Source organism: Sus scrofa, unplaced genomic scaffold (genome assembly GCF_000003025.6).
Source record: "Sus scrofa isolate TJ Tabasco breed Duroc unplaced genomic scaffold, Sscrofa11.1 Contig127, whole genome shotgun sequence".
Lineage (NCBI taxonomy): Eukaryota > Metazoa > Chordata > Mammalia > Artiodactyla > Suidae > Sus > Sus scrofa.
The window spans coordinates 727-72815 of record NW_018084852.1 but is presented as its reverse complement, the minus strand read 5'-3'; the positions used below and the strand labels follow the sequence as shown (position 1 = coordinate 72815).

At 39.4% G+C, this 72089-nt stretch overlaps 5 protein-coding genes and 3 pseudogenes across 5 annotated transcripts; 4 read left to right on the top strand and 4 right to left on the bottom strand.

Annotated features, from left to right (window-relative positions):
* The first annotated feature begins 10578 nt into the window (after window positions 1–10578).
* Window positions 10579–11653, top strand: LOC100518077 (olfactory receptor 14J1-like). Its single transcript, XM_003128252.2, has one exon. The coding sequence runs from the start codon at window positions 10579–10581 to the stop codon at window positions 11515–11517; it is 939 nt and encodes a 312-aa protein (XP_003128300.1). The 3' UTR covers window positions 11518–11653.
* Window positions 11654–21420: 9767 nt separating this feature from the next.
* LOC110258122 lies at window positions 21421–22537 on the top strand (annotated as a pseudogene).
* A 6901-nt stretch (window positions 22538–29438) lies between these two features.
* Window positions 29439–31024, top strand: LOC100152893 (olfactory receptor 12D2). The gene has a single exon (XM_021081282.1). It carries the CDS (start codon window positions 29642–29644, stop codon window positions 30566–30568), a length of 927 nt encoding a protein of 308 aa, XP_020936941.1. The 5' UTR covers window positions 29439–29641; the 3' UTR covers window positions 30569–31024.
* A 4413-nt stretch (window positions 31025–35437) lies between these two features.
* LOC110258121 lies at window positions 35438–36257 on the bottom strand (annotated as a pseudogene).
* Window positions 36258–37187: 930 nt separating this feature from the next.
* On the bottom strand, window positions 37188–38687 carry LOC100517349 (olfactory receptor 11A1). The gene is given in 2 exon segments (XM_013977580.2): window positions 37188–37443; window positions 37445–38687. Coding segments are annotated over 2 exon segments (951 nt in total). The 5' UTR covers window positions 38140–38687.
* A 12934-nt stretch (window positions 38688–51621) lies between these two features.
* On the top strand, window positions 51622–52581 carry LOC100517168 (olfactory receptor 6N2-like). Its single transcript, XM_021081279.1, has one exon. It carries the CDS (start codon window positions 51622–51624, stop codon window positions 52579–52581), a length of 960 nt encoding a protein of 319 aa, XP_020936938.1.
* Window positions 52582–60859: 8278 nt separating this feature from the next.
* Window positions 60860–63281, bottom strand: LOC110258120 (olfactory receptor 2G3-like). Its single transcript, XM_021081277.1, has 3 exons — window positions 63250–63281; window positions 62203–62300; window positions 60860–61863 (listed from the first exon to the last, which is right to left on the bottom strand). The coding sequence occupies exons 1-3, from the start codon at window positions 63279–63281 to the stop codon at window positions 60860–60862; spliced, it is 1134 nt and encodes a 377-aa protein (XP_020936936.1).
* A 1125-nt stretch (window positions 63282–64406) lies between these two features.
* LOC102166096 lies at window positions 64407–65816 on the bottom strand (annotated as a pseudogene).
* Between the last annotated feature and the right edge of the window lie 6273 nt (window positions 65817–72089).

Genomic DNA, 72089 nt, shown 5'->3' with positions numbered 1-72089 from the left:
CCTGGCTATTGTGAATAGGGCTGCAATGAACATGCGGGTGCATGTGTCTCTTTTAGGTAGAGCTTTGTCCGGATAGATGCCCAAGAGTGGGATTGCGGGGTCATATGGAAGTTCTATGTATAGATTTCTAAGGTATCTCCAAACTGTTCTCCATAGTGGCTGTACCAGTTTACATTCCCACCAGCAGTGCAGGAGGGTTCCCTTTTCTCCACAGCCCCTCCAGCACTTGTTATCTGTGGATTTATTAATGATGGCCATTCTGACTGGTGTGAGGTGGTATCTCATGGTAGTTTTGATTTGCATTTCTCTTATAATCAGCGATGTGGAGCATTTTTTCATGTATTTGTTGGCCATCTGTATATCTTCCTTGGAGAAATGTCTATTCAGGTCTTTTGCCCATTTTTCCATTGATTGATTGGCTTTTTTGCTGTTGAGTTGTATAAGTTGCTTGTATATTCTAGAGATTAAGCCCTTGTCAGTTGCATCATTTGAAACTACTTTCTCCCATTCTGTAAGTTGTCTTTTTGTTTTCTTTTTGGTTTCCTTTGCTGTGCAAAAGCTTTTCAGTTTGATGAGGTCCCATGGGTTTATTTTTGCTCTAATTTCTATTGCTTTGGGAGACGGACCTGAGAAAATATTCATGATGTTGATGTCAGAGAGTGTTTTGCCTATGTTTTCTTCTAGGAGTTTGATGGTGTCCTGTCGTATATTTAAGTCTTTCAGCCATTTGGAGTTTATTTTTGTGCATGGTGTGAGGGTGTGTTCTAGTTTCATTGCTCTGCATGCAGCTGTCCAGGTTTCCCAGCAATGCTTGCTGAATAGACTTTCCTTTTCCCATTTGATATTCCTGCCTCCCTTGTCAAAGATTAATTGACCATAGGTGTCAGGGTTTATTTCCGGATCCTCTATCCTGTTCCATTGGTCTGTCTGTCTGTTTTGATACCAGTACCACACTGTTTTGATGACTGTGGCTTTGTAGTATTTCTTGAAGTCTGGGAGAGTTATGCCTCCTGCTTGGTTTTTGTTTCTCAGGATTGCTTTGGCGATTCTGGGTCTTTTGTGGTTCCATATAAATGTTTGGATTGTTTGTTCTAGTTCTGTGAAAAATGTCATGGGTAATTTGATAGGGATTGCATTGAATCTGTAGATTGCTTTGGGTAGGATGGCCATTTTCACAATATTGATTTTTCCAATCCAGGAACATGGAATATCTTTCCATTTCTTTACATCTTCTTTGATCTCTTTGATTAAGGTTTTATAGTTCTCGGCATATAGGTCCTATACCTCTTTGGTCAGGTGTATTCCGAGGTACTTGATTTTGTGAGGTACAATTTTAAAAGGTATCATTTTGTTGTATTCTTTTTCTAATGTTTCATTGCTGGTATACAGAAATGCAACTGACTTCTGAATGTTAATCTTATATCCTGCCACTTTGCTGAATTTATTAATCAGTTCAAGGAGTTTTGGGGTTGAGTCCTTTGGGTTTTCTAGGTATAGTATCATATCATCTGCATACAGTCACTCATATCAGACAAAATAGACTTTAAAACAAAAGGCATAAAGAAAGACAAAGAAGGACACTATTTAATGATTAAGGGATCCATCCAAGGAGAGGATGTTACTATTGTCAACATATATGCCCCAAATACAGGAGCACCCAGATACACACAACAAATATTAACAGACATAAAGGAAGATATTGATGAGAATACAATCATAGTAGGAGACCTAAATACCCCCCTCACATCAATGGACAGATCCTCTAGACAGAAAACCAATAAAGCAACAGAGATCCTAAAGGAAACAATAGGAAAGTTAGACTTCATTGATATCTTCAGGACACTACATCCAAAAAAAGCAGAATACACATTCTTCTCAAATGCTCATGGAACATTCTCAAGAATTGACCACATATTGGGACACAAAGCGAATCTCAATAAATTTAGGAGCGTAGAAATTATCTCAAGTATCTTCTCTGACCACAATGCCATGAAATTAGAAATCAACCATGGGAAAAGCAAAGAGAAAAAACCTACTCCATGGAGACTCAACAACATGCTACTCAAAAACCAATGGGTCAATGAGGAAATCAAGAAGGAAATTAAAAACTACCTTGAAACAAATGATAATGAAGACACAACCTCTCAAAATCTATGGGATGCTGCAAAAGCAGTGCTCAGAGGGAAATTTATAGCAATCCAGGCCTTTCTCAAAAAAGAAGAAAGATCCCAAATTGACAACTTAACCCTCCACCTAAACGAATTAGAAAAAGAAGAACAAAAAAGTCCTAAAGTCAGCAGAAGGAAGGAAATTATAAAGATCAAAGAAGAAATCAATAAAATAGAGACTCAAAAAACAATAGAGAAAATTAATAAAACCAAGAGCTGGTTCTTTGAAAAGGTGAACAAAATTGACAAACCCCTGGCCAGACTCACTAAAAAGAGGAGAGAAAGAACCCAAATAACCAAAATTATAAATGAAAAAGGAGAAATCACAACGGATACAGCAGAAATACAAAAAACCATAAGAGAATACTATGAACAACTGTATGGCAACAAGTTTGACAATCTGGAAGAAATGGACAATTTTCTAGAATCTTACAGCCTGCCAAAACTGAATCAAGCAGAAACAGACCAACTGAACAGACCGATCACTAGAAATGAAATTGAAGAGGTCATAAAATCACTCCCTACAAATAAAAGTCCAGGACCAGATGGCTTCACAGGTGAATTTTACCAAACATATAAAGAGGAATTGGTGCCCATCCTCCTTAAACTCTTTCAAAAGGTTGAAGAAGGAATACTCCAAAGACATTCTATGAGGCCACCATCACCCTCATTCCAAAACCAGACAGAGATACCACCAAAAAAGAAAACTATCGCCCAATATCATTGATGAATATAGATGCAAAAATTCTCAACAAAATCTTAGCCAACCGAATCCAACAACATATCAAAAAAATTATACACCATGACCAGGTTGGGTTCGTCCCAGGTTCACAAGGATGGTTCAACATACGCAAATCAATCAGCATCATACACCACATTAACAAAAAAAAGGTCAAAAATCATATGATCATCTCAATAGACGCAGAAAAAGCATTTGACAAAGTTCAACATCCATTCATGATCAAGACCCTCGCCAAAGTGGGTATAGAGGGAACATTCCTGAATATAATCAAAGCCATTTATGAGAAACCCACAGCAAATATAATCCTCAATGGGGAAAAACTGAAAGCCTTCTCACTCAAATCTGGAACAAGACAGGGATGCCCACTCTCACCACTGCTCTTCAACATCATTTTGGAAGTCTTAGCCACAGCAATTAGACAAACAAAAGAAATAAAAGGCATCCATATAGGAAGAGAAGAGATCAAACTGTCACTGTATGGTTTATTTTTATTTCTCAGCTAATAGTCATGGAAAGCTTCGACTTACAGAATTTTTTCTACTTTTCTGTTTGGTTTTCCTATTCTAAACTTATTTCACAAACTAAAGTATTAGTTTTATTTTTCATTTCTGTAGGGGGAAAAAAACTAGGTAGGTGACTTGCTAAGGTTATTGCTCATAGGGGAATAAAAAAGAACCAAGATGTTTGGACTCCTGCATCCTAACTTAGGTTTATTCCCATGTGATAGTAATTATATACAAAGAAGCTTGTAAAGCAGTTAAGAAAAATGGAATGAGACAAGAAAGCAAATAAAGAAAAAATCATGCAAGTAATGTCAAATAATATATCTCTACTTCTCTAAATAAAAGAATACTTTTAAAACTTCAAGAAAAAAAGGTATTTGGGGTACAACAGATACACTTTCTGTCTTCCATATTATAGTAGACCATCATGGATGCTGTCCCTGGATTCCAGGCTAATTCCCAGAGTCAAATTTCTACAGAGACTAACTTGTGATGTCCAGAGGGAAGAAACAGAATAAATGTAAAATTAAATGTATCAGCTAGCACATACTAGCAGTAGTAACCGTGGAACTTGATTCTGAGAGTGCTTAGGAGACTGAAGCATAAAGTTGGATTTTATGTTAGAATCCCTTACCTCAGGGACATTGGATTCTTAGGCAAGGACCCAAGGGATGTGGATCTTAAAAGCTTAGATAAGGCAGTGGTCGAGATGATGAGTGTGGAAATGACTGAGTTGCCCTGGCAGAAGGCAGGAGAAGGATAAAGACATTCAGGAAAGTGGAGTGGACATGCCATGTGAGGTAAGAAAACACACCAGAATCTTACATTCCATGCGAGAGCATAGAGGAGACATACCATTCCCCAAGATCATCAGGAATGTTCTGCTAGAGGAGTACCACAATCACCAAATCCAGTGGTGAGACTCTCCTCTGTAGACTGGGGATGACTGAAGAGATAATTACAGAGCTGGATCATTAATAGTGCAGGGAAAAAGGAGTTCTTAAACAATAGAGGACAGATGATAGAAGTGAACCACCAGAATCAAGACAGTTAAAATTTCCATAACGAACAGTGAGGTCAGAGGGGCAGCCAAGAAGCCTTTACCCACAGAGAGTTCTGGAGATGGTTAATATACTATGGTGTGTCTAGGGGCAAAATCAGGGATCAGTCAACAAGGATACTGCTTAAACTCTACAGTTAAAAGGCAAGAGTGGGAAGCAAGAAACTGTGATCTTCCCCAGTAAAATGTCACAGTTACTGTCACTGTTTCTTGACCTCATTGCCTCATCATGACCCACATGACAGAGAGGGCATGGGGAGATCAGGTAATAAGCGGAGTCACATTAAATCCTGACTTACAGTGTATCATTTGGTACTGCAGACACATCCAATAGTCATTCAGCAGCAATTAGGTATAAAATTGGGAATGAACTACCTAGAAGCTCCTTCATCATGTCCTTGGTCAGTAAGAAATGAGCTATCATACTAGAGAAGGCCAAGTGAAATACTTTTAATGTGCCCATCTGGCTGGGATATTAAACCAAAAACAATGTCATATTTTGAGAGGGATAGCCAAGATGAATATCCCCTTTAAATATCTAATGACAAGGATCATTTGAGGACATCAGATGGATCTTGGATAATGACAAATCTAACTTCTGATTTATCTCATAAGATTTATTCATTCTACATTTTTTTCTGATCTTTTCTAATATCTACTGTGCTTTCATCTTTCTGTGCAATTCTGTTGTAGCTTGAGTAATCAAAATATCCTATCAATGTTATTTATTTCTTGCTTGACTCTGCCACAGGTTTGTAGACAACAAAAATCTACATGAGTATAACAACAGATGCATGAAAAAGCTTGATAAATTTCAATTATTTCTATGATAAAAACACTCAGGACACTAGAAATGTAACGAACACAACTAAATTTAATAAATGATAGCTGCAAAACTTACTAAAATCCTGTCTATCAAAACTATAGCCAATGTCATGTGCTATGAAAAACTTTAGAAATACCCCTTCAAGATTTGAAAGAAAAATAAAGGTTTTCCACTATCACATCTCCGCTACCATAAGTGAAGGTCTCAACCAATGTAATTAAATAAGAAACTACATAGTAAATAAAAGAAGAGGAAAGGAAGAGGCAAAAAGACTATTCAATGAAGAGTACATTATTATGGATATTTTTAAAATCCTGTAGATTTACCCAAATGAGTTGAAAACTTCTGTTTATACAAAAACCTGCACATGGATGTTTATATTAGGTTTATTTATAACTGCCAAAACTTGTAGCAAACAAGTTATTCTTCAACAAGTAAATGGGTAAACTGGTACATCCATACAATGGACAATTATTAAGCAGTTTCAAAAAATATAGCTACCAAGCTACCAAAAAACCACAAAGCCATCTTAAAGTCATATTGTTAAGTGAAAGAAGCCCGTCTTGGAAAGGCTACATATTATATGACTCCAAGAATATAGCATTCTGGGAAAGGAAAAACTGAAGCCAGTAAAAAGATCAGCAGTTGCCAGACATTTGAGGAGAGAGAGAGATAAAGAGCTCATGCACAGGGAATGCTTAGGGCAGTAATTATATTCTGTATGATACAGTAATGGTGGATGCATGACATTATACATTTGTCAAAATGCATAAAATCCACAATACAAAGAATGAAACATAATTAGAATCTTAAGAAATGCTGCATGATACAAGATCAACATACACAAATTAAGATACAATGAAAATAGAAACAAATTCACTTTTAAAATGAATAAAATGTTCAAAGATTTTTATATGTTACCAAGGATTTAAATTAAAATTGAATAAAAATACCAATACATCCACATGTATAGACGAGATAATTAAACATTATAAACATGTAATCTGGGAGTTCCAGTCGTGGGACAGCAGAAACGAATCCGACTAGGATCCATGGACTTGTGGGTTCCATCCCTGGCCCTGCTCAAAGGGTTAAGGATCTGGCGTTGCTATGAGCTGTGGTGTAGGTGGCAGACACAGCTGGGATCTGGCATTGCTGTGGCTGTGGTGTAGGCTGGCAGCTGTAGCTCCGATTACACCCCTAGCCTTGGAACCTCCATATGCCGCAGGAGTGACCCTAAATTAAAAAAAAAAGACAAAAAAATAAACATGTATCTGCATACACACAAAAGTGAACTTAATATACTTTTAAGAAATTCCAGGGGAATTTTGTGAGGAATTCAACATACTGATTCTAAAATTTATTTATTTATTTATTTATTTTCCTCTTTTTTAGGTCTGTACCTGCTGCATATGAAGTTCCCAGGCTAGGGGTCAAATCAGAGCTGTAGCCTCCAGCCTATACCACAGCCACAGCAACGTGCTATCCCTGACCCACTGAGTGAGGCCAGGATCTGAACTCACATCCTCATAGATACTAGTAGGGTTCCTACCACTGAGCCACAATGGGAACTGCTGATTCTAAAATTTATATTAAAGACTAACTGTTCATAAATAGATGATTTTACAAAAGAATTTTAACAATTGGACTTGATCTACAAAATAGTACAACTGGAAGTTCCCATATGCTGTAGCCGGTTAAGGATCTGGTATTGTTGCAGCAGTGGAGCAGGTCACAACTACGGTACGGTAACTTCTACATGCAAAAAGTGCAGCCAAAAAATAAGTAAAAAAATGAAAAGCAGTACAACTACATGAAGCTACATTAACTAAAAGGCTCTTGGTTACTAGCATAAGAAGAGACAAATAAATCATGGAACCTAACTCTTGTGCTGTTAGAAGCCAACAAAGAAGGAGAGATGACAAGCAGATGCTGCAGGTGCCCTGTTGACTTTTCAGCCAAGAGCCAACATCAGTTGCCCATCATGTGAGTGAATCATTTTGAACTTTTATCTGAATTGAGTTTTCAGGTGACTATAATCACAGCTGAAATCTGCCTGTAACTGAATAAGAGATTCCAAGCAAAAACTGCTTATCCATACATACTAGAGAGAAAATAATAAACTGCTGTTTAAAGTCACTTAGTTTGTTATGTAGTGACAGACAACCAGAAGATGCCTACTAAGTGTTCCATCCTGGACGTACTGTTTTAAGAGTTCAAAATTCCTGCTTAGATTATTTGATCACTAAAGTTCTTATATTACTTAAATTCTTAGGAGAGAAAAAATTCCTGTATGTCTGTTATTAGAGCAAAAACATGTTAGAACTTAATTAAATTTGATTCCACAGATAATTAACAGGATCTGCTATGGATAAGGCACAGTGCCAGACAGCGTTTGTAACACAGAGATGAACTAGATTAAGACATTGTTTCCTGGAAATAATATTCTAATAAAAATTATTAAAACAGCTGAGAAAAGGATAACTATCAGTAGGTTATTACCAATTACTTCAACTTTGCATTGATACACAAAGCAAACATGATTCCCCTGAATAGGCATTTACTTTGCAATGAACAAACTGAAAAATAGATTTAACCATTAACGTTGGGTTTTCCAGAATATAAGTCACAAATTACTAAGCGTTTCAACAATTTCATCCAATGAATGCAAATAATCAGAATTTCCAGATAACTAGGTGTGATCATTAAATTAAATCAACAGAAAAATACTCCACGGGAAAGCTCTATATAATTGCATGTTTGAGTCCCAGGGTATTTTCAAGTAGCCCCAAATGACCAGAGCATTTGAGGATCTCTCCAGTCATGACACAGGAGCTATATAGAGGAGCATAAACTCCAATTATGAGAATGGAAATCCTTATTTTCCTCTCCACAGAAAATTTTTACTGAAAAGTATCTGAATTACCTTCTGCTAAGTAGTAACTGAGAAATTTTCCCCAAGTTTAGAAAGGAAGTTCCTGGATTTGCTCTGGTGAGTTTCCGTGGTGTCTAAAATGGATGATTATACTGAATAATAGAAAGTAAATGAATAACAGGATTTGAATGGTTGGGATATAACCAGTCATTGTCATTTATTTCTTTAAAGGTAAAATTAAAAATTTACCAACTATGCACTTTTTAATAAAAATTGGGAATCCGGGAGAGAGATTCAAATTCTTTGTTCCAGAAACATACTGCACTTTTCTCAGCAATTCCTTCCTTTTTGAAACCAGCAAATAAATTTGGGATAAATGAACCTCAGGATGACACCACTTGATATCTTTCTATTCTTGTTATTTACTGACCCCTACAGTGACTTAGAAGAAATGTGAGATCCCACCTATATCAGAGATTAAAATAGAGTGTTAAAACAGTAATGAAAAAAAAAAACAAGCATATAACGAAATATTGTAATGTGAGCAAAACAACCATATTTTCCATTTTCACAAAATAAAGACCAATAAAGATCCCAGAAAGAAAAAATGTTAAGGACACCAAGATTGTGAGAAGCATGTGAAAAAATGCTTACTGTCACAACTAGTCATCCAGGTTTCAAGCCTCTTTCATTTCTTAGGGAGAAATTCTGATGTCAATGAAATACTAGAAAATTCAGTAACAAGCCATGGTCCATATTTTGAAAGAAATACAGAAAATATTTCACAACCAGAAATAAATAATAATAAATTATTAAATTCTTCCTATAGACTTTTTGTTATGTTTTAAAAGCACTAAGGTCCACCTAAAAACAAGACAGAAGCATAAGAATTCCAATGCCTCATTTGTTAAAAGACAGAAAGTAGGGTACAGAGAAAACATACTCAGCGAGATCAAAGAAGCAAAAGTAATTAAGATTCTGGATCAACACTGAAAGTAGAAAGCTACAAGAGCTTTGCAATTTCACTAAAGAAAAGTGACTCTTTTCTATCACTAATAATTTCTGAATTACTGATAATTATATCTCATTCTTGCTTTAATTTGTATTTAATTAAGAGCAAAGGATTAGGAGTTCCTGTCGTGGCTCAGTGGTTAGCGAATCCGAGTAGGTTGCGGGTTTGGTCCCTGGTCTGGCTCAGTGGGTTGGGGATCCGGCGTTGCCATAAGCTGTGGTGTAGATCGCAGACACGGCTCGGATCCCGTGTTGCTGTGGCTCTGGTGTAGGCCAGCGGCTACAGCTCCGATTAGACCCCTAGCCTGGGAACCTCCCTATGCCGCAGGAGCAGCTCAAGAGGTGTCAAAAACACACACACACACACAAAAAAGCAAAGGATTAAATAATTTTTAGATGTTTATCAATCTTTTATTTCCTTTTAAACATTGTACCAGAAAGACTCTGGCCTTTTGCCATTTCCTAATAGGAAGTTCAAATTTTTTGGATCAATTTATGTGGTATTTTATGTTGAAGGTAACGATCATTTGTATATCATAATGCAAATAAGAAAATGTCAATAAAAACGTGCTTTTCATTTTTAGTATTACTTATTTTTTCAAGGAATTCTTTGGGTTTTTTTGTTTTGTTTTGTTTTGTTTTTTGTCTTTTTGCCATTTCTTGGGCTGCTCCCGAGGCATATGGAGGTTCCCAGGCTAGGGGTCGAATCAGAGCTGTAGCCGCTGGCCTACGCCAGAGCCACAGCAACGTGGGATCCGAGCCACATCTGCAACCTACACCACAGCTCACCGCAACGCCAGATCATTAACCCACTGAGGAAGGGCAGGGACTGAACCCACAACTACATGGTTCCTAGTCGGATTCGTTAACCACTGCACCACGACGGGAACTCCTCAAAGAATTCTTTAAAAAAGCATTGAGAATTTGTTCTCTCCTACATGAAATGAAACTAAAAAATTGCAATTTAATAATCAGTTGATGGTGGTACAAATAGATATAATAACTAATGAGAAAGAATAGTCACATCAAATACTTATTTATAAATATGAGTTTGTGTCTGAACTTGGTGAAAATTTTAGTGTACATAAAATTATGATGCACTATTATTTCCCAATAATAAAATATTTTCTTCCCTTTGCCTGAAATGGATGACATTAAAATTCATAATCTACTTCATTTAATTCTTATGCTTAAATCAGAGTACTTAAAATTGTTCAATATAATTATTAGTATACAAAGCTACATAGCATTTACAGTGATGTACTAGCGATCCTGCCTTCCTGCCTTAACATCCCTGAGTAAGTGGATTATATTGCTAAATAACAAAGCTTAATTTCTATAGGTTTCCACTTTCTCTTGCAGCCAGCAGCCTCCTTGGAAACTGAGAAGGAATATGGCCAATTTCACTGCAGTGAGTGGGTTTCTCCTCATGGGATTTTCTGCCAAGCCTGAGCTAGAAGCCTTATGGGCCTCTCTGTTCTTAGTCTTATACTTAGTGGCTTTAACTGGCAACACACTCATTATCGCTGCAACTTCCATGGATGACAGTCTCTACTCCCCTATGTATTTCTTCCTCAAACATCTTTCCTTCTTGGACATATGCTATATCTCTGTGACAGTACCAAGGTCCATTTGTAACTCTTTCAGGCATACTAGCAGTATTTCCCTCTGGGAATGCATACTGCAATGTCTAGCTTTCATTCTCTGTGGTTCTGCTGAGCTGGCCATGCTCACAGTGATGTCCTATGATCGCTACGTGGCCATCTGCCTTCCCCTGCGCTATGAAATCATCATGAATGTCAACACCTGTATTCACGGAATCCTAGCCGTCTGGATCAGTGGGGTCGTCTCTGGAGTTATGCACACATCTGCTACTTTCTCCATCCACTTCTGTGGTGCCAATGTCATCCACCAGTTCTTCTGTGAGGTTCCCCAGCTCCTAAAACTTGCCTGTTCTGATGAGTATGTCAGTGAGCTTGGGGTCACGGGCTTCGTGTCCTTGGTGGCATTTCTTTGCTTCCTCTCCATTGGATTCTCCTACACACGCATATTCTCTACTGTGCTGAGGATCCCATCTGCCGAGGGGAGAGCCAAGGCCTTTGCCACTTGCCTCCCCCATCTAGCTGTGGTCACACTGTTTCTCTCTACTGGTGCCTTTGAGTTTCTGAAGCCACATTCTGACTCTCCAACTGCATTAGACTTTTTGCTTACTCTTTTTTATACTGTTCTGCCTCCCACACTTAATCCGATGATCTACAGCCTGAGAAACAAAGCCATGAAGGCAGCTCTACAAAAGTTTGTTAAAAAAAGAAAAGCCTACCTCTTTTGCTGAGTCACGTCTATCCCTTCCTCATTAAGAGACAAATCACAATCTACTGGAAAAACATAACAGAGTCAATCAAGAAATTAAAGCTCAAACAGAACTCGTTATGAGGAAAATCACACGAATAGACTGTCTTTTAGTTAATGAAAACATTGACACAAAGTTATTACAAAAATTACTCTTTTAAAAGCAATAGATTTATATCTCACCCCACAACGCCAGGTATGGTAAAATGGTGAATTACTTTAATTCTAAAGACCCCAAATTAATTTTCCTTCCTGGCTCATTTCCTTTTTTTTTTTCTTTTCTTTTTTTTTTTCTTTTTTTTTTTTTTTTTGCCTTTTTGCCTTTTCTGAGGCGACTCCCACAGCATATGGAGGTTCCCAGGCTAGGGGTCAAAATGGAGCTGTAGCCGCCAGCCTACTCCACAGCCACAGCAACGCCGGATCCTTAACCCACTGAGCAAGGCCAGGGATCGGACCCTCAACCTCATGGCTCCTAGTCAGATTCGTTAACCACTGAACCACAATGGGAACCCCTTTCCTGGCTCATTTCTACCAAGGTATAGAAAATTCTTTTTTTTTTCCCTGAGTTACAATCAAGTTTGGAATATTACATAGCATTTAATCACACAGAAGAAGCACCTGGTTCAACAATCTCTGGCTGTTTAAGGATCCAGCTACTGTCCTATTCATCTGGCAGGGCTTTAATTAGTAATACACAATGGTCACCATGGGAAATCTCACTATGTCAATTGTATTATGTGAGTGAGAAGTTTAAATAGTACAACAATCAGTGACTCACAGAATGTATATAAGAAGAAATAAAAACATAACTAAAATAATATGTTTTAAAAAGGCATATATGAGGAGTTCCAATCATGGCACAGTGGTTAATGAATCCAACTAGTAACCATAAGGTTGCGGGTTTGATCCCTGGCCTTGCTCAGTGTGTTAAGGATCCAGCATTGCGGTGAGCTGTGCTGTAGGTCGCAGACGTGGCTCAGCAGCTACAGCTGGCAGCTACAGCTCCGATTAGACCCCTAGCCTGGGAACCTCCACATGCCACAGGTGCAGCCCTAGAAAAGGAAAAACGACAAAAAAAAAAAAAAAAAGAAAAAAAAAGGCACATACGAAAAATAACAAAAATTTGATATAAATACAATATATAGTGACCCAAAATTAAAACTTAATGGATAGTATAAGCAGAAGATAAGGAGTTCCCATTGTGGCGCAATGGTTAATGAATCCGACTAGGAACAATGCAGTTGTGGGTTCAGTCCCTGCCCTTGCTCAGTGGGTTAATGATCCGGCATTGCTGTGAGCTGTGGTATAGGTTGCAAACATGGCTCGGATCCCGCGTTACTGTGGCTCTGGTGTAGGCTGGTGGCTACGGCTCTGATTCGACCCCTAGCCTGGGAATCTCCATATGCCGTGGGAGCAGCCCAAGAAACAGCAAAAAAACAAAATAAATAAATAAATAAATAAATAAATAAATAAAATAAAAAGAAGATAAAATGCAGGAAAAGACAATTTGTTGACAGACTCAAGAACTTCCCAGAAAAATGGAGAAAAAAGGAAATTTTTTTTTTTTGTTAATGAAAAAGACTTAGGAGTCGTGAAGATGGGGGGGCAGAGTTTAATATTTGTCTAACAATAGTTCGAGAAAGATCCAGTGTCCATGTATTGAGAGACTCTACGAGAATAAATATCCAGAGAAATAACTTTTAAGACTTTTTCCCCAGAATTCTTAAAAACACAGATGTTCAGGTTTGGGGAGAACCACAAAAATTGGTCAGTATATGTAAAATGAACGCAACTTAGTTAAATCATCCTGAAACTAAAGAATAATAAAAACAGAAACTTTTAAACAGAAAAAGTGATTGTAAAATAATACCAATGCTACACCTCAGAAGCTTTATTGTTTTGCCTTTCATAGTTAGTTCTATAATCCATTGGAAAATAATCATTATGATGGAAATTAAAATTAGTGTCATTGGTCATTTCACTCATTGATATCCAATTAAATACAATAATTAATTGGAAACAAATTTCTACCCATAAAAAATTTCAGTTGGTGCCTTTGTAATAAACTAGGAATTGTATGTGTGTGAGGTTCTCTCAAGTGTTCAATTGATCTATGTTTTTATACTTATTCTATCAAGTTCTACTAATTACTGTAGCTACACAGTCACTTTTATATTGGATAGTGTGAGTTTTCTAATTCTACTCTTCAATATTTTATCTACTCCAGATCTTTTGCTTATCCATATGTTTTAGAATCAGGTTTTTGATTTTTAAAATATACCTATGAAGATTTTGACTGTAGTACATTGAATCCATAAATCAAACTGAACTGTCTTCTTATCCCCACTGGACTTACCAGAGGATTTCAAAACCTTTTCTTCTAAGTCTACTGGCTCAATGCTATTGCTCCTCTCAGTATGGTACATACATTCTTCTTTAATTACAAAATATACCATTAAAACATAAGAAAAAAAACTAAACTGTTTTCTTCAAAGAATGTATCTTCTAATTTATGAATAGAAAATTTTTGCTTTTATATGGGATCTTAAAAATTCTATCAGAAATGATACATAATTTTGGATATAGAGATTTATACAGCTTTGATTTGATTTATTTCTATGATTTTGATATTGTGTAAACAGTAATATTAAAATTTAATTGTCTAACTTTTGTGATCAGTATATAGAAATTCAATTTGGAGTTCCTTTGTGGCTCAGTGGTTAACGAATCCCACTAGGAACCATGAGGTTGCGGGTTCGATCCCTGGCCTTGCTCAGTAGGTTAAGGATCCGGCATTGCCATGAGCTGTGGTGCAGGTTGCAGACGCGGTTCGGATCCTGTGTTGCTGTGGCTCTGGCGTAGGCCTGTGGCTACAGCTCCGATTCAACCCCTAGCCTGGGAATCTTCATATGCTGCGGGAGCAGCCCAAGAAATGGCAAAAAGACAAAAAAAAAAAAAAAAAAGTTCAATTTATTTTTGTACATTAACTTTATATTCATTCATCTTCCATATTTACTTGTAACTTCTAAATGATCTTTACAGGGTCATTCAAATTTCTATTACACATTCTTCTCTGTAAATAAAGAGTTTTATCTCTTATTTTTTAAACTTAAAACTTTTATTTATTTTCCTTGCTTTTGAGCTGGTCAGGGACAGATTAGAATCAAATTATGGTTTACCTTCTCCCTATCAGTGTAATCAGGGGCAAGTGCTTATTTTTTCTGAAACTTGTATGTAAGACATGGATGCAACACTTACCTTGAAAAACAATTCAGATAATGTGTTTGATGTGTTGCACAGATCTTTGCAAGTTGTCCAATAAATAGTAGATAAATTTATAATAAAAAATAACCATCAAATTCAGGATAATACTGTAATGGTGGTGATTAAATCACCTTAAATATAACATAAAAGCTAAAAGATAAAATAATTCAAAATTATTCAAGAAGAAAACATAGATAATTCCCAGCTTCTATCCTCCTCACAAGGAGAACAACCAGCAACTATTCATAGATAAGGCATCACAGAAAAAAATGATAGAACACAGAGATGAGGCCAAAGCAGCCCCCTGCACCACAGAGACCAGGACAAATGGCATTAGAAGGGGAGGAGGAGGAGCTCCCTGCTGCCTGCACTGCCTTTCCTCCAGGTCAGTGTAGCACCACACTGAGAGGTCTCCCTCGAGTGCATGGTTTCTCCAGTGGGGAAAACAAAGACCAAGGTGGACATCCCACTCCCCCAGTATTGTGGATCACTGCATGGGGACCCCCACTTCAGGCTTACCCCATAGGGACGGCAAGAGGGCTCTACAGAGCTTGACTGCTGGGAATGGGAATGTGATGGAGCAGAGGAAGGGGCTTCCAACAACTAGCATGTGCATCTTGGAAGCAGAGTGCTGCCTGTACCACCCAAATCATAATTCCAGCTAGCAGTTTTGCTCATTTTCAGAGACAAAAAGGTGGCACAGTCTGTCCAAAAAAAAGTGGTGAGGGCACAGGTCTGCCTATTTGGGATCTTCGAGTGAAGAGCCTTTCCAGTCATGCACCCCGGGATGCTTGCCTCTGCCACCTAAGCACTGAGCCAAGTCATAGCCCAGCGCACAGCTGAATGGAGCTGCCAGCACCACATGACTGAAAGCCTATCCAGAACACCAACACAGCTGCATATCTCACTGATGCTCAAGTGGAAAGCCTGGAAGGCAGAGCTGAGTGTTTACAGAGTAAATCCAGTGACTCTGAAATCAGTAAGGGAACCTGGGATATGGGTCAGCTTGAGTCATGTCCATGAAGAGCCTTGCTAGCCTTGGAGCTGGTTCTCCCCCTCCATGTAGGCAGGGAGACAGATTGGTAGCCACATCCATTATCTAACAGACCCTTCAGCTCCCCGAACTAGGGAACCTAGCCACTATGGGGAAGTTGCGCAGCCCATATAACAGCCCTGCTTAGAGTGGATTTGAACGAAGAATACAACCCATGGCATTCCCCATCTACAGAGCAAGCCAATGGCACCCTTTGGTCAGGGAATTCAGTGCAGAGTATTGCCTCATTCAGGACACAAACAACAAAATGTGCAGACCCTAGGGCCAATTTGGCTGAACTGCCAGGGCAGAGAAGCTAATTCATACCCTCGCCTATGGATCAGTATAATACCCAGTTCCAAAAGTCTAGGAAGCCTGATCAGAGAACCCAGGCAACAGTAGAGACCTGGGTCTTACAGCATCACATGGGAAGAGAACCAAGCCAGCAGTCCTATCCTACTATTTCTCAGCCAGGGCAACACTCTCCCCACTCTGGTACCTCATAGCTCAGGAAGTGGCCTCTTGCAAAAAACTAGACCCTGACACCAAACCCAACTGCCCACAGAAATTACCAGCAATCTACAGATTCAATGTAATCTCTACCAAAATACCAATGGAATTTTTCACAGAACTACAACTAATAATCCTAAAATTTGTATAGAACCACAAAAGACCCCAAATAGCCAAAGCAATCTCAAGAAACAAGAACAAAGCTGGACATATTACTCTCCCTGATTTCAAACAATATTACAAAGCTACTGTAGTCAAAACAATGTGATAGTGGCATAAAAACAGATGTATAGATCAATGAAACAGAATAGAGAGCTGAGAAATAAACCCTCACTCATTTGGTCAATTAATCTATAACAAAGAAGACAAGAATATACAATTGGGAAAAGACAGCCTCTTCAAGAAACAGGGCTTGGAAAACTGGAGAGCTATGTGAAAAAGAATCAAAATGGACCATTTTTCTCATGCTATATATAAAAGTTAACTCAAAATGGATTAAACACGTAATGTAAGACCTGAAACCATAAAACTCTTAGAAGAAAACATAGGCAGTATTCTCTTTGAATTGGACTTAACAACATTTTTTGATGTCACCTCAGGCCAGGGCAACAAAGCAAAAATAATTAAGTGGGGCTACATGACACTGAAAAAAAACCTTCATATAGTGAAGGAAAATGAAAGACAACGTAGTGAATAGGAGAAGATATTTCATAAGGAGTTACTATCCAAAACAGAAAAAGAAGTCATATAACTCAACATCAAAAACAACCAAACTGATTAAAAAATGGGCAGAGGATCTGAATGGACATTCTTCCAAAAAAGACATACAGATAGCCAACGAACGCAGGAATATATCCAACATCACTAATCATCAGAGAAATGCATATTCAAACTACAATGAGACATCACTTCATCCCTGTCAGAATGAGCATTACCAAAAAGACAACAAATAAAACATGTTAGTGACAATGTGAAGAAAAGGGAACCCTCATATAGTGGGTACAACAAATATGGAAACAGTATAAAAGTCTGGCCCCAAATTAAAAATAAACCTACCATATAATCCAGCAATTCCACTATGGGTATCTATCCTAAGAAAACAAAAACACTAATACAGAAAGATATAAGCAGCCCTATGTTCTTTGAGGGTTAGGAAATGTTATGGCCACATGTGCACCTCTTCAAGATAAACTGACTTAAGGACAGAGCAGTAACCACAGAGCGAATGTGAATTTTTAACTATCTTTCTGATTTGACTTCCAAGTCCTTCTATTTTTTTAATGGCCACACCTTTGGCATGTGGAAGTCCCCAGGCCAGGGATCAAATCAGAACTGCAGCTGCCAGCCTACGCTACAGCCATAGCAACGCCAGATCTGAGCCGCATCTGTGACCTACGCTGTAGCTGGCAGCAGTGCTAAATCCTTAACACACTGAACAAGGCCAGGGATCAAACCCACATCCTCAGGGACACTATATGGGGTTCTTAACCCGCTGAGCCACAATGGAAACTCCCCAAGTCATTCTTAATAGCAGACTTCTGTTTAACCGTCGATTCTATTCCTCAACACCATGTATAGACAATTTTCTCAATGGAAAATTCCTCCGGATTTGCCACTAATGAGTAAATCTGGTGGCAGTCTCCAAGGACAAAAAAGATTCCTAATGCAAGCCAACCCCTTCCAATCCTAAGAGAGATGAAGACTGTTAATATTCAGATCTTCACTACCTGTGGACGTCATCTCACCAAATGTAGGCAAAGGATCCTGGGTTCTCTGGACTCTCCCACTTGCTTTATAAGAGCACTGGATAAAATACATATATCCAACACCATCACTCATGGAATGAAGATTAGGAAAGCTAGTAGGTAAGTGTGAAAGGTAGCACTTGACAAACAGTATAATAGGCCAGACTTCCGAGTGGAACATAGTGGATGGAAGTTCTGCACTCAGGGGCTAGATCTGTATCCATTTCCAAATCTGTATGTAAATCAGTCTAGCAGTAGGAAATATCTTAAGAGAAGTGGACGAGTCGCTGGAGAAGGCTGAGGCGGACACAGTAAAATATTAGGATATTGTCTGTTTGAGACTGAAATTTTACATTAGGACGTCACACTTTTACATAGGTAAGACCTCCTATATTTTCGATGCTGAAAATTCACAAAACCTCAGTTCTTAACCACATCTGATCTGAGACACAACATCAGTGATTATTTTTCAGGTGAATTACCTGGAGATGGATACAACAGCAGTAAGATAATTCAAGCAAAACCATCAAGAAGATCCAACTTGGGAAAAGATGAAAAAATGGGAGAGAAGCAGTTATGTCTGAGCTGAAGGAAGTATTGTTCTTAAGAGACAAAGAAGTAAGAGAAGCCTTAATCTTATAGGAAAAGGGAAACTCCCCCAGCTTCCAATTTTAAAAATCCTCCTAAAACCTATTTTATGGGGGAGAGAGCCCAGAAACCTGTAACTTCACTAGCTCTCCAGGTCAAAGTTAGAGAAGCTCTTTCCCAAGTATTAACAAATGCTCTGCATAAAGAGGGAAAAGATTATTTCCCTTTATCCTAAATCAATTATCCACTGGCACATTTAAAGAGTTACTAGATGTATGATGTAATGGAAAAATAAAAGGAAACTGTGCCATATAATTAGAGAGAAGCAATTGGACGGTAAGTTTTGGACAGACCTTACGCTCAAATTTTGACTGTTAGTTTAAAGGACTTTTAAAAGGAAAATGTGATTCCTACTCTGAAGGTATTTATACTATAATTAATAAGAGAAAACGTGTATGTCATAAAGATTAGAAACACCTTAATACAATATTCAATTAAGGGCTAGATTATCTTATCTACATAACAGTGTGTAAAAGCATAAATAATCATATACATGGGGCTATGAAGTGATTGCCCCAAGAAGAGAAGAGATTAAATAGTGATGAGTAGTAGAAAATCATGTTTATTGATAGGTGAATAAAAAAGTAGAAGTTCTTGATAACCAGGCACAGATAGGTATAAGTGCCACATTAGAAAATAAGACAATAGGAGTTGTCATCATGGCTCAGCAGAAACAGATCCCTCTAGCATCCATGAGGATGCACGTTCAATCCCTGGCCCTGCTCAGTGGGTTAAGGACCTGGCATTGCCGTGAGCTGTGGTGTAGGTCGCAGATGTAGCTCGGATCCTTCATTACTGTGGCTGTGGTGTAGGCCAGCAGCTACAGCTCCAATTCGACCCCTAGCCTGGGAACCTCCATATGTTGTGGGTGTGTCCCGAAAAGACAAAAAAAAAGCAAAACACAAAAAAAGAAAATAAGACATCAGAGATATTTGAGAAAGGAATAATCAGGCCAAAAGCAGAAAGTTGTACATTTTTTGGAAAATGCTTGTAGCACGGATGTTAATAGTTGAAAGAGAATCAATGAAGCCACTAAAACTGCTGACAAAATAAACCAGGAGTGAGTTGATGGGAAAAATTCCAAAGAAGGTAAATGTGAAAATGGTGAGAAAAAGACAAAATGAGGATCATTTGGTTGTTGGAAAAAAGCAATATATTAGTAGTCTGGATTTTAGGGGACAAAGTAAAAAGATGAAACAATGTTTCTGGCCCATATTATTAGAAGAGTATATGGAGGAAAAACTGTTATTCGTAAACTGTTGAAATGGAATGAAGGACACTTCAGCACAAGGGGAGGACAACATATTGCCCTCTCCTATCTTCAGTCTCAATTAATTAATTTGTTTAGTTATTTTGTGACAAACATTGTCTTATGGATGCCAAACACCAAGGATGCAAGGGAGAAGAAAACTATATGCAATATTTGTCATAATGCACTTCATAGCCTTGTCAGGAAGTCTAACGGTAACTAAATATCTTAAACAAGAGTTCCTGTTGTGGTGCAGCAGAAACAAATCTGACTAGGAACCATGAGGTTGAGGGTTCGATCCCTGGCCTCACTCAGTGGGTTAAGGATCCAGTGTTACAGTGAGCTGAGGTGTATGTAGGTCACAGATGTGGCTCAGATCTGGCGTTGCTGTGGCTCTGGTGTAGGCCAGCAGCAACAGCTCTGATTAGGCCCCTAGCCTGGGAAGCTCCATATGCCGTAGTGTGGCCCTAAAAGGAAAAAAAGACCAAAAAAAAATCTTAAATAAATATTTTAACAAAATAAATATGAATTACATGGTCCGCATTACAACTGCAGTGATTTTCCAAAAGTTATAAAGTTATATAAAAGGTAGGTTTGACTTGATCAAAAGGCAAGAGAAAACTTCCCTAAGAAAGCCACCAAATGACCTGAGACTGAAAGGGTTGGCAAGGAGTTGGCTCAGGATGAGGAAAAGGAATACAGCACCCAGGAGGGGGTCGAATGCAGCCAGAGGGGCTGAGGAGCAGAGCATGAGAGGACTATAGAGTAAGATGAGGCTGCTGAGATATCTCAAGGTCAAAACACACTGAGCTTTGTTAGACATGGCGGGGATTTTTTAATAAGACCAATGGTGCTCCAGACACCTGTTTTGAAACAAGTAAGAGACATGACCAGATTTTCTTCTTTGAAAAGATTTTTCTGGTGGCAGTGTGGAGAACACATTAAATGAGGCAAGAGTGGACATATTAAACCACTTAGGAAGCTAGCAATACTCTAGTCATTAACAACAGCTTAAACTAGACTCAAGACTGTGTAGATGGGTAGGAGCATCTACTGAGTTCCTACTATGTTCCAAGCATTATGCCAAATTCTGAGATGCAGTCTGTGCCTTGAAAGACTCATGTCTGGTAATGAAAACTGATTCACAAACAAGTAATGACAGCATCCAATAATTAAAAGTTGAAGAAACCTCTTTTACACATAAAGAACTCCAGGAAGCTTCTGTTGTTCCACTCATTCCCTCATCTTTGTGCCTCCTTCAACAAATCCAAATATCGTCCCTCTTACTGCTATTTTAATTTCTTTTCTTCACTCTTCACATTAGTTGTATAAAGGAACCCACTAGCACAGACAAGATCCAAGTGCTGTCCATCTCAGGAGTTCAGAGTAATGAATACTATTCATGCGGATTCCTTTCTTCTAGACATCAGGACCAGAATGAACTGCAGCAAGAACCCTGACTTTGTCCTGTAAGGGCTGCTGAGTGACCCAGACAAACAACAGTTCCTCTTTGGTCTCTTCATGGCCCTCTACTTGTTGGGTCTCTTGGGAAACTTGCTACTTCTGCTGGCTATTGGTGCTGACATCCGCCTCCACACCCCCACGTACTTCTTCCTCAGTCAGCTCTCTCTGGTCGATCTCTGCTTCACTACCACCACAGCCCCCAAAATGCTGGAAGCTTTATGGACCAACAATGGATCAATCACATTCTCTGAATGTCTGGCACAACTATATTTCTTTGCTGTTTTTGCTGATATGGACAACCTGCTTTTGACTGCCATGGCTATCGACCACTATGCTGCCGTCTGCCATCCTCTGCACTATCCACTCATAATGACTCTTGGCAGATGTGGACTGCTGGTGGGTGGGTCATGGGGGGTGGCCCTCTCTGTCTCTCTTGTCCATGCCCTCTTGCTATCCCAACTAGCATTCTATACTCATCAAGAGATTCCCCACTTTTTCTGTGATTTTGGCCCACTCTTTCAACTTTCTTGTTCTGATGCCCACCTCAATGAGAACCTGATGATGGTTCTGGCAGGACTTTTAGGAATCAGCCCTCCTTCTGCACCATAAGTTCTTATGTTCATATTTTACATGCTGTAGCTAAGGCTCCATCAGCACAGGGGGAAAAAGAAAGCCTTGGCCACAAGCAGCTCCCACCTCTTCGTGGTCATCCTCTTCTACAGCACGGTCTTTGCCACCTACCTGAAGCCCCCATCCACCTCTCACTCCTCTGGGGAGCTGGTTGCTGCTGTCATGTATACCCTGGTAACTCCCACTCTCAATCCTTTTATTTACAGTCTGAGAAATAAGGATGTGAAGAGTTCACTAAAAAGGGTTTGGGGCATAGAGAGCTCTTGGGATTAGGAACAATAAACGAAATGACCATAAACAAACATCTGGGGGAAAATCCCCACTCTTCACCACCACATTTACAGAGTCAGTTAATAGCAAGGCTGTCACAGAGCAAATATGGTATATTGGAAAGAATACTAACTAGAAATTAGGAAAACTAGGTTCTAAGTCCCACACAAGCTACAGGCTTATTTATACATTCCAGAGTTTGGTGTATGTATTATACATTATATTATTATTATTTCAAAAGATTATGTCAGTAATATGTCAAAGGAAATATATTTTGCATGATAATATAGAAAAAGATATATTATAAAAATATAACATCCTGAAGGGTGGATTGGATGAGTGTTCTTTCGGTTGCCTTGGAACACTGATACTATTGAAACTTGGTCATCTAGTGCCCTCATTAGCACCATTCTGACCATCACTACCATTTGCGTCACCAGTTTAACAATGAAGAGTCTCACCATCAGCTTTACTACAGTCAATATCATCTTTGTTGTCATTAGAATCACCATACTAATTACCAACTTTTGTTCGATTCCCAACAATATTATGTTGTCATCATGAATAAGAGAGTGTCCTAAAGAGTCTTCCCCTTTTAAGGCCTCATTTTTTTCAGGAAGTTTTGTTTAATTGTGTGTTTGCATTATTTTTGAAGATATCTATAGAGATTTTATTCATCACTGATGAGATGAAGGACTGCCAACAATTGGAAGATTTTAAATTATAGTCCTTGGTTTTTAATAGTATTAAAAATGATTCCCATGTAGGTTTGATTGATTGATTGACAGATTTCAATTCAGAGCCGCAACTGCAGCATATAGAAGTTCCTAGGCTAGGGTCAAATCAGAGTTGCAGCTGCCGGCCAATACCACAGCCACAGCAACAACATGGACCCGACCCTCATCTGTGACCAATACCACAGCTCACAGCAATGCCAGATCCTTAACCACTGAGCAAGGCCAGGGATTGAACCTGTGCCCTCATGGATGCTAATCAGGTTCTTTACTGCTAAGCAACCACAGGAAGTCCAAGATTAACTTTTTAAAAATAAGATGCATGAATTTTATATGAAAGGAAAACACTGAAGGGGTAGGGGGAATCATGTAGGGAATATTTCCTGTCATATCCCAGGGCCCATAGCAGAACAGAACACTAGAAAGTGAAGGACTACAAGTATCTGTGAACATCAGTCCTATTGCTGAGCCCTTTGGCTCTTGCCAGCTACTTGGTTGGGCAGGAAGGGTTAACAGGGCACTCCATCTTTAGCTCTCAAAGGCTCCCCTGCTGTGCCCGTGTCCTCTTTTTCCCACTTTAATAGAAAGGAGCCAGTTGAAATGACTCCCTCCCTTCTCCCCATCAGGACCCCTCTAATACCTCTACTAAGGTGAGTAAGGTTTGCTGGAGCCAAGAAGAGGGCAGAGGTAAGAGAAGGCCTGGGGTCTGCAGATCTTTCTAGAGGTATGTGACCTGGGCATCTGAGACTTCCCCTCTCCCCTAATCCTGTTGAACGTGGAGATGAGGGTGGGCTCTGGATGGAATGCAGGGACTTGAAAGATTCTCAGGGTGGGAGGATTTAGCTGCTGAGCCCCCAGAACTTGGGTGACAAGCCCAAGCAGTTCCTCCTTGGCCCACAGGAACCCCCACCAGCCATAGCCTCCCTTGTGAGCCCCAATGTAATATCTCCAAATGTCTGCTAAACATGTTCCAGCATCAGCTCAAAACCAGCATGTTCAACCACAAACTATTTTATCTCCTCCCAACCACACTGTAAACCACTAGAATTATTTAAAAATATGCCTAATATGCCAGCTTATGATATCATAGTCATCTTTATTTTGACAACCTCTTTCTCTCCTCATCCCCCAATCAGTAAAATTTTATCAACAATTCCTTGGAAAATGTTTATATATTTCTTCCTCGCTAGCCCATGCCTATCTTAGCACAATGTCCCTCTATGTAGACTCCTAGTTTCTAGTTTTACTTCACCCTTATCAAATACTGTCTTAACGAGATCATTCAAGTGTTTATGATAGAAATATGATAAATGATAATGTCAAAGGAACTGTAGGTGCTGTGAGACCAGTGAGAGTCATAGCCCGAACTGGGCTTGTGATGGAATGGGGGGAAGGTTGGGAGGGCAAGGTCATAGAAGGCCTCCTAAGAAGGTAGCAGGTAGGCTAGGTTTTAAAGGAGAGGAAACAGGAGTTCCCGGCGTGGCGCAGTGGTTAACGAATCCGACTAAGAACCATGAGGTTGCGGGTTCGGTCCCTGCCCTTGCTCAGTGGGTTAACGATCCGGCGTTGCCGTTAGCTGTGGTGTAGGTTGCAGACGTGGCTCGGATCCCGCGTTGCTGTGGCTCTGGTGTAGGCTGGTGGCTACAGCTCCGATTCGACCCCTAGCCTGGGAACCTCCATATGCGGCGGGAGCAGCCCAAGAAATAGCAAAAAAAAAAAAAAATCCAAAATCACTGGCTGAACATACGCCAGAGAAGGTGTCTGGGTCAAGACTCCTGCCTATCAAGAAAAAAAAAACAAAAACAAAAACAAAAACACTTATAAATGGAATCTAATATCCAGCACAAATGAACATCTCCTCAGAAAAGAAAATCATGGACTTGGAGAAGAGACTTGTGGCTGCCTGATGGGAGGGGGAGGGAGGGGGAGGGATCGGGAGCTTGGGCTTATCAGACACAACTTAGAATAGATATACAAGGAGATCCTGCTGAATAGCATTGAGAACTATGTCTAGATACTCATGTTGCAACAGAAGAAAGGGTGGGGAGAAAAATGTAATTGTAATGTATACATGTAAGGATAACCTGACCCCCTGGCTGTATAGTGGGAAAATAAAAAAAATAAAAAATAAAAAAATAAAAAAAAATTAAAAAAAGGAGAGGAAACAATTGGTCAGGCAAAGATAGGGGACGAAGGAGGCCACTCCAGGCAGGAAAGGCATATTTGAAAGCAAAGATGTGCAATTCAGCACAGCACTTCTGAAGATCTAAAAGTAAGTCTGTGTACCTGTGGAGAGGATACTCTCTAGAGAGACGTAGGTTTTATATTGAAGACGATGAGAAGACATCAATGTTTGGAAGTAGAGAGGAATGCCATGGGAAAAATATATGTAGATGTAGATTTAGGTATGTAGATACAGATATACTTCAACTCTTAACAGTGTTATTTCTAGTTGTTCAATGAATAAAAGAACTTCAAAACAGTCAGAAAATAATTAACGAAATAGCAAGAGTAAGTCTTTACCTATTCATAAATCCTATAAATATAAATGGATTAAATTATTATAGAACATCTTAATGGATTTTAAAAACCAAGATCCAACTATAAGGTCCATACGAGAGACTCATTTTAGGAAACACATAGACTAAAGTCAAGGGATGGAGTAGGTATTCTATGCAAAACTCCGTGAAGACAAAATTGCTAGTTTGTCTTTCTACACAAAGACCAGTAGAGCCAATCTGGTCATTTAAATATGAAATCTATATAAAACTCTAGTTCTAAATAGCAAGTATAAAATTTAACTCCAATAAACAAGAAGAGTTACATAATTTGTTGGGCTCAGCCAAAAATAAAAATGCAGTATCTTCACTCAAAAATTATTAAAAATTTCAAGATGTTGGAGTTCCCGTCGTGGCGCAGTGGTTAACGAATCTGACCAGGAACCATGAGGTTGCGGGTTTGGTCCCTGCCCTTGCTCAGTGGGTTAATGATCCGGCGTTGCCGTGAGCTGTGGTGTAGGTTGCAGACGCGGCTTGGATCCCGCGTTGCTGTGGCTCTAGCGTAGGCCAGTGGCTACAGCTCTGATTAGACCCCTAGCCTGGGAACCTCCATATGCTGCGGGAGCGGCCCAAAGAAATAGCAAAAAGACAAAAAAAAAAAAAAATTTCAAGATGTTGAAAACAAAACATTAAATCAAGCTAGGGGCCCTGTTAACAAAGGGTCTTGTGCCACCGCACAGGTGACATGCCCATGAAGCATGCCTTGTAATAAAAGAACATTTTTAAGACAACGTCATTTTGAATTAAGGAACAAAATAATTTGAAAGTAAGACTTCAAAGATATAAAACATGAAATAGGAAAATCTTTGATCCTGACATCATCAAAATAATAGATCTCTAGACAACTGAGGAATCTGTAGATGAGATAAGTGGGTTTTGGAAGAATACTGCTGTAATATCTAGAACTAGAAAGGCTCAATTTGAATCCTATTTTCACAATTTTTTGAAAGATAAGGTAATTTAATCATGACGATAATTGATAATATGTGGCTATACACCCAATTTAGTGTATTGTACATGTTGAATATATACAACTATTTTCTTCAATGGTTCCTCAATAGAGTTAGGAGGGAGGAGCAAAATTTACTTAAATTCTCTGAGCCTCATTTTTCTTGAGGTAAAGTAGGAATGATTTTAATAATTCATTCACTGGGTGCTTGAAAGAAGTAATAAACTAATAAATCTAAAGAACCCAGAACAATAATTTACAAAATCAGCATCGAATAATTGTTATTTGTATTATATTCATAGCATATTCCGTAACAAGAAATTATTCATGGGATGGATATATAATGAACTTTTGCAAAGCCAAAGGAATGAACCTCAATAGAAAGATGGACAAAGTACATGGCATTTATAACTAATTAGAAAGCTTAGACGCAAACTATTGCCTTTGGAATGGATAAACAATGAAATCCTGCTGTATGGCACTGGGAATGATGTCTAATCACTTACGATGGAGCATGATAATGTGAGAAAAAACAATGTATACATGTACGTGTAACTGGGTCACCTTGCTATATAGCAGAAAATTGACAGAACACTGTAAACCAGCTGTAATGGAAAAAATAAAAATCAATGTAAATGAAAAAAAAAAGAAAGCTTAGATAGATATCAGATAGCATATATATATTCCTTGGATGGAGCAGATAAAATAATTTGCCTCAAGGATATGGCAAGAACTGAAGATACACATTGGAGAGACCAGCCTCATACTCATGGAGAGAAATGTGAGCTTTAGGATCCCAAACTTAGAAAACAATTTAGTGTTATCACCAGCAGTGAAGAATCAGATTTGGAAAGAACAAAAGCAATACAACTTCTCCCTATCCCTCTTCTTTGTTTTCCATAGAACCACATTAATAAATGAGTGGAAGAGTAAACATCTTTTTGTATGGATCAATGGTATGTGATTGGCCCTCATTCCTTAACTGTCTTTGCCCAATTTCTTTCCCTTTTACAAAAAAAAAGAGTTTTTCTGGGGACATTCCCAAGATGAGAAAGTGTAACCTTTCAATCCTGTCACAGGAAATGAAAGGTAATTTTTTCATCATTTATTTATATACGTATTTATTCTACTGTACAGCATGGTGACACAGTTACATGTATACATTCTTTTTTCTCATATTACATGTTCCATCGTAAGTGACTAGACAAGAGTTCCCAGTGCTAAACAGCAGGATCCCATTGTTCATCCAACCTGAAGGCAACATTCTGTAACTATTTCCCCAAGCTCCCAGTCCCTCCAACTCCATCCCTTTCCCGCGTGGCAACCACAAGTCTCTTCTCCAAGTCCACATTTTCTTTCCTGTGGAAAGGTTCCTTTGTGCCATATATTATTTTCCAGATATAGTAAGTCATAAAAAGTAGGTAAGTAAGTCATAAAAAGAAAGCCAAATACAATATAATACCATATGAAAGGTAATTACACTAAGAAAACATAAGGTTAATGACAACTGTACTGCCCATGGTACTGAAACTAAGAAAGAAACATATTAGGGGGGAAAAAAACATAAGAAAAATGGAAGGAAAAAAAAAAGGAACTCAAGATAGGAGTTCCCCATGGAACATTCTCTTATACTGCAGATATAGGAAGGGATCTTGTTTATTCTTACAATAATCTTCTCAAACCCAGGGGACATGCTCTCTCAAGATTTGCACGTCGAGAGATCTGTGGCTCATAAAAGACAGGCAGAATTTCAGAAAGAATTGGCTGGGGAAGATGAAGAGCTTATGCTGCAACCCCAATACAAGCTATCACTTCAAAGAGTTTTCTACTATCTACTTTTCAAATAGTTTTCTACTATTTAATTTTCATGAGTATAAACCTGAAAACATTCCTTAGCTGTGACGTTGACCACTCAATCAGGTATGAGGATGAAACGGGAGACAAGCTGGGAAGTTACTCATATTCTCCGTCATCTTGCTAGCATTAAAGTTAAATGCCCAGGACTTAGCGCTGGTTCTCTATTTTACGATGAACTCCTCATTGTGCTTCTACATTATGAAATCTCTTTCCTGCCTACATTTTTATTGCCATTCCTCTAGATAATCTCCAAAGTAAATACGTAATCTCTAAATATTCACATTGCAGTGAAATAAATCATTTAGTACAGGAAATCTGATTGCTAGTTGCTTTCAATGTTAGGAAAAGGTTTTTCCCCCAAGTGAATTTTTGATACACTTTTGTGCTGTGGGACAGTGAACAAAAAAAAGTATCTCAAACATTTATGTCTTAAACAGGAGTAATAAATTTTAACACTATACAAAATATACACTGCTATCCAAGAAAGATTCTCTGAATTCCTTGAAGCCAGCCTTTTACACAGGTGGAAAAGAATCTAAATAGTTTCTCAAATTTTTCTCTAGCGATACAGCCTAGAATCCCCTGGGATCCACAGGTATGTTCCCTAGTTCACATCTTTTGCTCTCGTCACATCAAATCTTTTTCTTCTCCTTTCACGGATTTCCCAAATTTTGAATGATTCCCTCTTATTAGGAAGCACACCAATGTCTGCATATCGATTCAGATTTCTTTACAGCCCTTATTTTCCTCCAATTGTCTCTTCTTAAGTAAAAACCCTTCAGATGGTTTCGTACTAGGTCAAGAGACAGTGGTGAAGTGAAGTGGGTTAAAATTTACCCTCTGTTAGTGCTGACTTAGGACAAGAACAGGCAACTTGTATCAGAAAGTACAGGTTCGCAGTCACATCAGATGGTAGGATGGCAACAGGCTCTGAATCCCTGGGAGAAACAAAAATACTATGATAAATCTAATAAAAAAGAAAAGGTAGGTGAGTAACAGCTCATAACCAACACATAACCTTTGCATTTTATAAGCTAACGGTCCACATCCTGTAAAACCTTTGTGCTGGGACTATTTATAACCAGAATTCTCTCCCTCAAAATATTGTCGTCCAGGAGGGAAGATCCTCAGCCAGAGGACTCTAATTTCCAGCAGAGATAGCATTCCATATACTCTTCTGTCTTTGCTTTTAAGTGATGCCCAATCAAACATCAGTCACTGAATTTCTTCTCCTCGGAGTGACAGACATCCAAGAACTGCAGCCTTTGCTCTTCGTGCTTTTCCTCGCAGTTTACCTGGTCATCGTGGCTGGGAATGGAGCCATCCTGATGGTTGTCATCTCTGAGCCAAGACTCCATTCTCCTATGTATTTCTTCCTGGGAAACCTGTCCTGTCTAGATATCTGCTACTCCACAGTGACACTGCCAAAGATGCTGGGGAACTTCCTCTCCTCACACAAAGCAATTTCTTTCTGGGGATGCATAAGCCAGCTTCACTTCTTCCACTTCCTGGGCAGCACAGAGGCCATGTTATTGGCCGTGATGGCTTTTGACCGCTTTGTGGCTATCTGCAAACCACTTCGTTACACTCTTATCATGAATCCTTGGGTCTGTACTCAAATGGCTGCCACTGTCTGGATCATTGGTTTTTTCCATGCCCTGATGCACTCCATAATGACCTCTCGCTTACACTTCTGTGGTTCCAACCATATCCATCACTTCTTCTGTGATATTAAGCCTTTGCTCAAGCTGGCCTGTGGGAACACTGAGCTTAACCAGTGGCTGCTCAACACTGTCACGGGGACCATTGCCATGGGTCCATTCTTTCTGACACTTCTCTCTTATTTCTACATTATCATCCATCTTTTCTTCAAGACCCATTCTTGTAGCATGCTTCATAAAGCACTGTCCACTTGTGCCTCCCACTTCATGGTAGTTGTTCTTCTCTATGCTCCTGTTATTTTCACTTATATTCGTCCTGCCTCAAGTAGCTCCATGGACCAGGACTGGATCATTGCCATTATGTACAGTGTGGTCACTCCTGTACTAAACCCACTGATCTATACCTTGAGGAACAAAGAGGTAAAGGGGGCCTTGAAGAGGGTGTTCAGAAATGGGCTTTAACTTTAAGAGATCTAGAGAACCCTTCTGAGCATAAATAAACAGGTAATAAAATGTTGTGATGTGAAATTGCATTGCTTCTCAAATCATTTACCATATATATAACAGACAAAACTGGATTTAGAAAAAATAAATAGGAAAATCCAGTCTAGTTGTGTTAACAATGCATTCCTAGGTAATGTAGGGAAACTTGAACAACTGATACACTATCCATGGAATCTTAATATTGAATTTTTGTGAGAGATATCAGTTGATAAAGTTGATTTTTTATTTATTCCTTTGTATTCTTGAATGAAATCAAATATAGAAATTTGCCTGTGTCACCCACACCTTGTGTAGTTAGATAGTACTCAGTCCTGTTTAACTTTCCTGTAAGTTAACATTATAATGTGAGCAATAAAATTATTAGTTGTTATATTTTTTTTTCTTTCTTTTTTTTTATTTTCCCACTGTACAGCAAGGGGGTCAGGTTATCCTTACATGTATACATTACAATTACATTTTTTCCCCCATAGCTGTTATATTTTAAAGATTTGAATTTAAAGCCATGGTTACTCAAATGGAAACGTAAATGTTAAAAGTATGACTTAAAAGATAGTCTTTAAGTAATTCATTTCTTTTTCTCCAAGCGGGAAGGTAAGTAAATAAAACAAATAATGTTGTGAGTACTAATTAACAGAGATAAAGAAACCAATAGTTTATCTAGAAAGTTTTGTGAACGCTGATTCCAAAGCTGTTTTATAAGTCAACTGGATAAACTGTCAAAGATTATTGTAGAATACTATTAAAAGTTGAGGCAACTTGAAAAAAAAAATCTCAAGAATACATTTCTACTTCAATGGCATATTATTTTCCCTTAATTTTTGGCCGTGGAAAAGTATGTTTCAAAAATCTATTTATTTATTTAGTTTTTCTATTTCTATACTTATTTTCACAGATTATAATATGATGCAATATGATGTAACACCAGTGAAATATGAAGTGTACTCTTCTGGCCCTACTAAAGTGAAATCTCATTAACTCCTAATTAACACCCTTGTTAATTACCTAGCACTCTTAAAGTTCAAGCCTTAAGAGTAAAAACCACATCCTTGAATAAAGCCTGCTCTAGGACCTGCCTGAACACAGACTAAAGCCAAAGCCCTAACTATAACCACTAGGAAGAGAGAATTTGGAAGAGAGTGACAGACACCTTGGGCTTTCCACAAATCCATACTACCAAGGCATAAAACCAACCTTACTCAAGTTCAAGAATGATATTCCATGAGTTGAAATGTCTGCTAGGAGTTCCTACTGGGGCTCCATAAGTTAAGAACCCAACACTGTATCCATGAGGATGCAGGTTCAATCCCTGGCCTTGTTCAGTTGGTTAAGGATCCTGCATTGGCTCAAGCTGCAGCGTAGGTCACAGATGTGGCTCAGATCCCATGTTGCTGTGACTGTGGCATAGGCCTGCAGCTGTGGCTCTGATTCAACCCCTAGCCCAGGAACCTCCATTTGCTGTGGATGTAGCCATAAAAAGATCCCCCCCCCAAAAAAAAAGGAGAGAAAGAAAAAGGAAATGTTTGCTAGAACAAAAAATCAATTTCTTCTAAAGAAGATAATAATAGGATCCAGAGTTTCTACAATGATCTGTAGTCATTCAAAAAATTATTAGTCATACAAATACATGAGAAAATCTGATCAATATTCAAAAGAAAAGGAGGTCAATAAAAACTGGACTTGATGTGGCCCAGATGTAGAAATCTACAAAGATTTTACAATAGCCACAAATATACTCAAAATATTAAAAGAAAATGTGTTCTAAGAATTAAGTCATTTAGGCATTAATCATCAACTTTCCTCAATGAAGCTAAAAACATCAGGTGAAAGGCTGATTGAGAACTGCATACTACAGACTTATGCCATGTGAATCCTCTAGCCATTAATATAAATAGCATCACTAAAAATGGGACAACCAAATATTGTGTGCCTCACGAGAAACTGCAGTAGAAGTAACATAGCAACTTTGGGATATTCTGCTAAAATGCTAACCATGGTCCAATTAGGCTTCTATCTTTTTTTTTTTTTTTTTTTTTTTTTTTGCTTTTTAGGGCCACACCCATGACATATGGAAGTTCCCAGGCCAGGGGTCGAATCAGAACTACAACTGCCAGCCTACACCACAGCCACAGCAACACAGGATCCAAGCCATGTCTGCAATCTGCACCACATCTCACAGCAATACCAGATCCCCGACCCACTGAGCGAGGCCAGGGATTGAAACCACATCTTCATGAATACTAGTCGGATTTGTTTTCACTGTGCCACAAAAGGAACTCCCTAAGCTTCTATCTTAATATCAGTTTTATAGTGTAAGTGCCTGATAATTAGCTTGTTTGATTATAATGTAAGTGCCTGATATTAAGCTTGTGATTGCCTAGGCATCTATTTCAAACACATTTATCTCAAATAAACATATGGTCAACTACAAAACTAGATAAAAAGCCAGGTCTCCCCACCCATGAAGTTCCCCTTTTTAGAAAGTCTTTAGTAACCTAAATTGACTGACTACTTGAGTGACCCTGCTTTTCCCTTCTCATGCTTTAATTCCGGCTCTTATGTTTTATATTCACCAATAAAGAATGAACCCATTAAACTCCAGGCACCCCACTCATAGCCCCAATAAAGGCAGGGCCCCAAGTCCATGCTCTCTCTCTCTCTGCCAAAGACATCTCTGTGTGGTCCCAGGTCATGTATTCTCTAAGACCTTTGAGTAATAAATCTTATTTTTTCAAAGTTCCCTGATGATTATTGCTAAGGTGCATCTTGCAGTCATAATAAGATCCACAAGGTCAGCCCGGCCACAACAATGGCTCTGGCCAGGGAAATATCTGTGGAGGCCCACCACAAGCTGTACAGGCCCAGGTAAGCACCCCAGGCATTCTTAGTTGGTGGTGTTACTACACCGTCAATAGGCTGAGACTGACACCAAACAATTATACATAAAATACAAGATATACAGCAACACGGATGGACCTTAGAGATTATCATACTAGGTGAAGTAAGTCAGACAGTAAAAGACAAACATCATATAATATCAGTTATATGTGGAAACTTTTAAAAAGTTACAAATGAACTTATCTGCCAAACAGAAACAGACTCAGAGACTTTGCGAACAAACCTATGGTTACCAAAGGGGACAGTTACAGGGGAGGGATGGACTGGGGATTTGGGACTATATGGAATGACTGGCCAACAGGCAACTTCCATATAGCACAGAGAACTCCACCCAAAATTCTGTGATAAGCTATATGGAAAAAGAATCTGAAAAAGAATGGATATGTGTGTGTGTATATATATATAACTGAATCACTTTGTTGTTTGGCAGAAGTGACCACAACACTGTAAATCACCTATACTTCAAAAAACTTTAAAAGTGAAAAAAACGTGAAAGAAAAAAGGAAAATACAAGATATAAGAATATAAGTCAAAATCATAAATAAGCAGTATGTCTAATTTAGAATATGGAATATTCTACAGGGCAGATAACCAGATTTTTCCAATAAGCCAAAGCCATGAAAAAAAAAGGGAGAAGAACCTGTTGAAATAAGGGACTATTAATAGATGCAAACTATTGCCTTTGGAATGGATCAGCAATGAGATCCTGCTGTACAGCACTGGGAACTATATCTAGTAACTTATGAAGGAGCTCGATAATGTGAGAAAAAAGAATGTGTGTGTGTGTGTGTGTGTGTGTGTGTGTGTGTGTGTGTGTGAGTGACTGGGTCACCTTGCTGTGCAGTGGAAAATTGACAGAACACTGTCAACTAGCTATAATGGAAAAAAAAATCATTAGAACAAAAAAAAAAAGAATTTACTTAAAGATAGAGAAAATTTGAACATGCCTGTGTATTAGATGACATTAAGGAAATATGTATTAAGTATTATAATGTCAGGGTCAGCATGTTTCTTTCTTTAAATGCCTTTGTCAGAAAGCATACTGAATACAGTCAAACACCACCAAGGCGAGGGGCACTGACCTTCTGAGCAGCTGAATATCCACCTATAACAGAACTGGTCCTCCATATACCCAGTTCCTCTGTACAGATGAGGTTCCCCATTCATGGATTCAACCAACTGCTAATCCTGTACCGCTGTAGTATTTACTACTGAAAAACATCTGGGGAGTTCCCTTCAGTGGTTAACAATCCATGAGGACGCAGGTTTGATGCCTGGCCTTGTTAAGGATTCAGCATTGCCATGAGCTAGATCGAAGATGTGGCTCGGACCCCACATGGCTATGGCTGTGGCTGTGGCATAGGCCAGCAGCTGTAGCTTCACTTCAACCCCTTGCCTGGGAATTTTCATATGTCGCACGTGCAACACTAAAAAAAGCAAAAAAAGAAAAGAAGGAAAGGAAAGGAAAGGAAAAGAAAAGAAAAGACATCCGTGTATAAGTGGACCTGCACAGTTCATATCCATGTTGTTCAAAGATCAACTGTATTTGCATGTGGTGTACACACATACTCGGCTTACACAACATGTACTTACACAACATCTGAAATTTGCTCTAACATTTTCCAGAAAAAAAAAAAAAAAGAGCTCTAGGCAGTTGAAATAGGATTGGCAAAGGTTGCTATTAAAGCTAGATGATGGCTCCCTGGGGAATCACTATAATGTTCCATCTACTTTGGTGTATGTTTGAAATTTTCTACAATAAACAGTTATAAATAAGAAATTAAAGTGTATCCAGCTTTAAAATTTTTATTATTGCTTAGCCTTTATTTCATAATCATAAACTTAACTTTACAGTCCAGCTAAACTTGGAGAAGGATAAGGAAAATATGGAACCCAAAGAACTGCAGTGAATGTACAAAGATTATAGGCTGTTTCAAGCAGATGAAAGTGAAGGGGTGCTCTCCTGGGCTACAGAAGGAATGGGCTGACAGTTAAGATAAAACACACAAGTCAAATTTATTAGATCTGTCCACAGTCAGTAATGGTGATCTTCTTGCTACTCTTGCCATTCCTGGCCCCAAAACACTCCATAGCTTCCAAAATATTTGTGACCTCTTTCACTTTGCCAAAGATCACATGCTTGCCATCCAACCACTCAGTCTTAGCCATGCAGGTGAAGAACTGAGAACCGTTTGTATTGGGGCCAGCACTTGCCATGGACGAGATGCTGGGACTCATGCTCCAGGATGACATTCTCATCATCAAATTTCTCCTGAGGAAGTTCCCATCATGGCTCCGTGGTAACGAACCCAACTAGTATCCATGAGGATGTGGGTTCCATCCCTGGCCTCCCTCAGTGGGTTAAGGATCCGGCATTGCTGTGAGCTATGGTGTAGGTCACAGATGTGGCTGGGATCCCACGTTACTCTGGCTGTGGAGTAAGCCAGCAGCTGTAGCTGTGATTTGACGTCTAGCCTGGGAACTTCCGTATGCTGCAGGTATGGCCCTAAAAAGACCAAAAAAAAAATTTCTCCCCAAAGATGGACTTGCCACCAGTGCCATTATGATGTGTGAAGTCACCAAACCACCCTGGCACATAAATCCTGGAATTATCCTGTGGAACCTTTATAAAGCAGGAAACTTTAAAACCAAATCCTTTCTCCCCAGTGCTCAGAGCACAAAAGCTTTCTGCTGTTTTTGGAACTTCATCTGCAAAGAGCTCCAAGGAGACACGGCCCAAGGGCTCATTGCCAAGGGTGATGTCAAAGAACGCGGTGGGGCCAACCAAGGCTGGCTGGCACAGGAGGCTCCTGGACGGCAGCGTGCAAGGCCCAGCTTTAAATTTTTAAAAAATATGCATATCCTTAGACCTGGCAATTCAACTCCTAAGAATTTATTGTACGAAAATCTGGATGTGATCTGTATTTGAATGGTGAAAGAATTGAACACAACTAAAAATTTCCTCAATAGAAGATTATTTTTAAAAATCATGTTTAGCTAGACTAAAAAGCTCAGAATAAATAAGTAGGTATTTGTCAAAATAAAAAGATGTTCAAGACCCAGCAGTCAATTAAAAACCAGATTACAAACTTCCATGATTCAACTTATTATACATATATATTATATATTTAATATATATAAGTTGTCAGTAGTTCTAAGGTGTTTTGTTTTGTTTTGTTTGTCTTTTTAGGGCTGCACCCATGGCATATGGAGGTTCCCAGGCTCGGGGTCAAATCAGAGGTGTAGCCACTGGCCTACGCCACAGCCACAGCAATGCCAGATCCAAGCTGCGTCTGCAACCTACACCACAGCTCACAGCAACGCCAGTTCCTTAACCCACTGAGCAAGGCCAGGGGTACAAACTGCATCCTCATGGATACTAATTGGATTCATTTCCACTAAGCCATGACAGGAACTCCCTAAGTTTATTTCATGTTGCCATTTATGTATACCTATTTTATATTAAATAATCAGTCTATTTTATAAAGAAATAATAAAAGTTAAAAGCAAATTTCAAAGTTAGCACTTGAAAATTATTTCTCTACCATACTCATTTTCAGTATGAGTGGGACAACTATAAAACTTTTCACAGAGAGAAATGTCAGAATAGAACAAAGCTAGTCCTCCCCAACCAATCCTGGAAGGTGTGCCAATAGAGACATCCAAAGTCCAAATAAAATCTTTACCACCATCCTTCAATTGTTTCAGTTTGCTTAAGCCTCCGGAGTGCCTGATGAACTTCCCTATTCCTCAGAGTGTAAATCACAGGATTGAAGAGCGGGGTGACCACAGTGTAGAGCAGGGCAAAGACCTTGGAGAGGAGCTGGGAGTGGACAGCGGAGGGTGCAATGTACAAGACCATGAGAGTGCCATAGAACGTGGACACTACAGCTAGGTGGGAGGAGCACGTGGAGAAGGCCTTCCACCTTCTGGCCCCAGGGAACTCTCAGCACGGCCACCACAATCCAGGCATAAGATGTCAGAATCAGTCCAAAGGGAACAGTGAGGCAGACCACAGAGAGAATGAATGTTGTCATACGGGCTATGCTGGGATCTGAGCAGGCCAGGCTCATCAAAGACATGAAGTCACAGTAAAAGTGGTCAATGTGGTTGGGGCCACAGAACCTCAGCTGGGCCATCAGGGCCACAACCAATCCATCTACCATGAAGCCAGAGAGCCAGGCTATGAGCACCAACCCCAGGCACCATCTGGGCCCCATCAGGAGCGGGTAGCGGAGAGGGTAGCAGATTGCCAGGTAGCGATCATATGCCATGACAGCCAGCAGGAAGCATTCAGCTGTGGCTAGAGAACCAAAAATAAAGAACTGGAGCAAGCAAGCAGCCACAGAGATGGCGGCCTCCTGCAAGAAGCCCTCCAGCATTTTTGGCACCACTGTGGATGTATAGAGGATCTCTAGGAAGGACAGATTAGCCAGGAAGAAATACATGGGTGTGTGGAGCTTCTGAGACCTAACCACTGCCACAATGATTAGCATGTTCCCTATGATGATGGAGGTGTAGACAAGAGTGAACACAGTAAAGAAGAGGAGATGTAAGTCGGCTATGTCATAGAAACCAAGAAGGACAAATTCAGTAATAGTTCGGTTTCCTATGGAGACAGTTTCCATGTGCATCAGCCACGTTTCTGCTTGGAAGTGATTAAGGGAGAAATTTTAGTGCATCTTTGTATCTTCTACACCAAGCCTGAGATAAGTAGAGCTAAAATGGAAGAGATGAAAATGAGTCTCCAAAACAAGAATCATTAACACAAGTCCCTATCTGTCCCCCTTTTTAGCGGCTTACTCCTTTTTCAACTCCTATCCTTCCCTACATTCCTTCACTGTGCATATTCTTCAAGACTCAAGAGATTTTTATCCAAACTTATAATTTCAGTCTTCAGAGACCTTTAAGCCAATTCAGTCTAATATTATTATGATACAGTAAACTCACCTTTCCAATTTGTATAACCAGCCATATGTCTGGTTATACAAATTCATATGTCCCATCATCAGCTCAAAATCAGCACGATCAACAACAACCTCTTTTACCTTCCCTGACAACAACCAGCTCCAATGTGAGTGGTTTGAAAATTCTGCCTGATACTCAAGCTTGCTGTATTATAGTCCTCCTTATGGTAACACTGTCTCTCATTCCTCATACCCCAATCAGTGAAATCTTATCAACTTGTTTGATTATAATGTAAGGGCCTGATATTAAGCTTGTGATTGCCTGGGCATCTATTTCAAACACATTTATCTCAAATAAACATATGGTCAACTAGACAAAAAGCTGTTGGGAGGGGGAGGGAGTGGGAGGGATCAGGAGCTTGGGCTTATCAGACACAACTTAGAATAGATTTACAAGGAGATCCTGCTGAATAGCATTGAGAACTATGTCTAGATACTCATGTTGCAACAGAAGAAAGGGTGGGGGAAAAAATGTAATTGTAATGTATACATGTAAGGATAACCTGACCCCCTTGCTGTACAGTGGGAAAATTAAAAAAAAAAAAAAAAGCTGTTGCTTGGAAAATTCTTATGTTCCCTCTTCACTCTTCCACCATTCATCTCACAACCTCTTTATGACTATCTCAGCACAACTGCCTTCAGTGCAAACTTCCCGTCTCTAGACCGCCCTCTCCCTCATCAATAGCATCTTCTTCAAATACCAGTTTCGTCAAATCATTCAAAATTGTATAGTACAAATGTGATAAGTAATAATGTTGAGTGAGGAAAGTGTGGTGCTGTGAGGGCAGAAAGATCAAACCCAGACTGGAAGGTGGAGGAAAGGGGGAAGGTGTGTGAAATAAGGTCAGAGAAGGCTCCCGGGGGAAGAAATTGTAGGCGGTTCTGAGGGACAGAGAAGAGTTGACCAGGGAGTTCCCGTTGTGGCGCAGCGGAAACGAATCCGACTAGGAACCATGAGGTTGCAGGTTTGATCCCTGGCCTTGCTCAGTGGGTTAAGGATCCAGCATTGCCATGAGCTGTGGTGTAGGTCACAGACAGGGCTCGGATCCCATGTTGCTGTGGCTGTGGTATAGACCAGCAGCTACAGCTCCGATTCGACCCCTAGGCTGGGAACCTCCATATGCCACAGAAGCAGCACTAGAAAAAAGGCAAAAAGACAAAAAAATTTAAAAAAGAAAGAAAGAAAGAAAGAGTTGACCAGGCAAGGGACAGGAAAGTGGGCATCGCATTCCAGGCAGGAGAGACACAACTGTAAGTAAAGATGTGTACTGAGTTGTCGAAGAGCTAAAAATGGGTCTGAGTACCTGCAAGGAAGATCTCATATGCTATACAAAGCAATGTGTATCTGTGTGTTATATTAAAAACAATGAGCAGTGTTCTCTGATGACCTAGCGGTTAAGGATCTGGCCTTGTCATTGCAGTCATGCAGGTTCAATCCCTGGTCCCGGAACTTCTGCACGCTCCAGGCATGCCCCCACCAAAAAAAAAAAAAAAACCGAAAACAAAAGCAATGAGAACACAACAAATGATTGGAAACAGAGGAGAAAGTTAAAGGAAAAATGCAGATGTGTGTGTGTGTGTCTGTTTTGTGTGTGTGTGTGTGTGGTATCACAGAATCTGCTACCAGAGTTTGTGAAAGTGTGTTACAGTTGCCATCTCCACTATAAGACTGTTTTGGGGACTATTTTAAAAGTTCATGCATATGAAAACTATTGTCAAGTCATAACATCATCTTGGCTTTTCAGACCACCACCACATCCCCTCTTCTATTTTTTTTTTTTTCTTTTTGGCTGTGCCTGCATGTGGAAGAAGTTCCCAGGCCAGAGATTGAACCTGTACTACAGCAATGACCCAAGCCATAGCAGTGACAATGCCAGATACTTAACGCTCTGTGCCACCAGAGAACTCCTCCCCACTCTATTTTTCAAGGATTGGGGAAGTGGGGAGAAAGAGGAAGGTAAAAAGAAGGCATTAGGATGTGAGGAGAATAGATGAATGGGAAGGACGTAGCAACAGCCACGATCAGGGGTTAAGTGGCCATCACTCCCTTACAAAGGACAATCATGAAAAAGGAAGACTCCAAGGAACGCAGGATGAGTCTGAAATCAAAATGAAAATCACTGTACTGACTGTACGGACTGGTAGGGAAATGAAAATAGTGCAAAATATCTATTTTCTGAAAAGCAACCAATTACAGGCACAACTTTATAAAAGGTAAAAGTCATAGTGTGGAGCCCTCAATGTTATCACCATTTCTGCAAAAGAAATTCAAAGAACATTCCAAGAAAAAATATTTGAAGAAGTATATACCAAATTATCCACTTTTATTTACCTTTGAAAAACGAGAGAAAAATTACTCTCATATACTTTGCAGTGTCTGCTAAACAGGTTCATTTTACAAACAGAAACAGTAAATAAACTGTAATTTAGTTTGACATTTTAATCACCTCTCTTCAATGCTCTTGGGCATTTACTCTATAATAAAGCAGAAAGATACACTAATGAAATTTTTAAAGAGAACAGCATGAGTTTAAGTGTATCCCACAAGTTTTGTTATCCTGCAACGAAGTAAGAAGATAAATTCCCACCATGTAAAAAACAAAAACAAAAACAATGGTTATGAGGGTGTCCTACTCCATAACATACTCCAACTAAAACTATTCTCATGAATATCTACTGTTCATCTTCAGGAGAGAGGAAAGAAATGAAATAAGCTGGGATGCAGCAAGAAGGATTCAAAATCCACTTCTTAAAGGCTCAATGGAAGATGTTACAACACTAGGATTCCAGAGAAAGACCGTGAGATTTTTTTTTTGTCCTTTTTTAAGTGAGATTTCTTTGAATTCCTTTGAAAAAAGAGCATTTTTTACTGTCTGGGCTAGATGAAATGTAGTTAAACTGATGAGAGGAGAAAACGCCCTAAAGACCAATTCTTTAGCTTTTTTAATAAGATCTGTGAACTAAGCTGTGAACAATTATACAAAAATAGGAAACTCACCTGAAATAGCACTTCTAAAGAGAAAAAAAAACTGTGAAGAGCAGGCTATGTACTAAGATTTGCTGAAGACTTCAGAATATTGAAGTTTCCCACCTTCAACTCCCCCATCCTTGACCTCATCGTGGGATAATGTAGGACATTGAATAGAAATGTCACATTTGGTTCCCTCATCTCCCCAGTCTCTATCTCCTTTTCTAGCTCCTAGGTTCTTCTGGCTTCTCACTGTAGGTCCTTCCCTTTATCACAAAGAAGGGATGACAATTGCCAAGAAGGGAGAGGCCCCTGAGTACCAATTACAGATTGACTGGAGAGCAGCCTTAAATGAAAAAGCAATATCAGCCCCCTGAGATACTTGTCTTTTTCCAGAGGAGCTTCCTCAATTATTGGCTTGACCAAAAGTGGAGCAGAAACCAAGAGTCATATGGGAACTCACCCTTCCATCCCCACGGGGGCTAATGCTCTGCACCAAGCATCCCATCCCCCAATTCCCAGTCTCTTCCCCGGAACTCATCACAAAATTCTCCTAAGTTCTCAGCAGCAACCCTAAACCATTACCCCCATAGTGATCCTCCCAGAAGACTACTCTCAGCCCTCTCTCCCCACCCTCCAGCTTTCAGACCCTCTCACCATCCCAGAAAACTATTTCAATTGAGGCAGCCCTTACTACCAGGGTTTTATATGGATTTTCAAAGCCCTGCCAATAGTAGGTCTGCTTTAAGGAGAAGGAAGCTGGCATGTTATTACAAAGTAACATCCAAATGGTTAAGGACATTTCAATATCCTACATGTTCAAATGCCTGCCTGACAGCTTGTCTCCCACTGTTCCGTTCTGAGAATTCTCCACAGAAATCAGGCTGATCTATTGACTTCTCATCCTCAGCAATGTGTTCAGTCATGTCATTGTCTTTCTGAGTCAGACCCTTACTTCAGACCCACTTTCTTTCTAACAGACCAATTCCATTTGGAAAAGAAAGCACACGTTCTCATGGATCCCCCCATGCCACCAGTCTATTTCACAAACCAAAGCCCAGGAAGTGTATTTGGTTATTAATTCCCTGGTTCCCTTCCTTGCATCTTGGGAAACTTGCATCCAAGGAGAAGTCTTTAACAATAGCATTTCATGAACCTAACTTGAAATACTATTCTAAGCCCTACTTCCCAAAGCTTCTTGAAGATTAGCAATTTATTTTTCACAAAGGAGATAGTATTCTATCCAGCAAGATTCTACTAAGACGATCGTGGTCTTTCATGGTTTCTATCAAAGATTCCTGCATTTAGCTTTCTTCTTCACTAGACTACAAGCTACAAATAAGTAATATCCAGGGCAAGTAGTATATCCTATTCATCTTTGTTGCCCAAGTACACTGTAATTGTTTCATAAATGGTTAGTGAAAGAATGAAGAAAAATGCATGATGGATGAACAAACGGGAAAAAAAAGAGCATTTGATTCGTAATTTCTGATTTCTGAAAATGCATTAAACAACGTCAACTGGCAAGAAAACACCGAAGATCACAACAGCAGAGAAGATTAGAATAGAGTCGATCCTCATTATTTGTGGATTTAATATTTGTGATGTCATCTCTTTGTAACCCCCAAATCAATTCTTGCAGCACTTCCCCAGTTATGTGTGGACATTAATGTGAGCAGATGGCAAAAAAAAAAAAAAAAAAAAAAAAAAAATCATGTGATGGATGTGTTCCCCGCTGAGGTTGAACAAAATGAAACTCTGCCCTCTTGTTTCAGCTCTCATACTGTAAACAACTGTCCTTTTCATGGCATACTCAGTGCCACGTATCTCATATTTTGAGTTGGGTGGGAGCTTTTGGTGATTTCTCTGTTTAAAATGGTCCCCAAGTGCAATGCTCAAGTGCTAATTTCCTTGGTGCAAAAATATGATGTGTGTTTCAGAGAAAATACATGAGTTAAATAGGATTTTTCAGTCATGAGTTACAGTACTATTGGCTGTGAATTCAGCGTTAATGAATGAACAAAATATATACTTTTTAAAAAGTGTCTTTAAGCAGAAACACACTTAAAACCAGGTTATATGTTGATCGGCTGACAAAAATGTGACCAGAAGCTTACACATATAACTCTGAATTTCACCCAAAACAAGACGAAGAATTTGATATCTTCCATTTTGTGGTTCACTGCAACTTTATAGAAAGAATATAACTACTGCAAATAACAAGAATCAGCTCTATCTCAATTTAAAAATGAGAAATATGAGGAGTTCCCATCCCGGCTCAGCGAAAACAAATATGACTAGCATCCATGAGGACGCAAGTTCGATCCCTGTCCTCGCTCAGTGGGTTAAGGATGTGGTGTTGCCATGAGCTGTGGTGTAGGTCACAGATGCAGCTGAGATCACGAGTTGCTGTGGCTGTGGCGTAGGCCAGCAGCTACAGCCCCGGTTCGACCCCTAGCCTGGGAACCTCCATATGCCACTGGTGCGGCCCTAAAATAAAAAAGAGAGACAAAAAAAAGAGAGAGAAATGTGAGCCTCAGGAAAGTGAAATGACTTGTACAGAGATTTAAACTAGGTCAGTCATATAACCAAGATCAAACCCTGACCAGTTCACTGCTCCTCTGCTATATATTCAGTTCCTAGGATGTAATAAGAAAAGAAGAAACACACAAGGGAAAAGAGGAGGAGGAAAAGGCATCAGACAGGTTTTTGGAGACCTTCCAGTCTCAAAACAGTTTGGTCCTAAAGCAGCTCTCCAGTTGGTGACTTGAAAGGATTATCTTCAAAGTGAAAAAAAAAAATAGCATATTCATTGGAATGATAGTTGTCCAGACTTGATGGGACTCTTCTTCTGTCACAAACTCTGTGCTGGGAGAACTTCCTCAAGACCACATTAGTGAACTCAGGAAAATTGCTGCTATCTTTCCTGTGTCTTACCTAACTCTCTTTACACCCACGGAAGAAGGCCTTCCTTAAAGTCTGGAAAAAAAAAAATTCTGTGCTCAACATCAGCTGACGTGGGCACTGGTTACAATTCCTATTACTAATGGTCATTAGTGACTGAACCGGCCCCTGTGTGGGGACTGACCTTCTTCAGTGGCTGTAGATTGACAAATATGACATTTTAAGGACTTCTAGAACCCAAAGCCTCGGAGCTGACATTTCAGAGAGCAAGAGAGTAAACTTGGCCCCCACCAGCCTGCTCCCTACATAGGTGGGCAGATGTGGTCCCTGTACAGAGAACTGCCTGCTCTAGCAGGGCTTTTTTTTTTTTTTTTTTTTTTTTTTTGTCTTTTTGCTATTTCTTGGGCCGCTCCTGCGGCATATGGAGGTTCCCAGGCTAGGGGTGTAATCGGAGCTGTAGCCTCCGGCCGATACCAGAGCCACAGCAACGCGGGATCCGAGCCGCATCTGCAACCTACACCACAGCTCATGGCAACGCCGGATCGTTAACCCACTGAGCAAGGGCAGGGATCGAACCCGCAACCTCATGGTTCCCAGTCGGATTCGTTAACCACTGCGCCACGACGGGAACTCCTGGCAGGGCTTTTTGACCCTAAGGGAACAGTGTGGCTGCTGCGCTCCTGACACCAATCATCTCTGTGAGTCACCTCTATGGGCCTGGGTCTTAGGGACTTCAGTTCCCCAAGGGGAAGAGACTCATACCAACAACATTTCCCTTCCCAGGGCAACCACCTCAGAGCCCAGAGGCTCAAAATCTGAAAAATAAACTGAGGGATGCTTCTGAAGATCCCTTGGTCTCCTAGAGACCCGACACCCTAGGGAAGATATGCTTCTGAAAAGGAGGGTAAGAAGACATGGGGAGCCCCTCTTCAAAACCATCTTCCTCCATTGGGCTTTCTTATTGTTTTTCCTAAGACAAAAGCTACACCCTTCCTCTTTATCCCACAGTGCCAACTGATGCATCATTCTGGTCCTCTTTCCCATCACTGGTGAGTGCCATCTACTTCTGCCCTGATGCCTAAGGTAATGAGAGTCTTTGATCATGTAAAAAAAGATCAGGAATGGAAAGGTGGAGTGTAATTAATGATAATGAGCCAGACTTGCCCTTTTATAGGTCTGGATTGAGTTGCAGTATCCCTATTTTAAAAAGAAAGAAAAGGTGTGGGGGAAGGGAAGGAAGGGAGGGAGGGAGAGTGGGAGAGATCTAAACTCAGGAAAGTCAGGATAGAATATACCAAAAGTAACCTGGAGCTTCACAAAACAGAAGAATCTCCCCACCCCTCTAGAATCAGAGAATAAATGCCTGGAGTGATGGATGAGGAAAAGAATCTCTATCAGCTGCTGGCATAGGGAGAGAGATGGAGAAGGAGGAGTACCTCGAGCTGTTCATTTCTGAATTTTGCTCCTACAGCTTCTCAGAGAAAGCTGATCTTTACCTGAAATTTTTAAGGACTGACTCAACTTTGTCCACAACTCCACAAAGGGAAATGACACAATAAATGGCTCTATCTCAGTGATATCTTAAAATTTATTTTCAATAAAATTAAACTTTTGCCTGCTTTAAAACTAAATAATAAATGAAGGTAGAAAATGAAAAGTACTTATAGTAGTTTGACATTTTTCAAGAGTCCTTATAGTTAGGATTAGAGATGATTTGTCCAAATTTCAGAAGGAAATTTGGCTCAGAAAATTAAGTGAATTCTGTAAAATGAGCAAATGAGAGATGATGAATGTCATTTCTTAATTACTAGCCCAAATTCTAGGCCAAAGTATTGTGATGCAAGCAGCTATAACCATAGCCTCGTGTTGGAGAATGGACAAAGTGAGAGAAAGGGAACTACTGCTTATTTGACAGCAAGATTTATGGAAGCATAGAGAGTCTAGTTTACTCTCTCTACAGTGTCTCACTCACCTCTATCCTGGAAAACAAAATAAAATGAAGAATATCATGGATTTATACAGGGAAAATAAAAAAAATATTTCAAACCCCAATTCCAGGATACAAAAGTAAAATATAAGCATGCCCCCATCAGTTCTGTTGTTCAGAATCCAGCATAGATGAGAAGAGATGAGATTGTTCCTTGCAGAAAAGAGAATGCCAAGAACTTGCTAACCTGAGCTCCTCCAGAAAGCTGTATAAATGCCCTGAAATAGCAACTGGAGGAAATGGGGTTGGAGGCAGATAAAGTTCATGCAACAAAAGCTGGTGATCAAGAAATGAGAAAGTCGCAGTACAGATTTTCAAGTTTATTATTATCAGCCACCTATACTTTTTTATTTACTCAAAGTGAAAGAGGAATGGACGATATAAATGCTTACAGTTCTCTCCATCCATAGAGTTCTCTATGTGAGTGAGCTCTGTATATATAGCTGAGTTTTCATTTCTTCACCATAAAACTACCTGGCGTCCCCACTTTCATGGCTACTCGATTCACTGACCAGCGATATCGTAAAGGTTTGTGGATAGACAGAAGTAGAAAAAATTTAAATGGAAGGAAAGTGGAAGTGTTAATGTGCTAATCCATCTCTGGCTTCCTGGTCCCGCTGCAGGCTGAGAACATAGATGTGCGAAAGGATATAGTATCTTGTGAGAGACGGATGCCGAATCCAGAGTCCTACTGGAAAGATAAAGTCATTCACAAGAGAATTAAATACAAGGCTGCACACCAGCAGGTGGACCTGGAAACTAAAAAATCCAAAGCCTTTAGCTTCCCTGTTACCACACACACAGCTGCACCCTCCTCCCTGGGCTGCAGTGCACTCCTGGTAGATGAGGTTACTGGATAAGAATTTTCAGGTTCAACTGCCATTCTGCTGAACTACGGCCCTCTCAGCAATAGGAACTCAGGACTAGTTCACCAGTCACTGGACTAGAACATTTGGCTAAGGCTTCATAAATAAAAATGAATGGTTCTATTTTACGAAACACAGAGGAGGATGCCAGGTGTGAGCAAAGGCACTGAGGCAGGAAGGAACCTAGGATTTCAGAGCAAAATAAGGAAAGCCAGAGTTCCCATCGTGGCTCAGTGGTTAATGAATCTGACTAAGAACAATGAGGTTGCAGGTTCGATCCCTGGCTTTGCTCGGTGGGTTAAGGATCTGACGCTGTCGTAAGCTGTGGTGTAGGTCACAGACTGGGCTCGGATCTGGTGTTGCTGTGACTCTGGCATAGGCCGGCAGCAACAGCTCTGATTTGACCCCTAGCCTGGGAACCTCCATGTGCTTCGGGTGTGGCCCTAGAAAAGACAAAAAGACAGGGAAAAAAAAAAAAAAGGAAAGCTGCCTAAAACAGCCCCCAACCACCCAAGCATTAGTCTCTAAATGTTAAATGTGTATCAGTGACTGATGATATACCTATACATACACACATACATACACAGTTTATGAAGGAGTCTTAAAGTATGGATTGCAAATGTGCAATGGTTTTATTTTTATGGTTACTGCTGTAAACTGTACTCTGCTCACTCCCGCCCTTTCCGCTGGGTAGCCAACCTCCTAATAACTTTGAGTCGGATTCCTTAATTTGTCAGTCATGTTTAGTTTTCAGTGTTCTCTGGTTATTAAGACTGGTTATTTTTCCTTTGCCTCTATTAAGGTAAAGTTTTGCACACAAAGTTCTGTTTATTTTTATTTCAATCACATTTTTATATCAACACTACTTTTAAAATAACCCCAGCCAACAGCCAGTCCTGCATTTTGTCAAGTAGCCTGGAATAAAAGGGAAAGTCTAGTCTGCCCACAAGACCCCCAATCTCCCCTGCCACTACTTTTTCTGGGATCAGGGAGGTGATGAAAAAGAGGAACAATATGCTGGTAATGTTGCATCCTCTTCTTGGTTGGAAGTAACTTCTGCTCTAGCTCTTTGTGTGACTAATTTAAACAGGGGTGAGTAGCCTTGGCCACCCACTCAGCTTCATCTTGCAAGGTGACTCTCAGCTGGTGGCCTCATACTAAATTCCCGATGCCCAAAACTCTTCGCCCAGTGATCCAGTATGACCCCCAAATCATCTGCCCTGATTCTGGAGCCTGTACCCACATCTTCCTACCGCTGAGAAATCACTAATTCAAGCAAGATGGGTCTGTCCTTCTCTGGTTGAGCCCTCAGCCCAAGCCTCCTTCCCTAACTCTGTGGGTAGCATCTGCTGGTCTGTGAGCATCCAGCTAGGAAATCAGAAGTCAGTCTTCCTTTCTCTACAGGCATCCCTTTTCCTTCAGGGAAGAAGACTATTAGAAGTCAGAGATGGGGATATACCCTGTCTGTCCAAGCAGGCCCCGTCTCACCTGCTACAGTGACCCAGCCCTTCCTCCTAGCCCTCCCCTTACTGGTGGCTGTAGGGAACTCCTCACAGTTTTCATTTCATACCTCCTGCTCTTTGTGGTTTCAAGTGTGCATTTTTCTGTGTATGTGTGTGTGTGTGTGCATCTGTGTGTATAAATACATGAATGAAAATAAAATAGTCATGCTCGCTTGGGCAGCACGTACACTAAAACTGGAACAAATACAGAAAGGATTAGCATGGCCCCTGCACAAGGATGACATGCAAATTCAGAGGCATTCCATATTTTTTGGTAGATGCAAACTATTACATTTAGAATTGATAAGCAATAAAGTCCTTCTGTATAGCACAGGAAACTATATCCAATTACTTGTGATAGAACATTATAGAAGATAATGAGAAAAAGAATGTATATATATATATATATATATATATGCATAACTGGGTCACTTTGCTATACAGCAGAAATTGACATAACATTGTAAATCAACCATAATAAAAAATTAATAAATAAAAATTTCTTAAAAAGAAAATAAATCTGTGCTGTTTAAAGACAAAACACACACACATACACACACAAAACTTACCATCATGGCGCAGCAGAAATGAATCTAACTAGGAACCATGAGGTTTCGGGTTTGATCCCTGGCCTTGCTCAGTGGGTTAAGGATCTGGCATTGCTGTGAGCTGTGGTGTGGGTCGCAGACACGGCTCAGATGTGGCATTGCTGTGGCTCTGGCGTAAGCCGGCAGCAACAGCTTCGGGATTAGACCCCTAGCCTGGGAATCTCCATATGCCACGGACGCAGCCCTAGAAAAGATAAATACATACATACATACAAAATAGTTCATAAGTAACACTCCAATATAAATAATGTTTATCACTGAATGGAAAATATACATACGACTTTTATTTTCTTAATACCTGTCAATTTTTGCTACTTTTTCTCTACTAACAATGTATTTCTAACATGAAGATAAATATTTTAATAGCAAAACAAGACCACCTCATGACATTAAAATGTATTTATTATAAAGAGCTTGGTGACACAAAAAGTCAGGAGTTTCCGTTGTGGCTCAATGGGTTAAGAACCTGACACAGTGTCTGTGGGGATGCAGGTTTAATCTCTGGCCTTGCTCATTGGGTTAAGGATCGAGCGTTGCCCCAAGCTGCAGCATACAGATGTGGCTAGGATCCAGTTTTGCTATGGCTGCAGCCTAGGCCAGCATACTCTGATTCGACCCCTAGACTGGGAACTTCCATGTGCCACAGGTATAGCTGTAAAAAGAAAAAAAAACAAAAAATAACAAGTCACTGGTGGAGTTCCCTATGGCTCAGCAGGTTAGGGATCAAGGATTGTCACTGCGTGGCTCTGGTTACAGCTGTGGCCCAGGAACTTCCAAGTGCCACGGGTGCAGACAAAAAAAAAAAAAAAATCACAGGTAATCTGATATCTTGGGAATATATAGCAGATCATACTGAATATTAGACTTTGCATCATACCTTTATATTGTGTCAAAACAATTTCTCATGTATTTTAATGTATAGTGTATTAACCTTACTCCTAATGATGTATATATTTGACATTTCTATTTTTAGAGCACTTCAAAGGAAAAGAAACCTACAAGATCTGGAAAAATATGTAAAACTCATGTCTCAATAACATCAATGCCATCACCTTCATCCATCCCAATGTTAACTCTTAACTGTGCAAACCTTACTATCCTCTGAGCCTTGCTTTTGTGATCAGTTTCAGTTTAAGCACATATCATTAACTGTTGTCTCCTTTCAAGGATTCTAACCCATTCCCAAATTCCCACCTGGGGATCCAAACCTGCATTCACTTTTCACATTAAACTGCATTCCCGGAGTTCCCGTCATGGCGCAGCGGTTAACGAATCCGACTAGGAACCATGAGGTTGCGGGTTCGGTCCCTGCCCTTGCTCAGTGGGTTAACGATCCGGCTTGCCGTGAGCTGTGCTGTAGGTTGCAGACTCGGCTCAGATCCCGAGTTGCTGTGGCTCTGGCGTAGGCCGGTGGCTACAGCTCCGATTCAACCCCTAGCCTGGGAACCTCCATATGCCGCAGGAGCGGCCCAAGAAATAGCAACAACAACAACAACAAAAGACAAAAAAAAAAATAAAAAAATAAACTGCATTCCCATCCTTACACTCCACTGAGCACGATCTCTCCTACTCTGCCTTTGATACTCAGAATCAAGAAGTCTCCATGGAGTGCCTCTTTCCAGTCTTGGGTTGGAATCTGCATAAAGGGAAACATGTCCGCTACTCCACACCTTCTGAGATCTGATGGCATAAGACAGAGCTACTGTCCAGAACAGAAGGAGAAAAGTAAGATCCCATATCCTCTGCAAACCTGAAGGTTAAGGAATCTTAGGGTCGGAAAGCTCAAGGGTACACAATAACCAATCCTTAGAAATATTAGGTTTTGAATCACTTCACTGAACAGCAGAAATTGACACAGCATTGTAAACTGACTGTACTTCTTTTTTCATAAAAGAAATATTGTTAAATAATATAAAATTGCTATTTGGAGGTCAAAAAAGTTGATATCAACAATAATACAGGGTTCAACCCATACCTGGGGACAGGGTGTGCTACATGTTCACTCTAACTGGAGCCCCTGAAGCTGAGTCCTCTCCTCTACTCAATCTAAAAAGAATTCCTGAGAAATGTGGCATTTTAGGACCTAACTAAATGAGGAGAAAGAGAGAGAGAGTCTTGAATATTCAGTAAGCCTACTTTTAAAGTAGTCTCTGCTTTGGAGAAGCTGAGAAGCAGCCAAAGAGTGCATTAAAAGGAATACGGGGAGGGTGTGCAAGTCCAAATGGTGGAGTAAAGTGGAGAGGAAACCACATAACTGAGGACATCTCAAGATCTCCATGTGTCTTCTCCTTGCCTGGCTGATCCCCCAGGCTGAATGGAGAGAGCCAACAGCACGTTGGTCACTCAATTTGTCTTCGTGAGATTTTCCAACTCCCCACGTCTCCAGCTGCTCTTTTTCCACCTCTTCCTCCTGGTCTACCTCTTATCTCTGGTGGGCAATGCACTCATTGTGCTCATTGTGGCCCTGGATGGTCACCTCCATACTCCCATGTACTTCTTTATCTGCAATCTCTCCTCGGTAGAGCTCTGGTACACCACAGTCACTGTGCCCAAAATGCTGGCCAATTTTCTCAGTTCCCCAGGGGTCATCTCAGTTCCCAACTGCATCACCCAGTACTACTTCTTCTTCTCTTTGGCTGCCACGGAGCTCTTCATTCTCACCACCATGGCCTTTGACCGCTATGCTGCCATCTGCCGACCACTCCACTACCCACTACTGCTCAGCCCTCAAACTTGTGGTATCCTGGCTGGGGTCTGCTGGTTTATGGGATTCCTCTGCCCCATGTTCCCCTCATTCCTCCTTGCAAAAACCTCCTTCTGTACCCCCAACCAGATCAACCACTTCTTCTGTGATGCCGATCAGATTTTCTGCCTTTCCTGCACAGACACATATGCCATCCAGGCTGTGGGCTATGCTTTTAGCACTGTCATTATCCTAGGGACGCTGGTCTTTACCATGGCTTCCTATGCCCAAATCCTGGCCACAATTCTTGGCATGGCCTCAGCTGCTGCCCGACGCAAGACCTTTTCCACGTGCACAGCCCACCTTTCTGTGGTCACCATCTACTTCGGCACACTCATATTCATGTATGTCCGCCCAGCAGTAAAATATGAGTCAAATATCAACAAGATTGTGGCTATCTTCTACTCAGTCATCACCCCACTTCTCAATCCTCTCATCTATACACTACGTAACAAGGATGTCAAGGAAGCCCTAAAGGTGTTGGTGTCCCGGATGCAAAAATTCTGCTGCCCAAGCAAGGAGACAAAGTGATAGAGCCACATGAGAAGCCAGAGAAAGCAAAGCTGGTGGAATATCCAACAGAAAATAATTCCTAACCACTGATTTTCACCTGTGCAATGTAGCTTTTTTAATCATTAGGTTTATAATTGTGCTTTGGGGAAATCATCTGTGTCACATTTTAAATGAAAAAGCTGCTCTTCCTGCCACCCAGTATGTCCTTTTGCTGCCTTCACTTTTTCAGCTTCTCCAGAGGAATGGATAATCTCATGTAAACATAAGCGCAGGGAAATGGCACAGGCTTTGTAGCCATGCATCTGGGTTATAAATCCAGCTCCTCCATTCACTATCATCACTTAAGCCTAAACTAGTAGGAGTTCTGCATGGGTAACAAAAGAACAAAGAATCAAACCCTTTTACTTCCCTTAGAGAAGTTCTGATGTTCAATTGACCTAGTAACATGTTAAGCAATGAACAAATGTTGGCTTATATAATTATATTGGCCTGTAGTTTTCTTGCCTTGTAGTGCTCTAATGAGCTATACTGTGCACCACCACGCCTAAAAATTCATATGTTGAAGCTTTAGGGTCCAGCGCTTCAGACTGTGACTGTATTTGGAGAAAGGGTCTTTAAAGAGATGATTAAGGTTAAATGAGGCCATTTGAATGGATTCAATCCAACATAATTAGTATCCTTTTAAGATGAGATTACTTAGTGATCACAATCAGTGTCTTAAATTTATAACAAAGTACTTTAAATAATCTTATTTTCCTTTTATTAAATTATAGTTGATGTATGATATAAGTTGCAGGTGTACAATATAATGATTCACAATTTTTTAAGTTTATACTCCATTTATAAAATGGAGTATCATATTATAAAATATTGACTATATTCCCTATGTTGTATAATATGTCCTTGTAGCTTATTTTATACCAAATAGTTTGTACCTCTTACTCCCCTACAACGCTACTGTCCCTCCCTCCTTCCCTCTCCCCACTGATGACCGACCACTAGTTTGTTCTCTATATCTGTGAGTCTGTTTCTTCTTTGTTATATTCACTAGTTTGTTAATTTTTTTTAGATTCCACATAGAAGTGATATACAGTACTTGTCTTTCTCTGTCTGACTTATTTCAATTATTATAATGCCCTCCAAGTCCATCCATATTGACGAAAAGGGCAAAATTTCATTCTTATTATGACTGAGTAGTATTCCATTGTGTATATACGCCACATCTCCTTTATCCATTCATCTCTTGATGGTCACTTACATTGCTTCCATACCTTGACAATTGTAAATAATGCTGCTATGAACACTGGGGAATGTGTATCTTATCAAATTAGTGTTTTGAGGTGTTAGGGAACATAGACCCAGAAGCGGAACTGCTCTTAGTTTTATTTTTAGTTTTTTGAGAAACAAGCATGACTATTCTTCACGCTGTCTACACCAATTTACATTCCTACCAATAGTGTACAAGGGTTCCTTTTTCTCCAAATCCATACCAATATTTGTTATTTGTGTTTTTTTTAATGATAGCCATTCTGACAGGTATGAAGTGATAGGTCATTCTGACAGGTATGAAGTGATAGGTCCCCAAAAATAAGTCCAGGACAAGTAGGTTCACAGGAGAATCCTACCAAAAACTTAAAGAAGAATCACTACTAATCTTTCTCAAACTCCAAAAAATTAGAAGAGGAGAAAACACTTTCAAACTCATTTTATGAGGCCAGCATTACTCTAATACCAAAACTGGATAAGAACACCACAAGAAAAGAAAATTATAAGCCAGTATCTTTGATAAAGAGAGATGCAAAAATCCTGAAGAAAATATTAGCAAACTGAATTCAACAATTAATTTAAAGGATCATACACTATGATCTCGTGGGATTCATTGCAGGGATACAAGAATCATTCGACATCCACAAATCAAACAATGTAATATACCACATTAACCAAAAGAAGGATAAAAAACATATGACCATCTCAATAGACACATGAAAAACACTGGACAAAATTCAATATCCACGTATGATAAAAAAACTCTCAATGAAGTGGGCAGAGATGGAACATACCTGAACATAATGTTAACATACATATGACAAGCCCACAGCTAACATCACACTCAACTATGATAAAAGCTTTTCCTCTAAGATTAGTAAAAAAAAAAAACATAGATGCCCATCCTTGCCACTTTATTCAACATAGTATTGGAAGTCGTAAATAGAGCATAAGGCAAGAAAGAGAAGCAAAAGACATCCAAATTGGAAAGGAAGAAATAAAACTGTCACTATTTGGGAGTTCCCATTGTGATGCAGAGGAAATTAATCCGACTAGTATCCCTGAGGATGTGAGTTCGATCCCTGGCCTCGCTCAGTGGGTCGGGGATCCAGTGTTGCCATGAGCTGTGGTGTATGTTACATACATGGCTGGGATCTCGCATTGAAGTGGCTGTGGCATAGGCCGGCAGCTGTAGCTCCAATTCAACCCCTAGCCTGGGAACTTCCATATGCCATGGTGTGGCCCTAAAAATCAAAAACCAAAAGAAAAAAGAAAAAAAAACTGTAGGTATTTGCAGATGACATACTATATATAGAAAACCAAAGACTGCACCAAAAAAGATGTTAGAATGAATAAATGAATTCTGAAAAGTCACAGGATACAAAGTCAATATACAAAAAGTTGTATTTTTATGCACTACTAATGAACTATCAGAAAGAAAAATTAAGAAAGCAATCCCATTTACGATTGCCTCACAAAAAAATAAGATTCATAGGAATTAAATTTAACTAAAGAAGTAAAAGACCTGTACATTGGAAATTATGACCTTGATGAATGAAGCTGAAGAAGACACAACTGAAAGATATTCTATGCTTATCTTGTAATTATTTACACATGCTAGGAAAACATCTGATACACAAGCTTTATCATATCTAGGAAACTGTACAAGAACATAATAAAAACAAAACAAAACAAAATCCAAATGATAATAGTGCAGAGAAACTTCTCAAGAAATAAATGAAGGAGTTCCCATCGTGGCGCAGTGGTTAACGAATCCGACTAGGAACCATGAGGTTGCAGGTTCGATCCCTGCCCTTGCTCAGTGGATTAACGATCCGGCGTTGCTGTGAGCTGTGGTGTAGGTTGCAGATGCGGCTTGGATCCCGCGTTGCTGTGGCTCTGGTGTAGGCCGGTGGCTACAGCTCCAATTAGACCCCTAGCCTGGGAACCTCCATATGCTGCGGGAGCGGCCCAAGAAATGGCAAAAAGACAAAAAAAAAAAAAAAAAAGAAAAAAAAAGAAAAGAAGAAAAAGAAAGAAATGAAAAGATCAAAGCATGAGAAATTATGGACAAGTTTTCCAAGAAAATGACATTTACCTGAATGACATTTACCTGCTCATCAAGATCAAGAATATGTTTATTTCTGTTTTATATCACACTTCTCTGTAGAATAACTGATACATATAAAGGACTCTATGAATGGTTATCAAATAAGTTGATTACTGAATGAAGTCAACAGCAATTAGATAAATAAAAATTGCATTATTACCTTCATAAGAATATTAGAACATCTACAGTAATAGAAAGAAGAAATTCATGAGAAAGGAGAAGAAAATTAAAATGGCTGAACCAGAGATATTACAGGAGAGCTAAGAGAAGCAATTGCTCTGGACGTTTTCTCTGACATGTTTTTGAAAGGTCACCCCAGACTTTTTGCAACCTTAGAAACAGAGTTCAAAACAACAGATTAATTACTTATGTGAAAAGCTCTCTCCACTGGAAAGCCAAATTTGCTTGGAGACTCAAGTCCTCAGAGACATTAAAGAGACACCAAATCAAAGAGCACCTTCCTCAGGAGGGATATACCATGTAGAGAAAGGAGAAAATAAGTCATCAAAGACCATCTGCCTTTATCACTGGTTATTGCTCCAAATAAAAAGACATTATTCAGATAACATCTCTAGGAAACATTGAAAGAACCACTAAGGTGGAACTAACCAAGGACTCTACAGCTGCAAAAGAATTCCAGTGTGTGAGCTTGTATTTAGAAGAGGGATTATTGAATATGATTATATTTTTGACAGAATTTGGATTTTTTATATATCTGGGTGTATTTATATTTTTATGTTCAATGTGTTTTCACATTCTAGTTTGGTTTTTTTAATTTTTTAAGGTATAGTTGATTTACAATATTTCTTCAATTTCTGCTGTATAGTGAAGTGACCCAGCCATACATATACACACACATATATATACATACATTCTTTTCATACTATCTTCAATGTTTCAAGAGACTGTACCCAATTCCCTGTGCTGTACAGTAGGACCTGATTACTTATCCATTCTAAATGTAACAGTTTGCATCTACCAACCCCAATCTCCCCATCTCTCCCACTGCCCCCTGGCAAACACAAGCCTGCTCTCCATGACATAATCTGCTTCTGTTTTGTAGATAAAATCATTTGTGCCATATTTTAGATTCCACATATAAGTGATATCGTATTGTATTTGTCTTTCTGACTTATGTCACTTAGGATGAGAATCTCTCGCTCCATCTCTGTTGCTGCAAGTGGCATTATTTTGTCCTTTCTATGGGTGAGTAGCATTCCATTGTGTGTATATATACATCTTTTTAACCCATTCATCTGTCAGTGGACATTTGGGTTGTTTCCAGGTCTTGGCTATTGCGAATAGTGCTTCAATAGTATTTTTCGAATGAAAGTTTTGTCCAGATATATGCCCAGGAGTTGGTTTGCTGGATCATATGGTAGTTTTATATTTAGTATTCTGAGGAACCTCCATACTATTTTCCATAGTGGTTGTACCAATTTACATTCCCACTAATGGTGAAGGAGGGTTCCCTTTTCTCCACATCCTCTCCAGCACTTGGTATTTGTTGACTTGCTAATGATACCCATTCTGACCAGTGTAAGGTGGTACCTCACTGTAGTTTTGATTTGCATTTCTCTAATAATTAGTGATGTTGAGCATTTTTTCATGTGCCTACTGGCCATATCTATATCTTCTTTGGAGAATGTCTATTTTTCACCTGGGTTTCTTGGTTTTTTTTAACTGTTGTTGAGTTGTATGAGTTGTTTGTATATTTTGGAGATTAAGCCCTTGTTGGTTACACAGGTTTGCAAAGATTTCCTCCCATTCTGTAGCCTATCTTTCATCTTTTTAATAGTTTCCTTTACTATGCAAAAGCTTTAGAGTTTATATAGGTCCTGTTATTTTTGTCTTTATTGTCATTATTCTAGGAGGTGAATCAGACAAGATGTTGCTGTGATTTATGTCAAAGAGTGTTCTGCTTATGTTTTCCTCTAGGAGTTTTATAGTATCTGGCCTTACATTTATGTCTTTAATCCATTTTGAGTTTCTTTTTGTGTATGGTATTAGAGAATTTCATTCTTTTACATGCAGCTGTCCATTTCCAGCACCACTTATTGAAGAGACTGTCTTTCCCCCACTGTATGCTCTTGCCTTCTTTGTCATAGATTAGTTGACCATAGTTTCTTGGGTTTATTTCTGTGCTTTCTATCCTGTTTCATTGATCTATGTTTCTGGTTTTGTGCCAGTACCATACTGTCTTGATGACTGTAGCTTTGTAGTATAGCGTAGCATAGTAATTCCCTTTGAATTCAGGGAGCCCCATTCCTCCAGTTCCATTTTTTCTTTTCAATGTTGCTTTGGCTATTCGGGGTCTTTTGTGTTTCCATACAAATTTTAAAATATTTTGTTCTAGTTCTGTGAAGAATATAATTGGTAATTTGAAGGGGTGTATACTGAATCTGTAGATTGCCTTGGGTAGTATAGTCATTTTGTGATTCTTCTAATCCAAGAGCATGATATATCTTTCCATCTGTTTGTGCCGTCTTTGATTTCTTTTATCAGCATCCTATAGTTTTCAGAGTACAGGTCTTTTGTCTCTTTAGGTAGGTTAATTCCTTGGTATTTTATTCTTTTTGATGTGATGCTAAATAGGATGGTTTCCCTAATTTCTCTTTCTGTACTTTCATTGTTAGTATATAGAAATGCAATTGATTTCTGTGTATCAATTTTATATCTTGAAACTTTATCAAAGTCATTGATGAGCTCTAACAGTTTTCTTATAGTGTTTTCAAGATTTTCTAGGTATAGTATCATGTCATCACATTCATTGTTATCTGTAATGATATTCGTATGTGTATAAATACATGATTTATTTGTGACCTTAGATGAATCTAGAATCTGAGGATATTGGCCTATTTTTCTGCGCTTCTGATTAGAAATGCAATATGTTAGTGTGTGGCTTTGTAGAGTTTATGTATGTGGTTTGGGGTTTTGCATATGTGTTATGGTAAAAGGGGATAAAGTTTGTGAGGCTGTAAAATGCAGAAATAAGCAACCAAGAAAGATCTTATCTCCTTCCTGATTATCTTTACAAACTAGAGAGAGCCTCACTCCTTTGGATAATTAAACTGTTTAACTCCCTACAGGAGGTTGAAAGAGATGATCTTTCCAATTTTTTCACTCCCCTTTGAAAACCATGAAAATGATCTAATGGCAAAATGATAGGAAAAAAATAAGAAAGGTTGAGTGGATTTGGTAACCAAAGAAAGCTCTGGGAAAGGGGGAAAGGGGTAAAAATTGTGTCACAGAGGAGAAAAGTTGAGAGAAAAGGAAAGAGAACATATGTGAAAGAAGGAAAGAAAGAAGTAGAAGGCCTCAAGAGGGAAAACAACAGGACAGAAAATTCCCTCAAATAGGAATAGGATTTTTCATGCCCTGGACATGGAACATATCTGCCTTGAGCAGGAAAACATCTCCTGGGAGAGAAAATGCGGTCCCCAGCCCTGTGGGAAGGATGTAAAAGGGAGAAAAGAGTGAAAATCAGGCTAGAATGATCCAACTCTCATCCCTGGAGAAACTGAAAACAACATTCAATGTGTTCTTATGAAAGGCAGGACTATCAGGTGAGGAAATTAGGCTCAGAGAGCAATATTCACCCAAGAGTGAGCCAGGGTCTAATATGGACTCAAGGCTGTGCTGCCTCAAAGGCCATGAGATTCTAAAAGAAAGCAAGTTCCAAGTCTTGAATAGATGCCATAAGAGGTCACCTTTGCCCCCTTCACATTTCCACAGTTGCAACTGTCCCTAGCTATTGCTTTTTTTTAATTTTGTATTTTCTTTTTATGGCCAAACCCATGGCATATGGAAGTTCCCAGGCCAGGGGTGAAATGAGAGCTGCCAGCTGTAGGCATACACCACAGCCACAGCAACTCGGATCTGAGCTGCATCTGCAACCTGCACTGTAGATTTTGGTGACGCTGGATCTTTAACTCACTGAGTGAGGCCAGAAGATTGGACCCACATCTTCATGGATACTAGTCAAGTTCTTAACCCACTGAGCCACAGAAGGAACTCCCTTTGCCATTTCTCTTATCCTTCAGTCAGAAGGGATGTGAGCAGGATGACCACAAACACCTCCAAGATGCCTGAATTCATCCTCATCAGTCTCTCCCACCTGGCCAACCTCCAGGGCTTGCTTTTTTCTCTCTTTCTCACCATTTACCTGCTCACTATGGCCAGCAACCTCCTCATCATGGTACTGTTCTCAGCTGACACCACCCTCCAGTCCCCCATGTACTTCTTCCTTCCAGTCCTGTCAGCCCTACACATCTATCACAGTGTCCCTACTGTTTCACTATCCTCAATGGTCAGAACCACATCGCTCGCTCTGGCTGTGCTCTCCAGATGTTCTTCTTTCTCTTCTTTGGTGCCACAGAGTGTTACCTCCTGGCAGCCATGGCCTATGACCGCTATACCACCATATGCTCAGCCACCAGATGTGCCAGTGTCCAGCTGGGTCGGCCTGGGCCTGTGGAGCAATGGAAGGAAGGCTGAAGAAAAGCATAAGGGGGGGGGAGAAACAGAAATGAGGGAGTTCTTATTGTGGCTCAGCAATAAGAAACCTGACTAGTAGCCATGAGGATGCAGGTTCAATCCCTGGCCTCATTCAGCGGGTTAAGGATCCAGCCTTGCTGTGAGCTGTGGTACAGGTAACAGACGTGGCTTAGATCTGGCATTGCCGGCAGCTACGGCTGTGATTTGACCCCTGCTCTGGGAACTTCCATATACCAAAGGTACAGCCCTAAAAAGAAAAAAAACAGAAATTATATGAATAACGGACATTTAAAAAGTGTGAGGAGATATTGCCTTACAAAGGCCCAAAAGAAGCCTGGGAAAGAGGATGAAGAGGATGGATAGTTCTGAAGCCAATAAAAGACAACAAGGCTGACTACGAAGGTTACATGTTTTCCTTATAGATTAGTAAAGTACTTTAGAGAAGGAGTGTACAGATGACTTTGGTTTCTTTTTACTATAAAAAAAAAACTGACAACTGTGTGCTCTGCTTTGTTTTTTATGAGCCCAACCCCTATAAAATAGTCTTCTCATAGCTCCTTTCACATCTTTATTCCTCAGTGTGTAGATGAGAGGGTTGAGGGTTGGAGTCAGCATCGTGTAGAAGAGGGAGATGAATTTCCCAGAAGTATGGGCGTAAGAGCTGTTGGGCTGGATGTACACAGCGGTGATGGTCCCATAGAAGAGGGACACTACCATCACGTGGGATCCACATGTCCCCAGGGCTTTGCGCCAGGCCTGGACTGACTTGATCCTAGTAACTGCCTTGACGATGTGTCCATAGGACGGCAGTATCAGTGCTAAGGGCAAGAGGAGCAAGACCAGGGATGCAATGAATAGCTGGACCTCATTGGTGTGGATGTCCACACACGCAAGCTTAATCATGGAAGGCACCTCACAGAAGAAATGATGGAGCCGCCGGTGTCCACAGCGAGGCAGCCAGAGGGTGACAGTGCTCTGGATGAGAGCGTTTCCTACTCCACTCAGCCATGCAACCCCTGCCAGGGCCTGGCACAGCCGTGGGTTCATCACAGCTGCATAGTGGAGAGGTTTGCAAACGGCAGCATGGCGATCAAAAGCCATGACAGCCAGGAGAACACACTCAGTGGAGCCCAAAGCCAGGGAGACATAGAGCTGGACAGCACAGCCCAGGGCGGTTATGGTCTTGGCTGGTCCCCTGAGGTTCCACAGCAGCTGGGGGACAATACTGGTGGTAAAGCAGATATCAACTAGGGAGAGGTGGGTGAGGAAAAAGTACATGGGTGTTTTGAGATTAGGGTCAATGGAAGCGATCAGAATGATGACTGTGTTTCCCACCAGAGTCAGGAGATACGTTACCAAAACAACCACTAAGAGTATCCCACACACGTATACACACAATACTTCAACAGAAATGTGAAAGATCAATTCTCAGTCATGAGCTGGTTCCTTATTTATAAGATAATTATAAGAATATGTTCACTTTAGGCTTTCAGAACGATTCTATTCCACTATGATGCAAAATTTATCATCATATATGTACCACATGAACTCTTCTCACCCAGATGAACATCATTTAAAGCCAGAATCTCAATTTACTTCTAAAAGTTAAGAGTCATAGGCATGGTGCCGATATAAAATCAAGGCATCAATAGAAGTGAATAAGTTAAAAGAGAGGAAGTTTTCCAGTTTTGCAGACTGAGATTTTCATGGTAGTATGAAAAAGAACGTTAAGCCATAGAGTTCAAATTATTATTACCTTGAAATACCAACTCGATGCCTAAGGCCCTCGTACTGGTTGTAGGGACTGTTATATCTGAAGATCAGTAAGGCAGGAGAGGCTAGGAGAGGACCCAAGACAATGAATCTGGAAAGATCCCAAGGACACAGATCTCCCAGTATGGCAATGAATATCAGGCTCTGTAGTATCCAGAGAAGAACTGTCCCAGGAGATGATTCCGAAAGATACTTTCATCCGTGATTGTTTACTTTTGTTTCAATCTAGGTCAAACAACATCACCAACCAGCACTGAGTTGTTTTCTCATTTCTGTCATATTCATGCTTTTTCCGATCATATAATCTATACATGTAAGTGTATATATATATTTAATATGTCCTATTGGCTCATTTCTTCATATTTTCTGTCTTTTTAATTTTTGCCAGTTTAGTGGTATATATCATGATTTCAATTTGTACTCCCCTGATAACTGATGAAGTTAACTAGATTACTTCACATTTCCAATTGCCTAATAATTACCTAAAAATACATAAATGTGAGAAACTGAAGAAAGCAGTCTTTGGCTACAGAGTCAAGTAAACTTTACTGACCAAATTCTCCTTTTCTCTCTGCAGTTTAACCCTGGCAGGTCCAGAAACTGTACTTATCAAGCTAGAGGCACAGAGGAAGATGCAAAAGATGGAAAGTAGAGACTCTTACAACACTCAGATTCCCAGACCACTGCAGGGTCTTAGACAGGTACAGGCTCAAGCTGGGGGAACAGAATCTTTAAATGTAAATTGTGTTGGCTGACAGTGGGTATTTTAATTACTTATATGAGAATACTTTATTAATAAAGGTGGACATTTTTTACCATTTGAAAATGACCCAAAATATTATGACACACTCTAAAGACATAATCCAGAAGCAGGGAAAGAACTGCTACATGGTATGGTAAGAATGAATAAAGGGATAAAATTATTGTTCTTCTGTCTTAGTCATGCCCCATGAGAAGTCTCATTTTATCAGTAGGTAAATATGAACTGAGTTTTACTAGGTGCCAGACAGTTTGCCAAGCATGCTGCTGGCATTACTTACTGCTCGCCACCCTGTGAGGTTGGGAATGTCATAGGTTTGGAAATGCTACCTTCTAGAAGTTAATTTGCCCTGGGAATTAGAACCTAGGTTGCCCCAACTCTAAAGTCCATGCCTTTATATAATGCAAAATATTCTCCCAAAGATCATAGGTACAACCTATGTCCAACCTCCTTAGCATAATATGTATGTCCCTTTGTGACCTGGTCCTTTTTTAGTCTTCCAACTGTATCTCCTTTCATTTCCTAATATATTCTCTCTCCTCTGGCTATAATAGACTCCTTAAATTCCTCAAAAGATCCTTTTTTTCTTTATGTTTATATTAGTACACAAAAGATGACCTGGCAACACAGAGGAAGAGAATACAACCGGGCAACTAAGACACATTTGTGAAAGATGAGATTTAAGCTGGACTTTGAGAAAGAGATATGGTATAAATTGCGTAACTTTAAAAAAAGGAAAAATATTCAGAAACTGTTAGGTGTTTAAGAGGTTCTTTGGTGTTTTGTTTTGTCTTGTTTTGCTTTTAAGGGCTGACATAGTGGTCAGTAAAGTGCAAACGATTATATACAGCTAATGAGTACAAAAGCAAAATTTCAGAGTAAGGCAGTCTGGCTTCAGAGTCCATGTGTAAATCACAAAGACACCAGGGGAAGAAATACGGCATCAAATAAGTTGGAATATAAGATTTTGCCTAATAGACCCTGGGTCCATATGAAACTAGATTATATGACCTTCAGGTATTTCATTAAATTATTAAGTAATTCTGTATAAAATATATGTAAAAACCAACAGTTTTCTTTTTTCAATTTTAATTAGATTCATAGATCTGTTCCTTTACTATTTTTTCCTTTTTTAAATTAATATTTATTTTATTACAGTATAGTTGATTTACAATGTTGTGCCAATTTTTGCTAATCAACAAAGTAACACAGTTTTATATGTGTGTACACACACACACACACACACACACACACACGCACACACTTTGGTATTATTTTCCATCATGGTCTATCCCAGGAAATTGGCTATAGTCCCCTGTGCTATACAGTAGACCTTGCTGTCTATCCATTCTAAATGTAAGTTTGCATCTACTGATCTCAAACTCATTTTACTATTTTAAAAAAAAGCCCACATTTTTAAGCTTTGATGTATTTATTTCTTGAAATAATTGGAATACTGTGTACAAAATGTTTTAAATAATATCATAGCAGGGCTCCTTAACAAAGAAAATACTACTGTAATTTCCTCACACTAGCATATACTTCTCAATTTTCTATTTATATATCAAACACTATTTAATTCCCTAGTCGGACATGTAAGCACATATATGTTGGGTAGATTACAGAATCTCCCGATCTGAACCTGTACTGCAGCCCTTCAAAGACGTTTAATAAAAGGAAGCGTGAGTATGTGTATACCACACATGCACTCATACACACATGAGGTTCCATGAGCTGTTCAAGTTGAATCTAAACGCGCTGCTTTTTTCTAAACCGTGTTAGCCACGTTACACTTAAATACAGACAGAGAAGTAAGCAACACACATACTTTCTACTTGGGAGGAGTGATTTAATCTTAGGTCTCTTTAATTACTTTCCTTAACAGAAAGTCACTATTTCCCTGATTTTTCCTTAGGAACTTTGTCCTCATCTCAGCAGTCTTCCCAGGGCTCCCTTCACATCCTTGTTCCGCAGAGTATATATCAGGGGGTTGAGTGTGGGGGTGACAACAGTATAAAAGAGTGTAAGGAACTTGCCCTGACTTCGGCCGTAGGATCTCTTTGGTTGAATGTATATGGCCGAGCTGGGCCCAAAGAAGAGGAACACCACCAGTAGATGGGAACCACAGGTCCCGAGAGCCTTGCGCCAAGCTTGGACGGACTTAATTTTCATCACGGCTTGGACAATGAATCCGTAGGAGACCAATATCAATGCCACAGGAAGAAGAAGGAGGACTAACATGGCCACAAAAAGCTGGACTTCATTTGCTTGGATGTCCACACAGGCCAACTTGATCATGGCGGGCACTTCACAGAAGAAGTGGTGCAGGTGGCGATGTCCACATCGAGGAAGCCGAAGGGTGATGGTTCCTTGGATGAGAGTGTTTCCTACTCCACTGAGCCATGCTATTCCTGCTAAGGCCTTGCAAAATGATGGGTGCATGATGCTAGTGTAATTAAGAGGTCTGCAGACTGCCACGTAGCGGTCAAATGCCATGATGGTAAGGAGAACACACTCAGTGGAGCCCAGGGAGAGGGACACATAGAGTTGTATGGCACAGCCTGTTGGCGTGATGGTCTTGGCTGGTCCCTTCCGGTTCCAGAGGAGCTGGGGGACGATGCTGGTGGTGAAGCAAAGGTCAAGAGAGGAGAGATTTGTGAGGAAGAAATATATAGGTGTGTGAAGTCTGCAGTCCAGGCAGGAGACCAGGATGATGGCTGTGTTGCCCAGGAGGGTCAAAAGATAGGATATCAACACCACCACGAAAAGAAGGACCTCCAATTGAGGCTGGTCTGAGAATCCAAGCAAAATAAAATCTCCCCCAGAGGTTTCATTGTTTTATTCCATTAGTCTGTTCTTGTAAAAGAGAAAAATGAACTTGGAATTCAGCTGAGGGAAATAGCACTATTACTATTTACTTATAATATTTCAAGTGCTTAGATTTTTTTTTTTTTACTGGTGAATTTTTCCAAAGGAAAAAAGTCAATGATTAAAAAGGTATTTTTTATTTTTTATCTTTTAAAGGTATTTTTTAAAATAAAGGCATTCTTTTGTGTCATGATTCTTGACTCAATAAATATTTGACCTTTTTTTCATGTAACCACCCTTTTTGCCACTTTTTTGATAGTTATTATTAAAGGTAATTTTCTTAAAGAAGAAAAGAAGCTTTCAGTTTGGGTGGCTATATAATTCTGTGAGTAGAAGTGGGAGGGGGAAAGGGTAGGAAAATAAACACCTGGTATGAAATGAATAATGAGTGATCGTTTCTACAGAAATTATAAGGCAAAAATAATGGGCAACAGTGAGATAGTGGATCAGAAAAACAAATGGAATATATTTTGCATCTTTTGTTACTCACAAAGCAGGTTATGATAATATTTCTTACAACTGATTATCTGATTAGAGTGTGACATAGGGTCAGCTACAGGTGAATTTCAATATACAAGGACACTAAATAATTTTATAAGTTATTTAGCAACTGACATGATTTGTTGCAAGTTTCTATATCTCAAAGTTGATGGGAAAAAAGATATTTGTGATACATGCACATAAAAACAAAGATGCACAAACTCAGATAGGCACACATTTGTCTGGTTTTTTATTTTAAAAATTTAGATAAAAAGGTAAAAACTCACCCACACACACCCATTTAAAGACAAGGTACTGGCATTTGGCAAATTAATGAAAAGGCAAAATATGTCTTTGTCACCCATTTTATGCTCTGCAGGACAAAACCAATCTGAATTATTAATATATTCCACCAAACCTCTTCACTTACCATTATTCTACAAGATCACCATTTGAGTCCCCAAATTTATGCTCTAATGACAGTATCTTATTGAGTCATTTACTTTTAGGAATAATAAAAGCTAAATTTGTCAGTTATTCAGCTATACTTTAAAAAGTAAAATTTTGTCTTAAATGGGATATATAGGAGTTCCCATTGTGGCTCAGTGGGTTAAGAACCCAATTTAGTGTCTGTGAGGATGCATGTTCGATCCCTGGCCTCAGTGGATTAATGATCCAGTGTTGCTGCAAGTCGTGGGGTAGTTCACAGATGCAGCTCGGATCCTTCGTTGTTGGGCCTATGGAATTAACAGCTACAGCTCAGATTTGACCCCAGCCCAGGAACTTCCATATGCCACAGATGCAGCCTTAAAAAGAAAAAGAAAAAAAAACCTAAATAGGATGTATACAATATTGAGATTTTATTTTTTAATTTTACTGAAGAATAACTGACAAAATTATACGTACTTAAAGTGTACAACATGATAACTTGATATTTATATATTGCAGAAATTAGAAAGATCAGGAAAATTAACATACTCCTCCCCTCACATAATTAACATAGTTAACTCTTTTCTCTCTGTGAGGTGAGAATGCTTCTGATCTACTTTCAGCAACTTCCAACTATACCACACCACATTACTAACTAAAGTTACCATGCCCTAAGTTAGCTCCTCAGAACTCCTTCTTTTAACTGAAAATATGTACTCTTTGACCTACATTCCCCATTTACTCCTTCCCCACAACCTCCAGAACTCAGTTATATCCTCTATTCTCTATTTCTTTGAAACTGTTTTTTTTAATTCACCACATAAGTGATATCATATAGTATTTTCATACACGTTGTAGCAAATGGCAGGATATCCTTCTTTCTCATGGCTAAATACTAGACAGATAGATAGATAGATAGATAGATAGATAGATAGATAGACAGACAGACAGACAGACAGATAGATCAAACTCATTTTCTTATCCATCCCGCCAGTGAAGAACATTAAGGTTATTTCCATATCCTAGCTATGTGAATAATGATGCAATAGATATGATGCAATAGATATGACATGCAGATGTCCCTTTTTATATATATATATATATCAGTCTCTGAAATACTGATTCAATATTGTCAAATATATCCAGGATTGGGATTGCTGGATCATACGGTAGTACAATTTTTAATTTTTTGAGGAACTGTCATACTGCTTTCCAGAATGGCCGGTACCATTCTACATTCCCACCTGTAGTTGTATAAAGGTCAGCTAAATTTGAATATTTTAAATTCCAGAGCTAATGTTTTTTTTCATTTAGAGCTAAACATTTAAATTTGCATAGTTTATAAAGAGTTCTACTAGGAAAATTTTAAATTCATTGCTATAAAATATTCCTACATTCTGCATATTCCTGATTCTATATAACATAAAATACTAATCTATTCCACACTGATGAGTTGTAGCTTTAGTCATTAAGAGTCATATTTCAGTAGTTTCAACAAATACTCAGATCAAATCCAAGCATAAGAGGTTATTCCCATCACCGCTGAAATAACATACTTTACATTCTTTTTAAAAATTTAGAATTCATCTCAAGAGTGACCACTTTCAGAATATAATATCTTTCCAAGTAAATTTACATGTTTCCCAACATACATAAAGGGAAGTTCAGGAATTAGCAATTTTTAGCTTAGTATCAAAATTCAAAATCAAACACTTTAGTGGGATGTTAGACTCAAAGCAACTAGAAAACAAATTCTTGGTATTTAAGTTTTACAAAAAAGAATAACATGAATGTAGGTGCTTATGAGTGTACTATTTATTATGACAGTCATAAATGATGTCAAAATCATCTAATTATTTCTCTCATATCTTTCTATTACAATACTCTGACATATTTTTAAAACATTTGGATTACAAGGAATTTTCAAGTGGATCCTTCTATTCCCAGTCATTACTTTATACTAACTTCCATTATGTTGAAAAAATACTCTCTCCCGTCCACTGAGAACCAGCTTATAAACTGAAGGTGAGATGTGTAGGCATTTCCCTTCTCCAATTCAAGTCTAAGACATATAGCTTGAAAAGAGTTTTTTAACAGGATCTGAGAGAGTGGTCGAAGATTAAGGATTGAATATATATATATATGCATATATGTGTGTGTGTGTATGTGTGTGTGTAGCTTGAAAAGAGTTTCTGAATAGAATCTGGGGAGAATAGTCAGAGATTAGTGAATGTATGTGACTATAACATATAAAATTTCAACCACAAAATAGGATGAAAACAGCTATCACTCCAAATCTGAAACATGAAAAAAGGCTACCAAGTGCTATTTGGAAAAAAGAAACATCTAGAAGAAAATCTTTTTTCTTTGGGCAAAAAAGTTCCAGACCTTTCTTTCCCTCATGCAGGTTTCTGATCATTTCCATGGTGAGAACACTGGTTCTATTTGACACAGATGCATAGAGGTCAGACCTCAGAAAGGACTCCTGAAAGGGAATCTCCAGGAGAGACAGAGTGAGTCATTCGAGCACCATGCTGACTAATGTACCCGGAGGCCACTCAAGAGGGAGACAGATGCGGTGGCCTGAGAAACCAAGACAGGTTACTCACATCTGCTAGGTCACCCCTGCCCTGGCTTTGGCTTGGTCAGCACGCAGAAGAGAAGAGTGGTGACAAGACTTCAGCGTGTTACAATTGCTCCCCTGAAGCAGCTAGTACAGACCAATGCCTACGAGCTAGATGAAAGTAAATGTTGCTTGAGCTGTAGTCCTCGGAGAAAATCAAATGAGAAAAAAATCAGAAGCACATAGGATATAGATGCTTAAGACCTGGGGATCTATATCTCCAAGTTGCTAATTAACCTGGCATTGTAGAGTGTCCAGAACAGGGCTGTCTCAAGAGAGAAGCATGAAGAAAGGCGTTTCCCAACTGGACATCTGTTTTAATCACCAGAATATCACAAATTCTGTCACTCACACCCCAGCCCCTCCAATTTATGTGTTCTTATAATAGTCTTTCCTGGGGATTAAGAAAAGAAAAAACCTTATGGCATTGCTATTAGAATTTAGCTACATAATTGGATGAGTGAGACTTGTTTCTCTTTTGTAGCCAGTGGTTTTCATTAACAAGTATAAATAGTCTTCAATGTCAATTGATATTATCAGGGCACCAATGCCTGAGGAATACTTTACTACAAGAATACACCAAGTTATCTGAATAAACTCCATATTATTGGCCATTAAACAGTTTATAATTTTACCTTAAGTTAAACTGTATGATGAACATTTTTATAAATAAATATAAGCTTTCAAATTAAGTTTTCATATATTACTTTATAGATATAACTTTGTTTCCTTATTTATTTATTTATTTTTTAGGGCCACACCCACAGCTTATGGAAGTTCCCAGGATAGGGGTCAAATCGGAGCTGTAGCTGCTGGCCGATGCCACAGCCACAGCAACACCAGATCTGAGCCATGTCTGCAACCTACACCACAGCTTACGGCAATGCCTTATCCTTAACCCACTAAGCCAGTTCAGGGATTCGAACCTGCGTCCTCACAGATTCTAGTCAGATTTGTTTCCGCTGAGCCGCAAGGGGAACCCCTGACATTGCTTATTTAAAGGAGCTGAAACATACATATTCTTTTTTTTTTGTCTTTTTTTTTTTGCCATTTCTTGGGCCGCTCCCGGGCATATGGAGGTTCCAGGCTAGGGGTCGAATCGGAGCTGTAGCCACCAGCCTACGCCAGAGCCACAGCAACGCAGGATCCGAGCCGCGTCTGCAACCTACACCACAGCTCACGGCAATGCCGGATCGTTAACCCACTGAGCAAGGCCAGGGACCGAACCCGCAACCTCATGGTTCCTAGTCGGATTCGTTAACCACTGCGCCACGACGGAACTCCTAAACATCCATATTTCTAATGTCAGTGCATAAGGTGCCCCCACTCATTCCAATTCAGCAATTAATTCTGCCTTACAATCTGCTAGGTTAAAAAAAAGTACGTATCACGATGGCTTTTGATTCACCTTACATAAACCTTCCAAATACTAAGTTTGTACAAGTATTCATCTGTATTTTCTCCAATTATGAAAGCAAGAGCCATATTTTGCAGTAAAGTCTTTACCTAGTTAATTCTTTTATGTATATTCATTAAATTGGTTAGCCAGAGATCTAATATTACCATTATTTTAGTGGATCATAATTTGACCCATTAAATAATATATTAATTCCTCACTGATTTGTAGGACTAAATGTTTTCTGGTGATCATATTGTTGTTGAACATTAATGATTAAGCACAAGTAAATATATTAATTGAAGATAGTATTGAAGCGAGTTACAGTAGCACTTTCTGAGAGTGATATTAGAATGATATGTTGCTTTCCAGGTATCAGAGTTTAGTGCTAGAAAAAGCAATCTCTAGATTGTTGCCATTGTGGCCTTTTAATTTAATACTGATCAGTTATTCTCAGCAATAAGGAATCTTAAAACCAGTCTATAATTTTCCAAAGGCATCTGGGTGTTGTGTAAGATTAGGTTTGATGATGAAGTCGGAGTAATCTAAAAATATCACACAAATCAGTAATTGAGTTCTTCATCCTGATCAAAAGGAAGGCAATATTTCCATATTCAGAATAAGTGTTCTCAAGTAGCCTTCAAGGGAGAAGAACTGTTACTGGTGCCAGTATCCAACTATTTTAATGCTATATAAATGAACTGAAAATATTGCTTTGGATAAGGCTTTGTCTTCCATGGAAATTTGTAAAATATGTAATAGAAAAGGAGTTTTTTTTTTTTTGGTTTGTTTTTTTGTTTTTTGGTTTCAGGCTGCACAAGGCACTGGCTTCCCAGCCAGGGATCAAATCAAAGCTACAGTGCCGCCACACACAGCCACAGAAATGCAGATGCAAGCTTGTTGCAACCTACACCACGCTATCAAGCCAGCTTTAACCCAGGAGTTAGGCAGGATCAAACTCATCCTCCTGGATTGTGGTTCGTTAACTTTGCCACAACGAATCCAAAAATTAGATTTTTTTCACAGAAATGATTGAATGGACTGTTTCATAAAACTATACTTGAAAAAGAGATAAACTCCAGAGGGAGAACTACTAATATAATGGAATCCTTACAATAGGAATCAATGAAAATTACCAATGAGCTGAAAACAACAGGGATTGTGAGTTAACCCGGAAATTAGAAACAACTAGCAGCCATTACCACTACTGGACTTAAAGAAGCAAAAGTAGCAAAAGGACCGGGATCCCCTGAGGGAAGCAGGGACAAGAGTAAGCCTGCCAGGGAAGCTGGAACCAAAAAAGGGATCGCCACCCCAGCTAGGA

What these genes read in the sequence shown, in the direction of transcription:
- LOC110258120 (XM_021081277.1), bottom strand. Translation starts at nt 63,281, where the DNA reads ATGACATTCCCAACCTCACAGGGTGGCGAGCA. An exon ending in ACCTCACAGGGTGGCGAGCA is followed by an intron (nt 62,301 to 63,249) that starts GTAAGTAATGCC and finishes GGATCTTTCCAG; the next exon opens with ATTCATTGTCTTGGGTCCTC. An exon ending in GGGCCTTAGGCATCGAGTTG is followed by an intron (nt 61,864 to 62,202) that starts GTATTTCAAGGT and finishes CTCATGACTGAG; the next exon opens with AATTGATCTTTCACATTTCT.
- LOC100152893 (XM_021081282.1), top strand. Translation starts at nt 29,642, where the DNA reads ATGCCCAATCAAACATCAGTCACTGAATTTCTTCTCCTCGGAGTGACA.
- LOC100518077 (XM_003128252.2), top strand. Translation starts at nt 10,579, where the DNA reads ATGGCCAATTTCACTGCAGTGAGTGGGTTTCTCCTCATGGGATTTTCT.
- LOC100517168 (XM_021081279.1), top strand. Translation starts at nt 51,622, where the DNA reads ATGGAGAGAGCCAACAGCACGTTGGTCACTCAATTTGTCTTCGTGAGA.